Genomic DNA, 69795 nt, shown 5'->3' on the forward strand with positions numbered 1-69795 from the left:
TTGCTTATAATAACAACAGGCAACATTATCAGGGACCCAGCCAACTGCTTACATGGATTACCTGAATAACCCACGAAGGAGTTACTATGGTCAGTCCTGTTTTTTATTTTATTTTAAAAATTTAAAAATTTTTTATTTTTAAAATTTAGTTTATTAATTTATTTTCTTCTTTTCATCATTCCCGTTTTACAGATGAGGAGAGTGAGGCCCAGTGGTTATAAAACTTGACCAAAGTCATCATCTGGGAAATAATGGCACTAGTATTATAATCTAGGTAGTAACCATTTTCTTTTTTTTTTCTTTTTAATCTCCAGTTTTTATTTTTACAGTTTAATGATTTATCACAAAGCAAACACCAAAGTATCTACCAGTCATTCAAGAAACAGATCATTTCCAGCATTCCAGAAATTGCCTTTGTACCTCAAGCAAAGTGCCGCTCCTCTCTTCCGCATAAAAGCAACCACTATTCTTTGACTTTCTATGTCAGTTACTTTCTTGCTTTAGGAAGTAACCATTTTCTCTCCTGCTTGTATTGACAATGGCGAGATGTTCCTGGCTGTGTACCTGAGTTTGTTGGGGAGTGGGCAGGTGACTAAGGAGAAAATGAGTCACATTCTGCTTATGGAGTGACCTCTGACCCTAGGGAGTGACATGGGCTGCTCCCTGAATTCATGGGTTCCATGTCCTATGATGGCCCACGTAGCTGGTTCAGGGCTGGCCTGGGTGGGAGGGGAGCTGGTGCAGAAAGCTGTCTCGTTCTCGTTAGCTCAGGGACTGCTTTACGAAATTGGAGGCGTTTCTGGGACCGTGAGGCACCTCTGGGAGGGGGTTCTAGGGCCCCCTAACAGCACCCAGTGGGGAGGGTGAGGCCACTTGGAGAAGACCCAGGGACTACATTACCGCCGAAGTCCGTCAAGCTCAGCAGCCTGTGGAGGAGGTTGTCCTTGGCCTTTTCCTCACCTTGGGGTAGAACAGAGGGCTCCTTTCTCCCCCTTCCCTTGTCCTTGCCCCACTTCGGTAAGAAAGCCCCAATAGAATCATTGCTCTGTTGCAGTTTGACCCCCTTCCCCCATCCCTCCTTTAAATCAGTTTACTGCCTTTGGGCTGGACATTGTCCGTTTGCGGCCCTGGGCCCTCCCAGGCCTACCTTTGTGGCTGCAACCGAGGACTCCCAAACTTTCTGGCTTCCAGTTGGGTTTGACCAACTGGAGACAACAGGCTGGAGTTGGAAGGGACGGAGGAGAGAGGAGTTGGGGTATTTGAATCTCGTCGCCCTTTACTGCCCTGCACAGTGAGTGGCCGTTTCCCTACTGACCGCTAGAGGGAGCTACAGTTCTCACTGGGTTCCAGTAATCCCTCACCAGGGCCTCCCAGTTCCCCACAGAGCGCCTTATCCTCCCTCCCTTACTGATTTCCCACGGCCCCGTCTACTTCTGTAGATGTTTGACTCTCTGCAGGCACTCCGTTTGGGTGGACCCGAGGTTTCTTGGCTGAACTGATGATTACACATCGTAACATGTTTCGCGTTAATTGCGACCCAATCCGGGGATCCCAAACCTGCAGGCTCTACATCACCCGGAACTTGTTAAAAATGCAAATTTCTAGTGAGTCAGAAACTGGGGGTGGTGCCCAGCAACCTGGCCCCCGCCATCCCGCCCGGTCCAATCACGCAGCTGTGGGCTTGCATCTGGGGACCCAGCACAGTCGCGGCGTTTCTGCTCATGTATCTCGCCTGTCACACTCTACATAAAGCAGAGCCTCTCTCTTTTTGCCTCTGCCTCCCAGGAGAGGCGGCTCTGACCGTGTGTCCGGCGTCTGTGCTTCTCACTTACTTCACTTAAAAACAGCCAACCAGGGCTTCCCTGGTGGTGCAGTGGTTAAGAATCCACCTGCCAACGCAGGGCACTCTGGTTCGAGCCCTGGTAAGGGGAGATCCCACATACCGCCGAGCAACTAAGCCCATGCACCACAACTGCTGAGCCTGCAAGCCACAGCTACTGAAGCCCGCGCACCTAGAGTCCATGCTCCTCAACAAGAGAATCCACCGCAATGAGAAGCCCGCGCACCACAACTAGAGAAAGCCCGTGCGCAGCAACGAAGACCCAATGCAGCCAAAAATAAATAAATAAAAAATAAACACATTTATAAAAAACAACAACAAAAACAGCCAACCAGTTTCTGCTGTGCAGCGGGGTGATCCACTTATATATATATATATTTTTTTTTTCATATTCGTTTCCATTATGCTTTGTCACAGGATATTGAGTGTATTTCCCTGTGCTATATAGTAGGACCTTGTTTATCCATCCTATATATAATAGTTTGCATCTGCTAATCCCAGCCTCCCACCCCTCCCCCCACCCCTCCCTCCCTTTGCATTTTGGATCATATTCCTGGGTAATTTCTGGATTTAAACATGTCTCTTTGTCTTTTTTTTAAAAAAATATTTATTTATTTTGGCTGTGCCAGGTGTGAGTTGCGGCATGCATGCACGATCTAATTCCCCCATTAGGGATCAAAACCCAGCCCCCTGCATTGGGAGCGCGGAGTCTTAACCACTGGACCACCAGGGAAGTCCCTCTTTGTCCCTGTTTTTATTCTCACTAAAGCCTCTTCAGGAATAATGCTCACTTTTTAAAAAAAAAAAAAAAAAAAACAGCCAACCAATTTGCTAACCATTTGCTCAGTAGAAGTTTAATGGAGAAATATCTGTTTAAAACAATAAGTCAAAAAGAACAGCTCTTTTACAAACAAGTTATGGCAGTGACGAGTCAAAACCCCACTCTTGACTTCCTGTTCCTTGAACCCACCCCTAGAAGAGGGAAGAGGCGGGTGAGAAGGAAAGTTGGGGCTGTTTAAATGTTAGCTGGAAGAATTACAAAAATACACTCTGATGTAGTAACAGGGTTGTCATGAAACATGCCATGGGGGGAGGGGGCAGGAAGGAGCGGGGAAGGGAAAGACAACCAGATGGGGCTGGGCCCTGGGGGTGGAGGCCTGGAGACAAGGCCTGCCTCAGGGCCTTGGGGAGTAAGGAATCCTGACTCCCAGCCGGCAGGTCTGGGGCTGGAGACATGCTGATTTGTGGATCACCCGGACACCTGGGGAGACAGAAATGATTACAGTGGCAAATCTGACAGTTTTTCTGACCCTTCAGTTCTGTTTTCCCTAGTGCCTGAGCAATAGACAGGAGGCAAAGAAAAGCTATCGTTCACATAATTAGCCCCAAAAGCAGCAAGAAGGGTTCCCTGTCTCCCTCTACACACCTGCTTTCCTGGTTCCCGGTCTAGTGGCAGGACCAACAGAATGAAGGGAGGTCTGTGGGCTAGGGCTTGAAAGTCAGAAGGGGAGAACTGCCCAGAAGCAGTTCTCTCATCCCTGGAGTTTGGAATCTGTGTGTGGTAATTCATTTCTTCAGGCTAAATAGAGCCCTCATTTATGGCTCTCTTTTATAATACAAGTGCTAACTTCACTAATTTCTCACCAGGAATGAATCTGCTTACTTTCCAGTGTCTAGAAGTTCAAGGCCCGGGACAGCAGAAGAGAGGAGGGAAGTATAGGGCCAGGGAAAAGGACGGTATATACCACGACCAGTTGTGGACTTTTCACAGGTCTGTCTAGAACTGGTCCTGCACCCCACTGTCCTTCCTTTCTAGGACATCATTATGTAATAGGGAAGAACTTTTGTATTCTACTACCAGTTAATCACTAAAGGGATGTTGCCTATAAGCTTAAGTTATACCTAAAGGCCCATCTCTGGGAACCCTGCTTCCCAGGTAATGAGCATTCAGCTAAAATACCTTTGTTTAGCTCACAGGAAACATCCTGACCAGGCCCACCTGTGAATGACTAAAGGGAGGGAGAAATGAACACATCCCCTCCGGAGGCTGATGGGAACCAGGAAGTGTTTGACCTTACTCCCTCCCCTTTTAGTATAAAAGGAGCCTGAATTCTAACTCAGGCAAGATGGTTTGGCTCACCCGTCTTCTCGGTTTGCTGGCTTCCCGAATAAAGTCGTTATGCTTTGTCCCAACAACTCATCTCTCAGTTATTGGCCTGTCGTGTGGCCCAGCTTAGACCCAGTTACAATTATACTTTCTGAATAAGGTTTTTTGTTTTTTTTTTTTTTTTTAATTTTTTGGCCACACCGTGTGGCATGTGGATCTCAGTTTCCCGGCCAGGGATTGAACTCACACCCCCCTGCGTTGGAAGCGCAGAGTCTTAACCACTGGTCAGCCAGAGAAGTCCCTGAATAAGGGCTCTTTATCCCGTGTGTTAGGTGGCGCCATTTCCTCCAGCCTTCTAAATATAGGTTTGTGTTGGATGTCTCAGGAGTCCAGAACAGCCTGGCAACAGGAGTCCCCCAGTCGCGGAGCAATCTCAAGCATGTGTGGGGCTGGTTGGAGTATGTATAGGCGAATAAAGACAGGCTTAAGGGACTCATAAATACACACTTGCACTGGAACTCAGCAACCGTGAATGTGTGGAAAAAAGAATGAGTGAGATGGTCACAGGAGGAGAGCAGTCAATAACACCCAAATGAGCTGGTTAATATCTGCAGTGTTTCCATCAAGAACTTTACATCTTGAGCAAAGCCACAGACAGAAGCTGGTTACCAGTTATGTTTCAGTGCCGCTCAGTTGGAAGCTTAATAGATAACTAGAAAAACCAATTACCTGAATGGGGGCTCAAATAGTTTTTGTTATGTTTTTTTAAATAAATTGATTCTTGCTAATGTGACTGATTCTGAACTGTCTTTAGGTAAAGAAAATGGTTGCAGTTCAGAGTTAGACATGTCTTCAGTGTTCCTTGAGGGTCCCTTTAAAGAGGAATATCTTTAAGATTTGAAAGAATTCAATCCATGCTAGCTCTGAAAGATTTACCGTTAGGTCCTGTGCAGGAGTGGCTTAGGAAAAATAGAATGCTTGTTAAGGATCCAAGACTATGACTTCAAAAACAGTGCAGGTTAATTCAGGGCCTTCGGAGATTAGTCATTCTGCTAAAATAAACACGGCGGCCTTCGGCTCGCAACTTAATACATATACCCGTGTCTGGCAATGGATGTTTTGCAAACAAGCCAGCCTACCTGCAAAGCACTACGTGGGCTGCCTCCCTGCGAACGTGTGGATGCCAAAGATTCACACGTGTATTAATATACTTTGAAGGAAGATTTTTAACAATCTGGCTACCTTTGACGTACGGGAAGCAAAATAACACAGCACATGCAGACTTTTTCCTCTTATGCCTCTGAGTCAGGGAAAAGCCCCCACCTGGGTAACAGTGTTTGGGGAAAGTTTTTGACCAACTGATTAGTTCTTTCTGTTAGGGGACGTTTCTAGACTCTTTAAGGAAAGATATGAGATCCTGCAGATAATCACATTCCCACACATGAATTAAGGCATATATGCTTGATGGTTGGGATTTTCTTAGATTTTCAGACAATTCCACTGTGCTGGTTCACTGTGCCACTCAAAGTTACGTATAAGTTGATGGGCTGAGGAAAGCTGAGTTTGTAATGACTGGGCAATAAATTAGCATCTCTGATGTTTATCATCGGGTCTGCATTATAGGTACATGTATAAACATGTCTGTGGGGGTAAGAACATACCAGAAGGGAGAGAGGAAGCAGGGCAACCAAGCAAACAAACACAAAACAAAAATGGCCCCTGGAAAGAGGCAAAAACTGAGGAAAGATGATGATCCCTTAGTCCCCCTTCCAAAAGCGACTCAGGTCATTTGGGCCGGATTCTCAAAGCCTTGCTCGGGTTCCATTGGCTGCAAAGAATCAGCCCGTCCCTGGCAAAGTGGTCAGATGGACGAGTGAAGTGTGGAAGAAAGGAAAGCAGAAAGTGTCCTGACAAGAACTGGTCCTAACCAGAACTCCTTGACTGGGGGAGACTGGGAAAGTTTAATGGTTTCCATGGAAGCCAGTCACCTTGAGATACAGAGGGGAAGGGAAGGGACAGCTAAGCCATCTTGGAAGGTGAAATAGCAACATCACAGCCACAGAAATCAGACTCTCTGCGAACGGCTAAGCGTAGGTCCAGTTCTCGGGTTCTTAGTCTCGGAGGAAAGGTGAGTGAATGGTTTCTATGGCAACCAGATAGGAGGATTGGTCCACTTAACTGTCCCCATAGAAACTAAGCTCCTGGAGAGCTATAGAGGAATTAGTTATCTCAACACACTACTATTATCCCCATGGTAACCAGTCTCTTAAAAGCAGCGGTCAGTGTCGAGAGCACTCCCAGGAAGATCTTTGCTCCCAGAGAGAAGGCGGGCAGGAGGTAGGGAGGTGGGTTTACCTCCCAGGCCTCCCAGGAGCTGAACCCCTGGAGGTGGTGTAGGGTGTGTGTATGTGTTTGGGGGCCCGCGTGCTTCCCCAGGCCAGAGAGGATGGCTAAGACAGGGGTAGAGGAGGTTTCTTTTTGCCCCCAGCTCATTCGGGCCCCACTCACTCATGGGTTGAAGTGGACGGTACAGCTGGGAGGGGCTCCCCTTCCGGCTACGCATTACCATTCCGGTTCAGGGTGCGCCGGCGCTGGCCGGACTGCATGCTCAGGACCAGGTACTGCCTCATAAACTCACTGAACCGCTTCTGGTTGGCCAACTTCCGGGCCGACTTCCGGGCTCCGGTGAAACCCCCGAACCTCTTCTGCAGCTGTTTCTTCTCCATGTCCCCCACCTCCTCCATGCCGGGCTCTGTCCCTTTCTGAGCTTGGAAGAGGCTCCTGACACGGGGCATTCTCTTCAGATGCTGCATCTCAGAGGCTCTTGGCTGGTCAAGAGCAGCTGCCACGTGGTCTGGGTCAGCAGGGCTGAGCTGCCAGGAGCCCCTCGCCATGACCTTGGTGCACGGAGTCCAGAGAGGGCCGGACAAAACCTTCCCTTCACACTCGAGGATGCATACCTGCAAAGATGGAGGTGGAGGAGGGAGAAAGACCAGGGACAGCTATTGGTCCAAGGCAATGAGGAGATCAAGTCCTTCTGTCGTCTACTTTGGTGCCAATTCAAGTGCTCCTGAAGCACCTATCTATCAAGGACCGTGCAGCAGTTTTACATGCAGTTATTTAAGTTTGTAGAATTTCAGAATTGGAAAGAAGCGGAGAACTAGCCCAGCTCTGTCATTTCACAAAGAAAACTGGGGCTCAGGGAGGTGAGGTTAACTCACCACAGGTGACACAGCAAGTTAACAGAACGAGTGCACCAAATCTGCACCGCGTTGTAGCCTTCGTCGGGTTTTTGGAGCCAAACACAGCTCATCAAGGTCACCCGTAAAGAAGAATTTTATTTTGTTCTCTTATCAAGCTTAGGAGAGGTCAGATCGGTTTAAGAAATTGGGGATGTCAAAGTAGGTAGTCACGTAGTTAAATCTGCATGGTTATTTTAAGGTCACCAGGTAAAGATCAACCTTGGTGTGATTCATTTTTCACCTCACATACACTAGTCATCACTATCTGTGCCTCACTTATAGAAAATGGGGGTCAAACAGACTTGTGGTTGCCAAGGGGGAGGGAGAGTGCGGGAGGGGGGGACTGGGAGTTCGAGGTTACTAGATGCAAACTATTACGTATAGAATGGATGGATAACAAGGTCCTACTGCATAGCACAGGGAACTGTATTCAATGTCCTGGGATAAACCATCATGGAAAAGAGTATGAAAAAGAATGTATATATGTGTATAACTGAGTCACTTTGCTGTGCAGCAGAAATTAACACAACATTGTAAATCAACTATACTTCAATAAAATAAATTTAAAAAAAAAGAAAATGGGGGTCAAGACTTTGGGATGTAGGCAGGTTGGGCATTCGGGGAACATGGGACACAATCCAGTAGACCCGCCAGCCCCTGAGGAACTCCTGCTGCTGTCTGTCTCTCCAGGCGTCTCCATTTCTCATCTAGACTACCAGCCTGACCATGATATCTCCCACCCTCCTGACTGGTCCCGGCCTTGGCCCTTTCCTCCCACGTTCCAGTCTCCGATTAGGTCTCCTGGAAGCCTCTGCCTCCAACTTTTTTTTTCCTATTTGCTGTTTTGACTTCACCCTGAATGCTCCCCTCTGTGTTTCTGGCCTTAGCCAGATGGAAACCGCCTTTCAACCTGACCTTGACATCATGGTCAGCAGGAAGCGGCAGAGCCCTTCGTCAGACCTTGGAGTCTTTGCTTGGCTTACAGGGCATCAAGAGTTACTGCTCTGCCTGGGCAGGTGTGGGACGTGAGAAGCTGTGTGTGTGCCTCATCGGCCCTACCTGGGGAGCAAAAACATCCACCCAGGTGTTCAGAGTGGCACAGATACCTCTGCAGGCAAGGTTTCCAACCTGATCTCTAACCAAGGAGTGAGATATGTGTGCAGCTTAAATCACAGACCTCACAGGCTGTTCCACCAAACCGTCAAAACGTTTCCTTCAATCCGACTTCTCCTGAAGCCTTTGCCACCTCCAACCCTGCCCCTCTTTTGTCACTGCCCAGGTTCTCCAAGATGTGGTCATGTGCCCATGTCTCTATCTCAGCATCTTCCACTTTCTCCTCAACTCCTTGAAATCTGCTTCCCACCCTCATCCCTACTTGAGGGACCTCCAGCGACTTCCCAGTCGCCAGAGCCAGTGGTCCTGCTTAGTCCTCCTTCTCCTTGACCTACAGCATTTGGTAATGGGGACCACACCCTCCTGAGAATTCTCTTTCTGATACTGCACTCACCTCTCAGACTGTTTGTGCCCCTTCCTCCTGTGCTGCTAAGATTCCGTCTTTACACTTCTCATCTCTCTTTACGATCTGCCCCTTGGTGACTTTGTTCATTTCTGTGATTTTGGTCATCACTTATTTCAGGGCACCCCAGGTCTCTATATCCGGTACCTGTTACCTCCTGAAGTCCACACACTTCTCTGATCCCTGTCTTCTATCTCCATCGAAATGTCTGACCAACACATTAAGTACAATTTGTTAAGAATAAAGCCCACCTTCTCTTCCGGAGCAGAGGCTACCAACTGCCCATTCTGTACCCATCTCCCCTCTTCCTTACTAAGAGAACACTTGTGAGACTTCCCTGGTGGCGCAGTGGCTAAGACTCTGCTCTCCAAATATAGGGGGCGTGGGTTCGATCCCTGGTCGGGGAACTAAGATCCCACATGCATGCCGCAACTAAGGAACCTGCCTGCCGCGACTAAGACCGGGTGCAACCAAATAAATAAATAAATATTTTTTTAAAAAAGAGAGAGAACACTTGTTTTCCTCCTCAAGGCCACATATACGTTTCCCAACCTCCTTTGTAGCCAGAGGTGGCCGATGACATATACATGGAAAGGACCAGGTGGGGCTTCTGGGAAAGTAGGGGGCTGACTTATCCGGGAAGAACATCTTTTTTTTCCTTCTTCCTCCCCTTCCTCCAGCCTCCTGCTTAGAATGTGGACATTTTGGCAGGTGTTCGGTGGGCCATCTTGAAATCTTGAGGAGACTCAGAGGATGGAACCATATGAGGGTGACAGCCGTAGACAGCTAAAGCAGAAAGAGAAGGAGTCTGGTGATGTGATGGAGCTGCCACACCAGCCGTGGACTGGCCACCTCCTGACTTCTTTGTGAGGAATCAAATCTCCATCTTTTCATCTCTTTTTTTGGCTGCACCACGCAGTCTGTGGGATCTCAGTTCCCGGATCAGGGATGGAACCCAGGCCAGGGCACTGAAAGCCCGAAAGCCTAACCACTGGACCACCAGAGAATTCCCAAATCTCCATCTTATTAAAGATGTTACTTTAGGTGTTTGTTACTAGCAGGTGAATTTAATTCTTGTCAGGTATACTTTCTCCACCCCAAGTCTGTCCTGCTCTGTGTCTCTGTCTCTCTCTGAACAGCACCTTATTCCCCAGTTGACTCAGGTTTAGAACCCTGGGCATCACTCTGACGTCTCCCTTCTCAGGACCCCATTCCTCCATCCAATCAGCATGTGAGTCTGCCCCCTCCTTTCCATCCCTTCTGCCTAAGTTCCTCTTGGGGTGCAGTGGCTTCCTAACAGATGTCTCCATCTCTGATCTTTGCTTTGCCTTAATGCATTTTATGTCCCTGGCAGAATAATCTTCCTGAAGAATGGATCTAAACATATTGTTACTTACCCACAACTGTCCAATATCTGTCTTTGTCTATAAAATGCTGTAACTCCAAACTCCTGAGCAGACCATTCAAGTGGCTCCACCATCCTGTCCTCGCCCGTCTTTCAGTTTTTTTTTTTTTTTTTTTTTTGGCCACGCGGCATGCGGGATCTTAGTTCTCTGACCAGGGATCGAACCCCTGCCCCCTGCAGTGGAAGCGCAGAGTCCTAACCACTGGACCACCAGGGAAGTCCTTGAGTCTTATTTCTGAATCTTCCTCTCAACACCCCTCATTGCTTCAGGCATATGAGGTTGCTCCTAGTGCCTCAAACACAGCGAGCTCCCTCGCCTTCCCCACGTCTTTTCTCACTCTGTTCCTTCTGATGGAATAACCTCCTTCCATCCACCCTTTGGGGACAGCCAGGCTCCAGAGCTACCCCTCAATGACACCTGCTTCTGGCTCCCCGGCTGGAATTGCTCTCTCCTGCTTCTGTGCTCCCACAAAACTTTGTTTTGAGCTTGTTTGAATTTGAAATTTGAATGCTTAGTATAATTGTAACACCTTACGGGACAGCCTACGACAAGTTAGGGACCATATCTTACTCATGGAGGAATCTTCTCCATCCAGTAAATAGGAGGGTTTCAAGTAGAGGTTTGTTGCCCTGAGCTGTATTAATAAAGAATTCACTTTATATTTAGCTAAGCGTGACAAAGGGAAAACTTTTTTTAAAAAAAGAAAGAAAAGAAAAAAGATGAGAAAGGGAGTCACTGGAAGAACAGGAGTTGCAGCTAGTTGCAACCAGACTCGAACTCCTCTGGCATTTAGCACACGCTTCTGATGTAGTGCTTGTCACCCTGTTGCAGCTCTTTGTCTTGTCTGTCCCATTAGACCAGGGTTCTTCGCCTTTTTTTGGGTCATGGACTCTTTTGAGGATCTAATGATTCTCCATAAGGGATTCCCTCCCTTTCACCGTATAAATGCACATTCATGTCACATTTGCATATAATTTTAGGGGGTTCATACATCTTCTAAAGCCTAGCCATGGACAGGCATCTGTGGACTCCAGGCTTAGGACCTCTTCACTTGGCTGCTAGCTGTGCTGTAGGGAGAACGTGTATGCATTCCAGGCATCTCATAGCTGGAATACAAAGTGGGGTCCATAGCGAGGATGTGAAATGAAGAGAAACAAGAGGAGGACGAGGGGGTCTGCAGCTGAGGTCGCCCAGTGGTCACACTGGGAGATGCCTCAACTCTTCTAGTGCATCATCAAGGCATCGCATAGACTCCTTGGGCAACACCTGGTCCAATGGGTCCTACACCTAGGTGTGAATCTGAATCATCTGCAGAACTTTTTAAAACACAGAATTTCATAACCCAGTTAAATCTCTGAGGAATAGAACCAGGGTTTAAAGCTTATTTTTACAAAGCTCAGGTAACTGTGAGATTTGCCCAGGTTTGGAAACGACCAGTGTGGTCCATGTTCGCATGTTATAATGAGGTTCAGTAATGGGTCCAAAACTACATGGTGAAATAACAGTATAACCTGAACAGAACTCCAATGTTTCAAGTCCCAACCCAGGACACCTCCTAGTCAGCGACTTCTCTGTGCTTGCAATACGAATTGGTGGAAACTAATGGGAAAATAAGGATTCTATGAGACCAAAAAGTAAGGTTCTGATGGGGAAATTGCTCATTTTCTGCTGGACCAGAGAGAAGAAAGAGGTGGTATCCAGTGGGAGTGTTACTCTCACTCTCCTTCACTGGTAAGGTTTCCAAGGAACATCTTTGCCCAGACCACCTGCTGGCCAGAGGTGGTGAGGTTGGCCCCTAGTGATACACAAGATTTTTTCGAGTATGTCTTTTCCATTTAGAGTTTCCTCAGAGATGCTGACAACTCAGTGAGAAGCATAGAGAAACCAGTTTTTCACACCCACAAACTCACTGGGTAAGGAAGAATGATGGGCAAATTCCATAGATGGGGAGGGTGGACTCTAGAACAATGGAGCTGCAGACTTGAGTGGTCTTTATGAAACCCTACTGGGGTTTGTTAGAATGCAAATTCTTAATCTGTACCCCTGGAGATTCTGATGCAGTAAGCTGAGGGTGGGGGTCCAGGAATTTGCATTTTCCAGCATCCCAGGCAATTCTGAGGCTGGTTTACACTTTGAGAAACCCTGCTTTGGGACTGGCTCTGAGGAGGAAGAAACCATCATGGAACATGGTGGTGGGGGACTCCTTCGGAGAGTCACTTGGGTCTGCACTTCGCCTGCTCCTGAGACACTTTGAAGAAAACTGAGTAGACTCAATTTGTAGTTTGTTCTTTTAGATCATCATCCTACTGGGTTATTGCTCTACAGCAGTGGGTCTCAATTGGGAGCAGTTTTGCCCCCCAGGGGACATTTGGCAATGTCTGGAGACACATTTGGTTGTCACACAGTGGGCGGGAGCAGGGATGCTACTGCTATCCAGTGAGTAGAGGCCAGCTGTTACTGAACACAAGGTTGTGTGTCCGACACACAGTGATGCCAGACAAACCAAAACACTGGAGTCTGGAGCAGAGAAAGGTTTATTGCGGGGCCAAGCAAGGAGAACAGGTGGCTCATGTTCAAAAATCCCAAACCCCCTGATGGTTTTCGGGGAGAAGTTTTTAACAGGCAAAATTTGGGGTGAAGGCTGCAGGGTGTGTGACTTTGTTCTGATGTGTTGGTGGTGAGGTAACAGGTGCTCCAGGAATCTTGTGCTCAGCCTGGAGTTACCATCCTCCTAAGGATGGGGGCCTTAGCTCCCGAGGAAGAACACAAAGGTATTGTTATATGTATCCCTTGAGGAGGAACCCTGCCCCAAGGCTGCACTATTGTTTGATTTCTCCTCCCTTGTCCCTGATTAACAACTGTTTGAACCTACCCTTTGGAACTCAGGGAAAGTTCTGGAGGCTGGATGAAGCCTATTTCCTACAAAAAAAGAAATGGGGGACACAGAAAGGATTTGTACCCAGGAGGGTCCCACAGAGTCCTGCTCTGTTTCACAGGGACACTAGCAAACATCCTACAATGCGTATGGACAGCCCCCGCCTCCCCAACAAATAATTATTCAGCCTAATATATCTACAGTGATGAGTCTGAGAAACCTCATACTACAGAGTCAAGGAGATAACAGGAAAGCATGGGGAGCACTGGGAAAGCCAGTAGACGTGAAACAGGAGGGAAGGGAGCAGGGCATGACCTCTAAAAGAATGACATAGCCCTAGAAGATATGACATAAACAGGTTAGAACCAACTAGGTCCAAGATGGTGGAAGATTCTCGACTTCCAGTGGAACGTTGAGCCTCATTATACACTCACTGTAATACATTAACATCTAAATGACACACCTACAGGTGCCATGACAGTTCCGGGGCTGACCATAAAAGGTCAAAAAGTGGGCGGTGGTCCAATTCCTGGAAATCTCCTCCCCTTTTGCAAAATAGTTGGAATACTCCTCCCACTCATTAGCCTGTGAAATTACCCAGCCCATAAAAACTAACCACCCCATATTTCGGGGGCCTCTCTCCTTCTGAGATGGCTCACAACCTGTCTGTGGAGTGTGTTGTTTCTCCCAGGACCTTCTCACCTTTTGAGATGGACTGCATTCTGTCTATGGAATGTGTATCTCTCTAAATAAATCCACTTCCTACCTTTCACTTTGTCTTTTACTGAATTCTTTCTGTGATGAGACATAAAGAATCTGAGCTTCATTAAGTCCTGAGACCAGGTGGGTGATCTCAATTAAAAGACCGTGGGTTCAAGTCCCAATCTGGGTTTTGGCTGGGTTCCAGTCCCAGCCCCATTGGTTCAAGTCCCGATCTGAGTTGTGCGGTTTCAGAAGTGTAGAAGCATAGAGGTGAAATGGACCTTTGGAGCACACGGGGTCCGATCCTCACAGAATAGGAGCCTCAACGTGCTTGTTGTATTGTTCTGCTCCTTCCATTTACAGAAACAGGTGGAAGCTGTTAAGCCCAGAGGCTATCAGATCTTCTGTGAGCCCCTGAGTTTCTAAGCCCAGATGGTAATTAGGTTGTGTGTCAATCAGAGAAAATGAAATTCTATGATCAAACCAGATGCAGAGCCCACACCGAGATTCAACATACTGTTAGATGAATTAGGTACTAACAAAATCATCTCAGTTCTTGATTTAGGAGAAGGCTTTGGGCAAAAATGAGGAATCCAAATTCACAACAGCATTTGTAGCACCAGATGGGCATATGAGCTTAATGCCTAAACTCTCCGGTCTGAGGGACCCACCAGCTTCTTTCCAGAGATGGGTTAATGGCCTTTTAAGTGAGCTGGACACATTTTCACAGCCCACACTGATGACATTGCTATATTAAGCCACAGCGCGGAGGAGCATCTGGAAAGTCCCAGATTGGTGCCAAATTGATCTGTAAAGCTGGGCTTGGGAGGAAACTGAGCAAAGGGCCATTTGGATGTCTGGGATCGAAGATTAGGGAAACAGGCCCACGAGACCATTGGAAGGAAAAGAAGCAGCTCATTGAGTTTGTTACGTTTCTGCCACTAAGGAATCCAACCACTTCTGACAGACAGACATTTGAGATCTATTTGCTTTAGGAGGTTCTGCCAAAATATCTGAGGGCCAACACAAGCAGGCCAGCAGAGGAATAGTACAAAAGAAAAACGTATTAGGAACTCTGACTGAAAGTCAACTACTAAGAATTTTCATGTAATGAAGACAAAGTACTAGCAGAAGGTAGTTTCTTCTGCTTTTAATAGAGTTTTAGGGAATTTAAATAAATTTCCCCAGACCTTTCTTGGGAGTTACCTTCTTCTTTGTCTCTAAAACAACTCAGCGAATCTAGTTTTTTTTCTTCTTAAGCCGATGGTGTAAGTACCATTCACAGTTTAGCTGAAAGCCCAGGACATTGCAATGGTTTGGGGGTGTGTGAATCATTTACTGACCAAAATGATAGTCTAAAAAAAAGACAACCATACTTGGACCATTGCCCTGGAGTGAGAAATAAAGACATTTTTGATGAAGCCAAGGGTCCAGAGGGCCCTGGGGATAGCTCAGGATTGCATCATTTGGTGGAGGGATTGGGGAGGTGACCCTTGCCTAAATATCTGAGTCCCCCATCATTCACAGAGTGGACATACTCAAGGGCTGAAAGATTTGGAAATGAGATGTGGTTACCTCAATTCTAGGCATCTCATAAAACTTTAAAAAAAGTAGGTTAAAAGTGGGGCTTCCCTGGTGGCGCAGTGGTTGAGAATCTGCCTGCCAATGCAGGGGACACGGGTTCGAGCCCTAGTCTGGGAAGATCCCAGATGCCGCGGAGCAACTGGGCCCGTGAGCCACAACTACTGAGCCTGCGCGTCTGGAGCCTGTGCTCCGCTACAAGAGAGGCCGCGACGGTGAGACGCCCGCGCACCGCGATGAAGAGTGGCCCCCACTCGCCACAACTAGAGAAAGCCCTCGCACAGAAAGGAAGACCCAACACAGCCAAAAATAAAAATAAATAAATTTATATTAAAAAAAGTGAATACAAGCTAGAAACCAAACAGTCAGGCAGCCAGGTCCTCTGGGGGTCAGCAGGCACTGGCAGGGACTATTCCTCACGGTGAGGCTAGAACTGGCCATTTTCTAACAGTGTTGTCTGGACCCCAGAGATTGAAGATGCTTATAGAGAAATGGAAACAGGCTCCAAATTCTTCACTGGCTTTGAAAGACACCAGTGTAAAAACCGTGCAGTGCCTGCACCTATTAGGAGACTAAAGGTCTTGCAATTTTACAGTTTCCATGGGACCTCTTAACTGAGTACTGCCCCGTGCCACACACTGCAACATGCTGGGGAGACCCAGAATCATCAGCAAAGAAAGTTCATACCTGGTGGTGAGAGACTAGCCGATGCAAGTAATCATCAGAGAGCAAAGGAGCTAGGGGCTGGCTCAATTGGGGCCAGGTGGAGGATCAGCAAAGCTTCTCCTAAGAGGAGAAACCTAATCTGGGTTTTGAAGAATGAGTAGGATTTATTGGCTGGGGGAGGAGGGAGAGCCATGAGCAAGATGGCAGGTCAGGTTCGTGGAGCCGTGGAAAGGGAAGGGAAGCCTGGATTTCCCAGAAACTATGGAAAGTGATGGAAGCCCAGCAGAGAAGAGGTGAGGTGTGTACCTTTGGGCGTTACCTGCTGTCTGGGGAGAGCGGACCGCCTGGAAAGGGGATGCGGCATCTCAGAAGGAGGTAAGAAGCAGGGAGTCTTGGCGACTGCTCATGTTCAGGGGGCAGGAAAAGGACCAGGACCGCAACAGGAGGCAGAAAAGGAAGAGTCATAGTGGGGAAGAGAGCCGGGTTCACCCAGAGAGGACGAGGAGAGGAAGCCTGCACATCTGCCGGGGGTTCTGTGGTTAGGAGCTGCTGGTGACCTCCGAGAGCAGCTAAGGAGTGAGGCAGAGGCGAGGGGCTCAAAGTCACAAGTGTAGATACTCTTTCAAAAACATGACAACGGAGGGAAGGAAAGAGCAAGTGGGAGAGGGGGAAAAGGACAAATTCCCAGCAGGAAAATCAACGGTACAAAGGAAGAAGGAAGTGCAGGAGGACAGACGCTGAGATGGCAATAAGGGGGCTGGAGAGAATCTGTCCCTGGTGGCCTCTGTTGTCTCAGAACAGGGCTCCCAAGGTCAAGGTGTCCCGGCAGTGGGAACATCATAGCGCTCCGCAGTCAGGTGCGAAGTTTGTTACAAACAAATCACCTAAATCCATGAATGCTTTACTTTGTAACAAATAAATTAGAGCTGACTTAGGGTTATCCTTACAGTTGAGGTCCTAACACTTTTTTTTTTTTATTGTGAAATACACATATCATCAAATTTAGCATTTGAACCCTTTTAAAGTGTACATACAGCTCAGTGGTATTAAATATTGATATAGTCACATTGTTGTCCTACCATCACCTCCCCCAACCATCTCTAGAACTTTTTCATTTTCCCAAACTGAAACTTTGTACCCATTAAACACTAACTCCCCTCTCCTCCTTCCCCAGGCCTTGGCAACCCCCATTCTACTTTCTGTTTCTGCGAATCACTACTCTAGGAACCTAAGGTAAGTGGAATCTTACAGCATTTGTCCTTTGGTGACTGGCTTATTTCACTGAGCATACATCTTCAGGGCTCATCCACGCTGTAACATGTGTCACAATTCCCTTCCTTTTTAAAGCTGAATAATATTCCACTGTGTGCACAGACCATATTTTCTTTATCCATTCATCTCTCGATGGTCAGTTGAGTCATTTCCACCTTTTGACTCTTGTGAGTAATGCTGTTATGATCACGGGTGTACAAATATATGTTCGAGTCCTAATGCATTTTTGTGTGGGAGTTGAAGGGTTGCAGTTAAATCTCGTGATCCAGGAATTGTTCACAACTTTCAGTCTTGTCTAGGTTGCAACCTCAGAGGCTTAAAAGTGTGGTGATTATGAGATTATTCCTTAATCAACTCCTTCACTGGTTTACGTGTAAACTAGTTGTCTGCCCTGTTTACTAAGACCAAGGGAAAGCGTTTTGTTTTGGGTGAAATTTTAAGCCTCTCTGCGCTGCACAGAAAAGGCAGGTGGGCCTTCTGTGTTCTAGCCAAACTCAGCTTTTCTCAGTTCCTTAATTGCCGCTCCCCTCCCATGAAAGGCATTTGCACATGTGCCCCCCTCCCCTACCCCACGCCTCCCTCCATTACCTGGGCACCTGGGGCTCTCGCTCCCTGCCTCTTCACTCCCGATCCTCTTTCGGTTTCCTTAGAGACTTAGCTCCTCCAAAAGACCCCTCTGCCCCTCTAGACTAGGTTGGGGTCCCCTGTTCTTGCTTCCCCGGGGCTCAGTAATTACGTTCATGGAGGGATTGGGGGTTCTTCTCTCCCACCAGTTGCAAAAGCCATCCATCGGCTCACCTCAGGGCCCTTGGCCTAGCCCAGTGCTCAGCACATAGTAGGTGCTCAGGAAACCCATGATGGCTGAATGAGGAGGATGGATGAACTTTGAATGGGTTCTCTGGGGATGCGCTTCATGATTCGGTGGTTATTACTGTTCAGAAAACAGACTTGAAAACCACCGAGCTGGCACAGGAGGAGCTTGGTGTTTGGGTGCGTCGGGGGCCGTGTCTGCTCACGTTAGGGTGTTATCCCAGCGTGAGTACTTGGTTCCTATATTTGTACGCTTGCCTTAAGGAACAGTAGGCGAAAGTTTGTTCTTAAAGGTTGAGGAGTTTCAAACATGGCATCTTTTGAAAAGAGTTTACTTGACTACAAAGAAAAAGTAATCGAGTTATATTGGATTTAATAGCAGAGGAATAACTAAACTGTAATGAAAGCAGTTGAGAAAGCAGCTTACTCAGTAAAAAGAAATTTAGTGCTCAAATCAAAATTTAAAATACGAGAGAGCATTTAGGTGTTCACTGTAGAACTGTCTATAATATCAAAGCTGAAGGGCAACATACATGTTCAACAGGAGGGGATTGGTTAAGCAAAGTAAACTATTCATGGGAAGAAGTAATTTAAAATAATGTTAATAACGGGGGAAAATTATCCTTGTGTAACATAGCAAGTGAAAAAACTAGGATTCTTACTCTGGTGGGATTAAAGGTAATTAAAAATTTTTTTTTTAATAGTTTTTGGAATTTGCCAAATTCTCTAGAATGAGTACGCATTATTTTAATGATGGGAACAAAATGGCAGCATGGGTGGGTCTTTACATGAACGTGGTAAAGATGACAGGGTTTGCTTTCAGAAGATGTTCAAGTCCACATCTCTTTCCTACAGACCATCTGACACTGGGAGAGTCACGTGACCTTGGGGGGAGGGAGGGGAAGACAGGGCTGCTCCTGGACATACCTCAAGGTTGAAGCTGTCAAGAGGTGGGCGGAGCTTCTCTCTGCAGGCCATACAGTCCTTCTGACAGCTGCTGGACACGCTGGAGAAGAGGCTGAGCAGCAGCAGGTCACAAAACAGGATTTTCATGGCGCAGGAGCTGGAAGCAGGATGCTAAAACACAAGTGAGGGCGGGTGGCGATTAGCACAGCCCTTCTGCGGGGGCCAGTAGGGGCTGGAGACCCTCACACAGGGGATGCAGGAAAGACACTCTTCTGAGGGGACAGTGCAGCCGGGCCTGAGATTCCACCTCCCAGGGGGGAGTGGACTGTTGAGAGCACAGGTGGCCCAGGTCTGTCTGCCAGGCATGATGTTCATGCAGGGCTAGTGTCTGGGCTCCTGGGGGGAGCACCCCTGCGATTCCTGACCTCCACGTGCATGAACTCTTACCAGGGAGCTAAAGGCCTCACTTTGCAACTTACCAGTGTGCGGCCTGAAGATAACCTCTCTCAGCCTCAGTTTTCGTAACTCTAAAAAGGGGAATAGTGGTACCCACCTTGTCCCGGGGCTATTGCAAAGATTAGACCCATAAGGGACGTTTTGCAAAGTGCAGTGATGAGTGAGATGTGTAAAATAGAGGTATGTGTGACCGATCCTCCCCAGACTCCCCTGCCTCTGCCAGGAATGCCCCGAGGCCCAGAATTCACTCTTCCGGGACGGTTCTGCTAGGTTCCTTGGCTGTTTCAAACCCTGCTAGACGTGAGCCAGCTTCCTGAGCACCGAGCTAATATGTTCACCTTGCTAATCCGTGCAAAGCACAGGACGAGGCTTTGCAGAACCAGGCTTTGGAGTTATCTACTGAAAAATGAACAAAGAGGGACTTCCCTGGTGGTTCAGTGGTTAAGACTTCACCTTCCGATGCAGGGGGTGTGGGTTCGATCCCTGGTCGGGGAGTTAAGATCCCACATACCTCACAGCCAAAAAACCAAAACATAAAACAGAAGTAATGTTGTAACAAATTCAATAAAGACCTTAAAAACGGTCCCCATCAAAAAAAATCTTAAACAAAAAATGAACAAAGAGACTATTCTAAGGTAATAGCTCTAATGGTTATTAGTTAGATCAGTTGTTTATATTCTTTATGTAGGATTGTCTCAAAGACGTACAGTTCTTCCTGTTTCCCTTTAAATTTTTCCTGTGATCAAGTCTCCTGAATCAGAAAGCTATTTGCTTGGACTGCATCACTTTGGGTCCCTGTAGAACCATCTTTATTTGGAGGATTAAATGGAAAGGGGAACAAGGGAATTATCTGGAAATGTGAATGTTCTTGATTGAGGTGTAGGTCACAGGGGTGTATACGTTTGCCAGAAACCCACCGAATTGTGCATTTAGATTCCGTGCATTTCACTGTACGTAAATTTTACCTTAATAAGAGTTGAGCATAGAAAGACAAAAATAATCGCCTTATTGCTATTTCATCAGACTGTACTGAGAAAACGTAAAAGCCTTGCTATTCAAATGCAGCCTGCAGATCTGCGGCATCCCCTGGGATCTTGTAAGAAATGCAGTATTTCAGGCCCTACCCCAGAACCACTGAATCTGGATCTTCTTAGTAAGATTCTCAGGGGATTCATACACATGCTAAAGTTTGAGAAGCAATGGTAGAAGATGGATGTGAAATGGAGCAAGTCAATGGGAGAAGGAGGGGGATCCAGTGCCAGTGGCCATGTTGGGAGACCACCCCAGCTCTTCTCGGGCGTCATCCCAGCGTTTCACACCAAGAGGATGTCGAATGAAAGATGCTCAATCCGTGTTTGTTAAGCCAATGAGGTGACATCTGAGATGGGTTTTGAAGAATGAGTAAGAGTCTGCCAAGAGGACAAAGAAGAGGGCACCTGAGAGACACAGAACTACCTCGCTTTGAACTAGTGACTCCACCCTTTCAAAGGCTTATTGGAATCGGGACCACAGCCTGGGGGGAAGCACTTGCTAAGAGAGAGAGGGGCTCCGTCTAGATGAAACAGGGTCATATTGGCCATCCTAAAGGGTCTGACCTTTACCCTTCAGATTGGGATGTCTGGGGTTAATGAATAATGAACTTGAACATCCATTCAAATGAATATATCTCAAATGCATTTTTCTCCCATACCCCGAGGGCTAGTGCCTTAGCTGAGATTTATTGCCTTGGTTACCGGGATCACCCTCTAATTAGTCTGCCTAATGATCCCCCTCCCCGACCAAGCCATCTCTACATCTGATGATGTTATCATACTTAAAATAATTCTGTAACCCCCAGTGGGAGTCAGCGCTGCTTCTGCCCAGCTCTCTGGCTTCAGCTCCTGTGACTCAGCCTGAATCTCCTCCATTCCTAGTGAATCACACATAATTCCCAACTCTATCGGGTCCTTAACGCCCACTGCGCTTTGGCCCTTGCTCTTCTTTCTGCCCAGAAGACCCGCCTCCAGCTCATACTTCGTACACACCTCAGGAATCATCCCCTCTGGGAAGCCCTCTCCAAGCCCCGGTCTGGGTTAGATGAGTCTTCTCTGCCCCAGTGGCTTCGCAAAGCAGCACATCACACCGGGAAGCAAGCGAGGCCCAGGGGCCTGTCAAATAGGCACAACAGACCTCCGAGACGGGGTTGTGTTGGGATTCACGTTTTCTCATCTCCTCGTCGCTACAGATGTGGGTTCAGATGCCACGTCTGCCAGTCACCCTCTCAGGTTCTCATCTGGAAAACTGGGATCATAATAGTACCTATCTTATTGGACGATTAATGGGTTGATGTTTTTAAGCAGTTAAAACAGCACCTGGCACAGAACAAGTACAACGTACAAGCTTGTCAAAGAAAGAGCCTAGGACATAGCCTTCACTCTGTGATACTATTGTTGTCTTTCGCGCGGCGGCCCTTAGCACTCTACGTGGTAAGCTTGGACTTACGTGTCTATGTCTCCCACTGGCTGTGAGTTCCTGAAGGGCAGAGATCTCGTTCTATGGTTCTCTGAATTTCCAGCACCCAGCACAGGGCCGGGCACTTAGGAGGTGCTCAAGAAAGTTTGATAAGCGACAGTGGAGTATCTCAGGAGCCCTCTCCCTTCCCCTGGGGAGTGTCTGGGAGCACCGGCCCCCCGGGGGCCTGGGTTGCTCATGGCACAGGAGCCACTTCAGGACCTGTGTCACTGACAAAGGGTCCAGTAGCTAACTGTTCAGCTTGGCGGGGGGGGGGGTTGGCGGGGAGGGGTGGGAATGAGTTTTGCTCCAGAGCAAGGCAAGATGCCATCCTAAGCTGGAAGCCCATGCCCGTTCTGGAAGAAGACTGGTTGCCAGTGGCCAGGAGGCAGGGTTGGAATGGTTAGCTACGTGCTAGGTTTGCACTGGGGCAACGTGTTGGTAGACAGTCCAGGGAGACTCATCACCACTTACAGGCTCTTTTGAAGAGAACACGTATCTTGAGTTCCAGACAGCCACCTTATAAGCAAAGGTCTTAAACTGAGGACTGCTTGGATAGATCTTTTGTTTAATTTGGCAGTTGCCTTTACGTTTCTTGTTCGACTCAATCTCATTCTAGGCGGGAGACGGTTTTGTAGGATTTGTCCAGCATGCTATGCTCTCTATGGCCACATGATGGCAGTGTCTGTACTTCACAGAAGACGGAAAGGCGGGGAGAAAAGGGACTGTTCGCTTCCTAACACAAAATTGCAACACATGTTTGCACAGGCTGAGCTGATAAGTTGTGGCAGATGTTAATGAAGTGCTCTCCTGCTGAGGTTCTTCATGAACTTCATTAACCGTGGCAACTTGCACATTCAGGAAATGTTTGATGGATTGACTTCTCCTGTTATCTCAAATTCTGCGTAAATGGGTTTTTAGGATGAGTTGAGGAAAGAAGATGAGCTCCTGGGACACTGAGCATGTGTTCCATTTGATACGTTTCCTGCATGTAAAATGTGTGCCTTTGTTGGTCTGGCACTTGGAAAAACCTTATCAAATCTACTTGGCATCAGCCTGGCCCTCCTTGCTGGTCCATGGTACCCTTACCTCTCTTCCCATCTCTGACTTCCCTACCCTTCCACGTCCTACCCCGCACTTCTATTTATTTAAAATTTTAAAATTTAAAGTTGTATTTTTTTCAGAAAGAAGAAAGTCATTTTTATTCAGCCAGTTTGCTTATTCCATTCCCCAAGGCTAATCAAGGCATGTGATTAATAATACTCCCTTAAAATTGCATCGTGGGAAGTGTTTTCACTTAGATTTAATGAAAAACACTTGGAAGCAATTGAGTGCTGGGGAGGCATGGTTGGTTATTATCCTTGTTTATGAATTAGCATGAGTTTAAAGAGTAGTTGATGCTGAAGGCTAAAGTTTTTATTTCTTTTTCATAACAATGTTCCAGCCACACTGAAACAGAAAGATTGATGAATTTCAGTGGGCATTTAGCCTGTAAAAGAAGCCGGAAGACAGATTTCCACCCCTCACTTTTAACTAGTGACTCCTCCTAGTAATTAAAAACCAGTCATTACTCAACCTTATTCATTCTCCTCTGCAATTCAAAGAATCCTTAAAATGGGAATCACCACACAGTCCGACTCAAAGATGGTTTCTGATATTTAAATGAGATGAATATAAATAAAGACTCAAAATATATGTAATAATCCTTATAAAGGGGACAACGCTTTGTCCTTTTTGGTACTCTTCACAACCCTCAAACAATTGTGTTCTAGGTTAAGACTAAACTTTCTTGAAAACTCTATAGAAGTTTTTCATTTTTGAGAAGACTTGACAACATATGTGTGCTTTGTTGCTCTGTATATCAGTTAATGTGAAGTAAAATGAAGGTGGGTAATTAGTTAATTCCCGAGTTATATTTATGTTTGATCTTTGCACTTTGTGTGACTTTGGGCAAGTTGTTTCACATCTGAGGGCCTCAGTCTTCTCACCTGCAAAATGGGGGTAACAACAGTCTTTGTTGTTATTGTTGTTCTAAATTGTACAATAGAGACCATCAGTAAATAAAACTACCCTAAGTGTGTTTGAATTTTACATGGCTTGTATTCACTTAGTGAACCAAACTCAGCTAACCCTTCTATGTGGGGATGCTATGGGTCTGGACATCTTGTATTGAGTAAAGAAATGTTTAATTACCTTTTATTTCGGTAATAACACCTCATAAATTAATCGTGCCTCACTCTTTATGAAGATAAAATACCACTGTGTTTAGCTTAATCTATTTGCTTGTAATCTTGCTTCCAAGGGCAATGTAATTAGTTGCTTATCTGTTCGGAGGATTACATACGAAGATTTAGCCAAAGCTAAAAGTTAATTGAGTTTTGTCTTACGACCTATGAGAAAGCCTGTAATTTTAGTGCTTCTAGTGGAGAAGGGAAGATGACAGATATGCCTTTCTGCTAGAGGTATATCTGTCCCCATCCTTCTCATCAACCACATATAGAAATATTGTTCTTAGGTTACAAAAGTTTTATATTCTTATACAATCCTATAATCTAGGGTTAATATTATCCCCCCTTTTGAGATGAACATATGTTCATAGAGGTTAAGCAACTTGCCTAAGATCATCCAGCTTATACGAGAGCCAGACAAACTCAGGTGTTTTCACTCTAAAACGTGTTCTGGGAAACCATAAGTTCCACACACTAGTCCTGCTTTGGAAAGGTTGGCAAATTCTGGTGGAATCTCGTTGGGATGGTCTCTGTATTTAATAGTAATCACATTCTTATTATATTTAGCATCTTCTGTGCCAGGCACTGTGCTGATTGCTTTATAAGCATCCACCCTGTGGGGTAAATGCTGTTGTCCCCATTTTACAGTTGAGAATATTGAGGCTTGAAGAGGAGAAATAACTTGAAGTGGCAGAGCTGAGAACCCAACCCATGTGATTTGCAAGCTCATGCTCTCACCAGACCTCTCGGTGATCTCGGCAGGGGAATTCCCTGGCCGTCCAGTGGTTAGGACTCTTCGATCCCCGGACAGGGAACTAAGATCCCACATGTTGCAGCCAAAAAAAAAAAAAAAGATTTCTGCAGTTTTCTGTGTTCGTGTACATGCATTCATTGTAAGGAGCTCCATTTGTCCTGAACTCTGGGCTCCCCCTCTCTGAAGACACCCTCTTTATTGTTGCCTCTCCCCAGTTGCTGGAGGAGTGTTTCGTTGCCCACCAGTACGGAGGTTTGTCTTCCACACGCCCCATTTCTTTAACGCAGACGTGACTCCTACACTGAGCTTTTGCTTGTTCACCAGCTATGACTGGGGCCCCTTTATTTCTTTTCCTCCTCTGACGAATACACTTACATCCAAAAAGGTCCCTCTGCTGCTTTAAATTTCCACCTGGAAGGAGGGGATGGGCGCAGAGGAGGTGGGAGGGGAAAGCACGCCCCCGCCCCCGCACAGAGCGGGTGTGCCTGGAGCTGGTGGGCAATGAGTGAACAAAAGCTCTCTGCTTGGAAGCCAGAGGCCTGGCTCTGCCCTCACCTGTGGGATCTTGAACAAGGCCCTTTCTTTCTCTGGGGCTCAGTTTCCCCTTCTCCAAAAAGAGGCAGTTACAATAGATTAGATGGTCAATATTTTTGATATTATAAGTGGCCAGATATTTGTTACAGTAGCCCAGCTGAGGCTCAGGAGAGGGCCACATTTTCTTTCTATTTTTTTTAAAAGTCTTTGTTTTTATTTTATTTAAAAATTTTATGTTTATTATTATTTTTTATTTTTGCTCCCACCCTCCCCCCCCCGCCCCCTGCCAGGGATTGAACCGGGGCCCCATCGCAGAGTCCTAGCCACTGGACTGCCAGAGAAGTCCCAAGGGACACATTTTCTATCAGGGCTGCCACAAAAGTGGAAAGGTGTCATCGCTCTTAACTTGGCTCTTCCTGATTCTGGCCCACGGTTCCACATATACTGTCAAAATAACTTAAATGGATTTTTCAAAGCTTTTATTTACTTTTACAATAAAGCCTCTTAAGGTTCCTTTCAAAAAGATTAGAAAATACAGATAAGCAAAAGAGCAATGGATCTAGATCAATAATCTTCAAACTTCTTTAACTTTATACTTCTAGCAATCAGACCGTTTTGAGCTCACCTTCCCCATTTATTTATAAAAGTTACATACAATATAAAACCCACTAAAGTGCAAATTAAGAAGGATAAGATAACCACGTAGAAAATTAAGCCTCAGTTTCCCAAAGCCCAGTGGACTGTCGGGTACCCACGCCCCTTTTGGAGACCACTTGGCCTAGACTCGTTAACATCTAGTGACTTTGGCCAGAGCTCTGAGGACAGGCTGCCCCGTCTGTTTTCCTGGCACTCAGTACTGCAGGCTCCTATCAGTAAGCCAAGCACGTTTCTCGGCTGAATGAATGAAAGGATGAATGGGGACTTGGTGGGGGAGGAGCACAGAACAAGTGTGAGCTGAGGGGAGGGTGGCTCTGAGCCCTGGTTGCAAGGCAGAGCCCCGGGTGTGTGCTGGTGATCCGCTGACATTTTCACTGAGACCCAGGACTCCTCGGAGGCCAGCTCCACAAGTCACATGCCGAGCCAGGCCCTTCAGAGCTGGCGATGCTGTGTTTTCTGCAACACTGAGGCAGCAACCAGTATTTGAAAAATCACAGGATCGCGGAAAATCAAGACCGAACGTGATCATTGGCTATCTAGGGAGATGCCCAGAAAATCGGCTTGCCCCCCAAACTGGTGTGCCCTAAATCTCACAGCCAGTGTGTGGTGAGAAGGAAAGCAGCATGTTGGTTAGTGGGAGGACCTATAGGTATTTACACAGAAGTGTTTAGAACATCCAGTTTGCCTAATGAACTCCCAGCCATTCAAGCCACTGCAGGCTGTCATCACTATGACTCCTGTTCTCTGGGAGGGGCCCATCCCCCCCTCCCTAGGATATCTGATGAGTAGTTCCACCCAGATTCACATCAGGTAGATTTCCTTCATGGGAGCTCTGGGGCTGGGGGCGTGAAGCTAACTGAACCGTGTGGATAAAAGCATAGAACACTCACCCTAAACCTCCCATCCCTACTGTGTGTGTGTGTGTTAGCATGAAATAGGCATGTAGACAAGTTTAGCTCACTACCTGGCACATAGTAGGTTTCAATAAAGGTTCATTTCTTTGCCCTCCTTTTGTGCCCTTGTCCCGGCTGCCACCTCCCTCTCCTAAGCCCTTGGCTCTTCCAGATTCTACCTCCTTCCCTGCCCGGTTCGAATCCCTGGAATCTCTGAGCAAGGACTCCTTCCCCCAAATTCCTCCAGCACTTGCCGTCTGGACCACGCAATTCAGGACTTAATTACACCCAGCCTCGCATCATCCGCGAGTTGTTTCACCGTGTGTGTTGCCCCGCGCCCACCCCATTAGTTTGTAAGCACCCCTGGCCCGAAGAGGGGGATGCAAAGGAGCCAGCAAGGCTGGACTCAGTCCCCTCTCTGCCACGTCCTCAACAAATTATTTAACCTCTCAGCTTCAGTTTCTTCAACTGCAACATGGAGATAATGACACCATCTCTCACGGCTGTTGCCGGGGCTGGTGGGTGTGAAAGCGCTAAGATGTAAATCGTTGTATGAGTGTAAAGGGCTGTTATTATCACCTCTGTTGGATCCACCCTGCCTGGTGGAGTGTAGATGATAAATACCTGATTGAATACAGAATAGCTTTGTGACAGCTCCTGTCTTGGGCTCTAGAGAGCCCCCGCTTGAGCCTAATCCTGCAATTATTCCCTCCGTTGACAATGCAAAATCGGCATCCTCTAAATCCCCCAGTGCTCTCAGCCTTCAGCTGATAAAGCCAGGACTGCCGCCCCTGGGAGAACAAAACTTGCACCCCCTGAACGACCCCAGGCTGCACCACAGCGCCCTCTGTGGGCAGCACAGGGAACGGTGGAAGCTGCTCCTTTTACCAAGATGGTGGTTGGGGGCAGTCTTTCCAGGGACCCTCCCCTGCAGAAGACTCGGCAAGGCCAAAGGAACACGAATGCTTTTTGTGAACGGTATCACAGCAGCGGTGGAAGCGTGCAGACTTTTCCCCTGCCACACTTCATAAATGAGAAAGAGGAGTGTGTCTGCAGTGGCCACCCACAGGAAGCGAGAGAGCAGCAGTTTCCCTGGGAGGTTTTGATAAGAAGCCAGGCGCTTACTTTCCCCCCCACCCCATGTTGAAAACTCCGGTCTAGGCTTGCTGGCGAATGCCATGCAAAGCTCATCTTTTGTTAGTCTGCCGACCAGTGTTATTGGTTATAATTGGGACAATTATGGGCTGCTCAAGGAAACGAAACACAGATGTTGAAGCCCAGGATCAGGGTATTCAAGTCCAAAGCTGCTTTGCTTTAAATAGTCCCTTTCCCGAATCATCCTGCCTCACTTGAAATTCCCCCAGAACTTGCCCATGTTCAGAATGAGATGGGGGAGGATGGGATGGGTAGCGGTGGGAGGGGAAGCCGGACGCAAAGGGAGAGCCGCACAAAGAGAGAAGGAGGAAAAAGGCTGAGCCAGAGAGAGTTTGGATGACTTCTGAACATCGTATTCCACAGGACCCCGGCAGAGACCTTTAGGTGGGAGAGCCGGGCAGGAGGAAGAAAGACGCAAAGAAAAGAGAAGAGACCTCCAAAGGATTCAGCGTCTGGAGACCAAGGTCAACCTTGCAGAAATCTACGCGGAATTCACACACAGCCACCGCGATCAGCCCCGTACCGGGGGATTTCCACCGACGGGGTCCGATTTCCCCCGCATCATTACTAGCGATTTGTATTCGGTGCCTAGAGGAGCAGGGACTCCCTCAGGATTAAAAACCCAAATCCGAATCGAGTTGAGTGATATGCTGAAAACAGCCTGCACGCCCTGTGACAAGAAGTCAGGCGCAGAGAGAAATCACTCACGAGGGTGCTTGGAGGGCTGGGGGCTTCTGGAGGGTTGCCTTGAAACGCAAGCCCTCACTCCCACCCCCAAGTGCCTGCCGCTCCCCTCACCTCACACTTGTGACCACCTTTTCGCCACAGACAGCAGTGACCAAGTAGGGGCCACAGCTGGGGAATCGAAACTTTTCCTCATTTCCAAGTTCAGCTCTTCTTCGGCATCTCTCTTCAGGATAAAAGCCTCAGCCCTCCCCTCTACCCGCCATCCGAGCCCAGAAAACAAGACGAATGAAGGGATAATCTCACAGGAGGCCAGCAGCATCCACACCGGACAGAGGAGCGGGGCCGGGGAGAAAGCCCTGCTGCCCGGCCACTTCCCCAGGCTCTCAGCAGCGTGTCTTGGGGCTGGGGCTTGCTTTCAGTCGCCTACCTGGGCGCTGTCAGTAGCCAGGCTCCTTCGGATGTGGGGCTCCGCGGCACCAGCCACACCAGCATATATATACGCTCCCCCCCCACCCCCCGCGCCCCACACAGCCCTCCCCTTCCCTGCCCGCCTCGATGACACAGACACGCGCTGACCCCCTTAATCAAGCAAGCAGCAGAACCTACCATCCCTCCTGGCTGTTCCCCGCCCCCCTGGCTCCGTGCTCAGACCTGTGACATCCCAACCTCCCCATCACTTCATTCCCAAGCCTGCTTTACCTGGACTCTGCTCAGCCAGGATCCCACAGCTGCCTTCCCTGTGCTTCCAGAGGCGCTGCGAAGACTGACGGGGGGGAGCTCTGGCTAGTCGGGAAGAAAAAAGGCTCCTGGTGACAGTGACAAGGCAGACCCCAGTCCTGGAGTCTCCTTGAGCAACCTTTGTGCCTGGGGAATGAAGAACAGGGAGTGGGCAGAAAGGGGGGAGCTCCCACCGGCACAGAGAAGCCCAGAGCTGAGCTCATAGGAGCCCCCTCCTGCTGTCACCGCCCCCCAGGCAGCAACAACCAGGCCACTCAAGGGAGTGGCTCCACCTGCCATGGGCCGGGGCCAGAGACGCCTCACAGGTGCCCACCGCGCAGCACAAGGGAAGATGCTGAGATTTTAGACTCAGCATGAAGTGTCTGAAATTCTGGTTAGAGCAGGTTCTCTGTGTGAACCTCAGGTCCTCCTTCTGTAAAGGGGTGAAATATCTCCCAGGACGGTTGTGGGTAGAAAAACGAGATTCTGTTTGTATTTGGAACCTTTGAGACATTTAATTAATGCGAGTTCGGCATCCTCTCCATCCTTTCACATAAATCATTCCGACTGAATCTGAAACTCCTCTCCCAACATCTACCGGCACAATAGAGTGCTTTTAAAGCTGCTGCTCTACTTTAGGGTGTCACCACCAAGCACCCACCCTTCAGCGTGGAGCCTCCTTCCCTTCCCTTCCTTTCCCTGTGGAAGGTAGCCTCACGGTCAGCCCAGGCAGGGAATGTTTAGATTCCGCAGAGCCCTTGTGGGTCCCTCCTTTCCCAGCTGTAGGTGAATTACATCATGACCTCCTCCTTGGCTCTCCCAAGAAGATCCACAAATATTCTAGAATCCCAGGGTTTGAGCCGAAGTGGTCCAAGGATCTTCAGCACTCTCTCATGTGGCGAGTCTGGCTCTCTGATGGACCTGAGACTTGGTGGAGAAGGATTAAAGAAAACATCTGCTCTGACTGCTAATGGATATGGGGTTTCTTTTTGGGGTGATGGAAATGTTCTGGAATTAGATACTGCTGATGGTTGCACAACATAGTAAATATACTAAAACCCCACTGAATTGTATGCTTTAAAATTGTGAATTTTATGTGAAGTATATCTCAATAAAAACAGAACAAAACAAAACAAAACAGGAAGAAAGCAAGGAAGAGAGCAAGCAACACCTGCCCCAGGTTAAGAGCAACACCTTCTAAGAACAAACTTCCCTTCCATCTGTATTCACTACAAAAGGGACCAGGAGACCGGCACACGCACGATTTTCCGCTTAGATGTCTATTGCCCAAATCTTACACTTTGTTACTACAGGGCAAAGCCACCACTATGAACTCTGAGAAATCAGCATGACATGCGGTCAGTTTTGCATCCTGATGTATGTTGGGGCCTGGAGCTTGATTTTACACACGCTGCGGCAGATGTTGCTGGTTGCCTACTCCACACCCATTCCCCTGTTCCTCCTTACTACGCAGTATACTTGATTTTATCCTAGGTGGGAATGTGCTCCACTAAAAGGCTACCTTTCCCAGCTTTCCTTGCAGCCAAGGGTAGTCAATAAGAATCAAGCTGCCAGCCATTGGGTGGGGCTTCCAACTCTTTTAAAGGGGAACAATTCAGCTAGAAGAGGCCTCTTATTTGCCTTTCTTCCTTCCTCCCTGCCTGGAACACAAATGTGATGGCTGGAGCTTCAGCAGCTATGTTGGATCATGAGACAGCTTTGAGCATGAAAGCCATGAACTAAAGACGGTGGAGCATCAGGATAGAAGGATTCAGGGTCCCGGTTGACTATGGAGCTGCCACACCAATCCTGGATTTGAAACCTCCAACTTTTTTTTTTAAGAGAAAAAGCTCAAATATTTATTTCAAATGTCAGGATTCAGTTCACTGTTGCTTCGTAACAAACCACACCAAAGTCAGAGGCTTTGTTAAACAACACAACAGTGAGAGGCCCGCGTACCGCAAAAAAAAAAAAAAAAAAAAAAAAAAAAAAGCAAACCATTTATTTGGCTCTGATCCTTCAGATTGGCAACTTAGGCTGGGATCAGCAGGGAAGTCCTGGTCTCAGGCACCTTCATGAATCTGCAGTCAGCCGCACGTTGGCTGGCTGTCGGTTGGAGGCACCTTGGTTCTCTCCCAAGTGTCTTATCCTTCCTGTGTTTCTCACATCCCCTCAGCAGGCCTGGTCTGGCATGGTCTCATAGCAAGGCTGAGGTGCGAGTGCAAGCAGGTACTATCAAGCAAGGTGCCAAGCAGAAGCACGTAGAATCCCTGGAAGCCAGAGCATGGCGCCGGCACTCCGTTTGCTTTGGTTGCATTTATTGGCTAAAGGTCATCCCAAGGCCAGTCCAGAGCCAGGTTGGGTGGAGACCACAGGGTCAGAGGACAAAGGGGTGGCTATACGGAGGCTGTTCACTGGAGCCATCGCTAACTTTAACCACCACATTTTGTTTAAACCCTTCTTGGGTTTTCTGTTACTCGCAGTAGAAAAGCATCTTCCATGATCTCCCTGCCCTCGAGCATCTCATCATTCCCTGGGTGTTGGGGGACCAGATGCTTTTCTGTCCTTGCAGTGGAGGGAAAGAAAAAGCAAGAGTGAAAAGCCACTTAACTTCTCTGAACTTTTCTTTGATCCTTTACCAAATGGAAGCGTTGAACCGAATGAGCCGGATGGTCCTCTTGGGTTGAATGAAGCTGCCTTTTGTGGGAAGTTGTTTCCTGCACCGCCTGGAGGGGAGGGCAGGAATGAGGCCGGAGGGAGTTTACGGCCACAGCTGTGTGTGGGTGTGGGTGTGAGAAGCTTGCCTCTCGGAACAGCAGGAGTGAACTAGCAGGGGTGCCAACTGTGGGTGCAAACTGGGTGCTCAGGGTCACTTAAAGGCTTTCTCCTCTGCACTTGGTGGCTGAATCGTGACACCTTGAGGCCTGTGGGCTTCCCTCGGGGATGGGACCTGGTCTTGGAAAAGCAAGCTGCCCTCTGCTCTTCTGACTGACAGCACCTACTTATTCAAATCATTGGAGAGGAAAGGTCACCTCTGCCCATACCAGCTCCCCATCCTCTTGCAGTCAAGGGGCCTGAGCCAGGGTGGCTGCAAGCATTAGACTCCATTCAGTTCTTTTTTGAAAAAGATTTTTATTTTATATTGGAAATAGTTGATTTATCGATGTTGTGTTAGTTTCAGGTGTACAGCAAAGTGATTCAGTTATACATATACACGTATCCCATTTTTGTCGTCGTTTTAATTTTTAAAATTTATTTATTTATTTATTTGGCTGCACTGGGTCTTAGTTGCCGCGTGCGGGGTCTTTAGTTGCGGCATGCAGGATCTTAGTTCCCCGAGCAGGGATCGAACCTGGGCCCCCTGCATTGGAAGTTCAGAGTCTTAACCGCTGGACGACCAGGGAAGTCCCTATATCTATTCTTCATTCAATTCTGACAGGTAAGTTTGGAGGCAGATCTAGAAACTCTTGAAACAGTCGCTGGCGAATTTCAGTGGAGGGAGTGCAGGCGGAAGGGACAGCCAGAGCTGGGCTTCCACCGTGAACTCCTCCTCAACCTTCCACCTACCCAGCACTTGTCGCTCTCAAAGGAAGGAGGCCCTCATCGCTGGGGATTTGGCTGCTCAGAATTTGGTGATTAATTACAGCACCTAGGCCAGTTGGTCTCCTTAGTAACCATGCTAGCAGGGTCCCAGCTGGAAAACCTGCTTCGTATTTTCAAAGAGGGCAAACCCTCTTCACACTGTAAAACACCCTAAATCAGAACACAGATAGATTTTGAAAATCGAGAGACTCCCCTGTTTCTCCCCAACCTTGCTTCCCCAAATGGATGGGCTTTTGGGGTATTGGGGGAAAGTTGAGTGGTAGTGATTGTTTTAAATGAAGAGTTAGGCAAATCCAATGTCAAGGCAAAGAGCCTGTTGTTATTGTCACAAGGGTAGGTTTTGCGACCCAGAGCATTCAGCTCAGTGCTACTCCAGGTGACGGGAGAGCAAAAGGGAGATGGACTCAGGTGTCCCGCCCTTGAGAAGTGAGCCTGCGCGACAGGGCAGCACACACTCCGGCGGCTTAGAAATGAGAGAATGAGAGCGCACGTAATAAGGGGCTAATTGCGGATCTGCCTGGAAGTGAGAGAAAAGTTCGGGTGAGACGGGAGAGACAGGATGTTTGTCCTATTTTTTGAACGTAATGTTAAGAAGCTGAGGATCAGTTGCAGGTTCTGAGTGGGTAGAAAAGGGGCAGCTGGGCTTCAACCTGGGTAAGTATCAGGATTGGGGGTATATTGGTCTGCTCAGGCGGCCACTGCAAAGCACCACAGACCAAGTGGCTTAAGGACAGACATTCATTTTCTCACAGTTCCGGGGGCTGGATATCTGAGGTCAAGGTATCAGCAGGGTTGCATCCTCCAGAGGCCTCTCTCCTTCTGTATTCTCCTCCCTGTGTCTTCACGTGGTCTTCTCTCTCTGTGTGTCTGTGTCCTCATCTCCTCTTCTTATAAGGACCCCAGTCGTATGGGATCAGGGTCCACCCTGATGATTTTATTTAACCTTAATCACCTCCTGTAATGACCCTTTCTCCAAATACAGTCACATTCCGAGGTCCTGGGGATTAGGACTTCCACATACACATTTTGGGGATGGGAGAAGCACAGTTCAACCTGTAATGGGGGAAATGATACTGTGCCCATCAGATAATGGGGATAAAGCCCCAGAAGGGGAACTAAAGGTCACTATGGGACACCGGGCGACTCATGTGCACAGTGGGTTCCTTCCCCTGCCCCCCACCCAGACCCCGAGACCCAGACCCTGGTAACCCCAGACACCAACCGCTGACCATACATGTCCTGCTTTGCCGTATCATGGTGCGCCTGGCACCCGTGCCGTTCTCTAAGGGCCATGTCTTAGAGTCCCATCCTTATAGGGAGGTGTATCCTGAAACTTGGAACGTGAAGATCATGGAAACTTAAGGAGTGCCATGCTCAGAGGAAGAAGGCCTCCAGCCACTTCAGGTCAGTATCTGAATGCCGGGGCGTGGCTCCAACATCCTTATGTTCCATCGTTTCGTGTAAATAAATGCTACGAAACCCCTCTCGAGCTGGTCCCTCTGTTAAATTAGGCACAAGTTTCGTCAGTGAGCTTATTTCCTTGACCCACTGGGGGGACCCTTAGGTCTCCCTCAGCCCAAAGCTTCCCTTGGACTTCCGGTACCACGTTGCCAATGCCTTCAGGAGTTCTCACTAATGTCACCTCGATGCCCACAGGGACGCTGTCCTGTCTACTCTAGCCCAACCCCCTCACCCTTCCAGTGTCGCAGACAACATCCTCACATCCACTCAGCCTTACAACCTGAGTCGTCTCCTCCCCCTTCTTCCCCTAGCCTTTGTAGCCAGGGTGTTATCAAGTGCCATCATTTCATCCTTATTGCCATTTGTCAGAGCTCCCAACCGGCCCCCACCCTTCAGTCTATCTTATACAGAGCAGCTTGCCCAGTATTTTTTATTTTTATTTTTAAAAATTTATTATTTTTATCACTTTTTATATTGAGGTATAATTGATTTACAATGCTATGTTAATTCCTGCTGTACAACAAAGTGACCCAGTTATACATACATATCCATTCTTTTTTAAAAATATTCTTTTCCATTATGGTTTCTCATAGGCTATGGAATATAGTTCTCTGTGCTACACAGTAGGACCTTGTTGTTTATCCAGTTTATATATAAAAGCTTACATCTGCTAACCCCACCTCCCATCTCCATCCCTCCCCCAAGCCCCTCCCTCCCACCAGTCTGTTCTTTATGTCCGTGATTATGTTTCTGTGCCCAATATATATTTTTAAAATGTATTTATTTTATTTACTTTTGGCCGCGTTGGGTCTTCGTTGCTGCGCGTGGGCTCTCTCTAGTTGCGGCGAGTGGGGGGCTACCCTTCGTTGTGGTGCGTGGGCCTCTCGTTGCGGTGGCTTTGCTTGTTGCGGGGCATGGGCTCTAGGCATGCGGGCTTCAGTAGCTGTGGCACGCGGGCTTCAGTAGTTGTGGCACACGGGCTCAGTAGTTGTGGCTCGCGGGCTCTAGAGCGCAGGCTCAGTAGTTGTGGCGCATGGGCTTAGTTGCTCCGCAGCATGTGGGATCTTCCAGGACCAGGGCTCGAACCTGTGTCCCCTGCATTGGCAGGTGGACTCTTAACCACTGAGCCACCAGGGAAGCCCCCAATATGTTTTTAAGTGACGTTTTCATTTTGCTTCACTACCTTGCTCCAAAATTCTAATTTAAAGGCAGAGAATGATAGAGTCGGAAGGCAGTGGGGGCCCAGTGAACTTGAACTCCAAAGACCCAGGTTTGAGTCCTAGCTTTGCCCCTACCCTGCCACGTGACTTTGGCCAAATCACTCCTGCTTCCGGGACCTTGTCCTCTTATTCTTTAAAACAGTAATCCCTAACAACAGCGGTGTGACATTTATTCAGCCAGTGTAAGTGAAGGGGCTTTGAAAACACTAAGGTACCGCACAAATGCTACAAAATATAATTACCCCTCAAGACCATCTCCAGCACAACCACTTCTTACAACTTATTAAAAGCTGGCCTTTTTCTTTCCCGAGCTTCCCTAACCCTTTTCCAGACAACTGCTTGTGGTATTCAGAGTTGCAGTTTGCATTGCGTGGTGCGCCCCCTGCTGTTCTCTGCCGGTGTCACATCTTGCCTGTGCAGGAGGACTGTAAACCACCCGAGGGAGTCGCTTACATTCTCTCCTGTTCCTCTCCAACTGAGCACAGTGTCGAGCACACTGAAGTCAACCAATCCCACGTACATTGACTGAGCATCAGATATTTGATTCACGCAAGGCACATATGAATAAGCAAGAGATTCAGTGAACTGTAATAAAAATCCCTGCACTCAAAGAGCTTACAGTCTGGCTTGGAGGACTGTAAACCACCCGAAGGACTCGCTTACATTCTCTCCTGTTCCTCTCCAACTGAGCACAGTGTCGAGCACACTGAAGTCAACCAATCCCACGTACATTGACTGAGCATCAGATATTTGATTCACACAAGGCACATATGAATAAGCAAGAGATTCAGTGAACTGTAATAAAAATCCCTGCACTCAAAGAGCTTACAGTCTGGCTTGGAAGATGACCTGCAGGGATGGAGAAAGATGCGTAAGACTGTTACAAAAGATACGTGGGTGTTTAAGGGTGATGGCTCCCCCTCCAGCTGGGGCGGTGGGAAAGACATGGCTAAAAGGGAAGATTTACCCGGCTCTTGGACGATGGGTGAGATCCGGATAGATGGAGATGCGAGAAAGTGGGTTACAGCGAACAGACCAGCTCACCTGCAGTGGAGGAGGCTTTGCAGAAGAGGGCGGTCAGAGAAGGGGCTGGACAGGCCGGCTGGGTGAGACAGTCGCGGGCCTGGAATGGTGGCCTCAATGATTTGTGTTCTGTCTTGGCGATCGGAAGACATGGAGAGTTTTTGCTCAGGGGGTGAGAGGCTCAAGGCAGTCTTTGGGGAGCGCTACGCTAGGGCAGACGGGAAATACTTACTGATTGGGAGAAAGCAGGAGGGTGTCTGGGCCCCTTCTTCCTCCCTCTCGCCAAAGTTCACAGAATGCCATTTCACGAAATTGTGTTGTTTTTCACACAAGATGACTATCTTCCCAAAGCTATTTCATGGTTTCGGGAGAGGAGAATACAAAACATATATATATATATATATATTTTTTTTTTTTTTTGAGAAAGGAAATTGTTTTCATTCTTTGCAAAATGAAGTAATAGATCTCTAAGTCCAAGTTTTCTGCATCAATTAAAAGACATTTCCTAAGAACCTCGTCGTGACTGTCTCCCTCCCTCATGTCCTCTACCCACCCTGGGCCTCTGCCGGCCACGCGCACTCGCACACAGCTGGTACCTCCAGCTCTGTCTGCCATCATTAAAATCAAAGAGCTTTTCCCAAGCACCCACATGAGCTGGTGCCATCAGAATTACTCGCAGAATGTATCTTGTTCAATCACACAAGCACAGCGCCTAAAAAAATCCAAAGCCGCATGGTCGGTTAAGATAATGGAATTGTTCCTCTGAGGGAAAGGTAGGAGATTAGCCTCTTGTGTCATATATAACAAAACCCAGTGCAGACCTCCAGGAGGGGAACTCTTCCAGACACTAACTGGGGCTGGCCAAAACTTGGCTCCGTTTTACCCTCCGATGGTGAAGAGTTCCCCAGGCCTGGCTCGGGGGGCTCAGGCTCCTGCCCTAATGACAGATAAGACTAAATGAGAATGGGACTCCCTCCTGAGCTGGCACATCTGTATTCCGGGCTGCCACGTGGCCTCCACGGGGCTGCATCCAGGACCTGAATGTTTTATGGAACCATTAATAGTGAATTTTCTGCTTGGATTCCCTGCAGCTTGGAGACAAAAGACACCAGGGGGCTCTGAGTCAGGGCTCAGGATTGGGGTGGAAACGTTCTCATTTGCAATTCCATAGCTTTGCACGTGTGCTTGGTCTAAACACACACAGACCATCCCCTCCCCCGCCAACACAACTGTCCGTATTCCTGTTCATGCATTCGACAGACCCGGACTACTACTGACCTCCTCTGTGCTGGCACTGTGCTCGGGGCTGGGCACACAGACAAGAAGGAGACAAGATCCCGTCTCTAGCACACAGTAACTGTCAGAGCTTGAAAAATGCGTTTAGAATGAACACAAAGCAGAACATGCTCCAAATATGAATAGATTCCGGAGGGTTTTTAAATGAATGAGTTGATAGATTCTGAAGAGAGAATTAAAAGGAAGGCCAGGTGATTACAACTGGGTAAAATGATACGGACACAGATTCGGGGGTGGGGGCGTGGGAAACAAGAAAGAAATCAGCGTGGTGATTTTTCCTTCTTTTCAAAGTTTTATTTCCTGTTCTTACAGTAATATTTGTAGAGTAAAATAGGGGGAAACAACATAAGTTTAGATGAGAGAACCTTCAAGATATATCTGGAGTCTTTGCAAGCAATACTATGTTCTCTCATGCTGAAATGTTTGCTAAATGAATGAATGTTTCATCACACGGACAATTATTCCAGTAATTTTCAGGGATGGAATGACCACTTATGGAACAGAAAATGGTATTTTCCCCCAAAATGAAAATAGTTTTTTTTTCCCTGACTATATAAGCAATGCGTGTTCGTTGTAACAAGTAATATTTAGACTATACAAAAAAAGCATAAAAATAAAAGTAAAAATTTATCTGGAGACCCACATAGATATAGCCAACTGATCTTTGACACAGGAGCAAAGACAGTCTTCTCAACAAATGGTGCTGAAACAACTTGACATCCACATGCAGGAAAAAAAGAAAAAAAAATCTAGTCACAGACCTTATACTCTTCACAAAAATTAACTCAAAATCCATCATAGACTGAAATGTAAAACACAAAACTATAAAACTCCAAGAAGATAACATGGGAGAAAACTTAGATGACCTTGAGTATAAAGGTGACATTTTAGATATGATGACACCAAAGGAATGATCCATAAAAGGAAGAATTGATAATCTGGACTTCATTCAAACTAAAAACTTTTCTGCAAAAGACAATGTCAAAGAATGAGAAGACAAGCCACAGACTGAAAGAAAATATTTACAAAGACACATCTGATAAAAGACTATTATCTATAATATGCAAAGAACTCTTAAAACTCAATAATAAGAAAACAACCAGAATAAAAAATGAGCCAAAGACTTTAAGAGGCACTTCACTGGTGGGAAAGCAAAATGGTACAGCCACTTTGGAAGTCAGTTTGGTGGTTTCTTATGAAACTAAATACACTCTTACCAAATTATCCAGCAATTGTGCTCCTTGGTATTTATCCAAAGGAGTTGCAAACTTATGTCCACACAAAAATCTGCACACAGGTGTTTATAGCAGCTTTGTTCATAATAATTGCCAAAACTTGGAAGCAACCAGGATGTCCTTCAGTAGGTGAATAGATAAATACACTGTGGTATATCCAGGCAATGGAATGTTATTCAGTGCTAAAAAGAAATGAGCTATCAAGCCACGAAAAGACATGGAGGAAGATTAGATGCATATTACCGAGTGACAGAAGCCAATCTGAAAAGACTATATACTGTATGATTCCAACTGTATAACATTCTAGAAAAAGCAAAACTGTGGAGGCAGTAAAAGGATTACTGGTTACCAAGGGTTGTGGGGAGGGAGGGATGAATAGGCAGAGCACAGAGGATTTTAGGGCCGTGAAAGTACTCTATGTGATACTCTAAGGGTGGGAACGTTTGTCCAGACTCAGAATGTACAGCACCAAGAGTGAACCCTAATGTCACCTATGGACTTTGGGTGATTATGTCGTGTCAGTGTAGGTTCATTAATTACAACAAATGTACCATCAGGTGAGGGATGTTGATGGTGGGGGGATGTGCATGTGAGGGGGGCAGGGGGTGTGTGGGAACTCTCTGCACCTTCCTCTCAATTTTGCCGTGAATCTAAAACTGCTCTAAAAAAATAAAATCTTAAAAAAATGTATCTCTACTTCTATCTCTTAGAGATAACTTCTATTAATATTTGATTGCATAGACTACTGAACTTTTCTTTATGCATGTATCTTTTTTTTTTTTTTTTTTTTTTGCGGTACGCGGGCCTCTCACTGCTGTGGCCTCTCCCGTTGCGGAGCACAGGCTCCGGACGCGCAGGCTCAGCGGCCACGGCTCACGGGCCCAGCCGCTCCACGGTATGTGGGATCTTCCCGGACCGGGGCACGAACCCGTGTCCCCTGCATCGGCAGGCGGACTCTCAACCACTGCGCCACCAGGGAAGCCCTATGCATGTATCTTGAAAACCCTACCACCATGTTCATAGCAGCATTATTCATAATAGCCAAAAGGTAGTCTATCAACAATGAATAGACAAACAAAATGTGTATATACGTACAATGGAACATTATTCAGCCTTAGAAAGGAAGTAAATGCTGGCACAGGCTACAACATGGATGAATCTTGAAGACAGGATACTAAGTGAAATAAGTCAGTCACGAAAGGACATATACTGTAGGATTCCACTTATATGAGATAACTACAGGATTCAAAATCATGGTAACACAAAGCACAATGGTGGTTGCCTAGGGGGTGCAGGAGGGGAGAATGGGGAGTTGCTGTTTACTGGGTACAGAGTTTCAGTTGGGGAAGATGGAAGAGTTCTGGAGATGGATGGGAGTGAAGGTTGCACAAGGTGAACGTATGTAAAGCCACTGAACTGTACACTTAAAAACGGTTAAAACGGTCAATTTTATGTTATGTATTTATATATGTATTTTTTTCAAATTGAAGTATAGTTGATTTACAATATTGTGTTAGTTTCTGGTGTGCGGCAGTGATTCAGTTATGTATAAGTATATATATTTCCATATTCTTTTCTATTATAGGTTATTACAAGATATTGAATATAGTTCCTTGTGCTATACAGTACCTTTTTAAAAAAATTAATTTATTTAATTTATTTTATTTTTGGCTGCATTGGGTCTTTGTTGCTGCGTGGGGGCTTTCACTAGTTGTGATGAGTGGGGGCTACTCTTCGTTGTGGTGCGCGGGCTTCTCATTGTGGTGGCTTCTCTTGTTGCGGAGCACAGGCTCTAGGTGCACAGGCTTCAGTAGTTGTGGCACATGGGCTTAGTTGCTCCGCGGTATGTGGGATCTTCCCGGACCAGGGCTCGAACCCGTGTCCCCTACATTGGCAGGTGGATTCTTCACCACTCTTCCACCAGGGAAACCCCTATACAGTAGTACCTTGTTGCTTATCTATTTTAGTAGTTTGTACCTGTTAATCCCACAGGCTATGTATATTTTACCACTATAAAAAATGTTCAGTTAAAATAAAACCCTACCACCTTCTCCTCACCACATAACCGTCACCCCTTACCACCACCACTTGGTTGCAGGTAACAGAAAAACTCACTCAAATTAGTTTCAGCAAAAGGAGGACATTAGATATAGGAATGTCTCCGAGAACCCAATGGCAGGCATGCGACTGGCTTTTTAGACTGGGACCAAGAACTAAAGCTTCAGAAACAAGGAGATGCTCTTATCAGTCTCTCTGTCTTTGCGGTTGCCTGGTCTCTCTTTTCTGTATCATTCTGGGCGTCTATTTCTTCCGTTTCTTCATCTGGGTTGTTTTCTCTGTCTTTCCGAGCACGTGGTAGAAGGTGGCTGCCCTTAGCTTCTGGATTTACATACTTGTTTTCTTTGAAAAAAAAAAAAAACCCACCCAAAACTCAATTTTTAGGTTTGATTGATCAACCTAGAATGACGTTTCTAAATCCGAATCGCAAATTCCCAGGAAAGAGAGTATTTGCTCCCAAGTGTATCTTGAAAAATTTCAAGCCCATAGGAAAGCTGAACGAATAGAACGATAAACCTTCAATCAATCAGATTCAGCAATTAACATTTTGCCATGTTCATATGCTTTCTCTTTCTCAGCCTATACACACACACGCCCACATGCTGGTTTTTGACTAAACCATTTGAAAGTATGTTGTAGATACTATGATGCTTTCCCCCTGAATTCTTCAGCACGGCCTCCTAAGGTAAAGATTTTCTTCTTCTGAACCACCATACCCTCATCACACCTAAGAATATTAACCACAATTCAACAATATCATGTAGTGTCCAGTATATATTCAAAATTTCACAAGTGTCCCAAATTTCCCTTTATAATTTTTAAAATCGAGAATCCAATCAAGGGTTTAAAAAAAATTTTTATTTTATTGGGGCATAGTTGATTAACAATGTTGTGTTAGTTTCAGGTGTACAGCAAAGTGATTCAGTTATACATATACATGCATCTTTTCTTTTTCAAATTCTTTTGCCATTTAGGTTATTACAGAATATTGAGCAGAGTTCCCTGTGCTATACAGTAGGTCCTTGTGGGTTATCTGTTTTAAATATAGCAGTGTGTACATGTCAATCCCAAACTTCCAGCCTATCCCTCCCCGCTACCCTTCCCCCCGGTAACCCTAAGTTCCGTTCTCTAAGTCTGTGAATCTGTTTCTGTTTTGTAAATAAGTTCATTTGTATCATTTTTTTTTTAGATTCCTCATAAAAGGATATTATATGATATTTGTCTTTCTCTGTCTGACTTACTTCATTTAGTACGATAATCTCCAGTCAAGTTTATTATGCTGCATATTTTTTGTCATTTAAAAATCTAGAACAGTCATTCTGCCTTCTTTCATGTTTCTCGACATTGACCATTTTGAAACCTTCTGACCAGTTGTCTCATAGGATGTCCTTCATTCTGGATTTGTCTGGTGTTTCTTCATGATTAGATTTAGGTTAAACATTTTTTGGTAAAACAATGAACTCGGTGATGTTGTATACTTCCTATTTCACACATCAGTAGGCAATTTCTGGTGAGACTAAACTTGATTATTTAGTTAATATAGAAACCACCAAGTTTTTCTATTGTAACGTTACATTTGGCTTTTCTAATCCATGAGCAATCTGTGGGGTGATAACTTGGAGGCAGTGTGAATATTCTGTTTCCCTGCAATTTTTACCCAATATTCTTTGATGATCTTTGCCTAAATTAATTACTATGTTGCAGGTTGCAAAATGATTTTCTATCAATCCTTCCTTATTTTTACATGGCAGTCTTATAGAGTTTTCCCTATTTTCCTTCTCTTTCCTCCTCTTTCTTTAGGAGCATTATAGAATTTATATCTTAAAAAAAAAGACCCTCAATACTTACCGTAATTACTCTTTTTTTGATACGCTCTCCCAAATTTGGCCAGTGGGAGTCCTTCAAGTTGGCTCCTGTGTCCTGAGCTAAACCCATGAATACTTTGTGTTTTCTGGCACAGTATGTTCCAGAATTATCTTGGACTTCCTCACCCCAGATCTGGGACCAACCAAAAGAGAGAATCTGAATGGCTTAACACGAATATGTTACCCCTCATCCTCCACCCCAGTGTCTATGTAGGGGGCTGGGGTTCGAGGTGAGGGGCCCATGGAACAACCTTCCTGCGTGTGTGTGTGTGTGTGTGTGTGTGTGTGTGTGTGTGTTGGAGGGGAGGGGATTCCCTCGGGTGCTGGAAAAATCTGGAAAGTTTAATACTCCAGAACATCAAGACTGGGACCAAGGGCCTAGCCCAAGCCTTCCGCATGTTACCTTTTTGAGACATGTCCATCCCATTTTTCTACTTCAAACCGACCTCTGATGTTTGTTTGAACCCAGGTTTACCCATATGAAAATGTTGGTGGGAGCAAACAGTTTTATTTATTGGGCCCCTTACCTCCCTAGGGGTCCATATGCAGACAAACTCTCAAAATTCAGCTAATATTTACTGATCTCCCATTATGTGCCAGGATAGCTAATGTCACAGGCAGTATCTCATTTATTTATTTATTTTAAAATTTATTTATTTATTTATTTATTTTTGGCTGAATTGGGTCTTTGTTTTTGGGTCTTCGTTGCTGCGCACGGGCTTTCTCTAGTTGCGGCGAGCGGGGGCTAGTTTCTTTCTCTAGTTGCGGGGCGCGGGCTTCCCATTTCGGTGGCATCTCTTGTTGCGGAGCACGGGCTCTAGAGCGCAGGCTCAGTAGTTGCGGTGCACAGGCTTAGTTGCTCCGCGGCATGTGGGATCTTCCCAGACCAGGGCTCGAACCCGTGTCCCCTGCATTGGCAGGCGGATTCTTAACCACTACACCACCAGGGAAGTCCCAGCATCTCATTTAGATTTCAAAACAACCATGCAAAATAGATACTATTATTCTGTTTTTACAAAGAGGGAAGGAATGTCAGGTTAGGAAACCTGCTCCAGGTCACATGCTAGTAAGTGGCAGAGTCCAGACTTGAACCAGTTCTTCAGACCCCAAAGATGGCACTTCCTCTCTTGTGCCGTATAACCCTGTACGTGTAAACAAGTGGTACCCTGCTCCGGTCAATCAAGTACGGCCCGAGTACCTACTATGTGTACGCCATTGCCTCAGGCATGTTCCAGGATGTAGCATTTATTAAGTACTGACTGTGTGTTGAGTGTTAAACTCGTTAATGTGCAAATGAATGGAAGACATGCTTCCCATTGTTCAGGACGTTATACTCACCCTTGGAAGTGAGGGGAAACACCGGGAAAGACTTATACAGAGGAGTAGGTGCATGTTGGCTTGAAGAATGTGAAAAAAAGTGCCATATAAATGTCAAATGAGTCAATTCTGTAACAACTGTGAAATGTCATTTCAACTTGTTTGAAGGACTTTGTGAAAAAAGTATTGACCCAGGAGCTAAAAGACTTCAATGATAATTCATACTTTTAAATTGACCATCTACTGTGTGCCAGGTATGTTATATATGGTATATGCTCTAATCCTCCTAATGCTTTGTTACAGACTGAGTTTTGTCCTACCAAAATTTATATGTGGAAGCCACAACCCCCCATGTGACTATATTTGGAAATAAGGTCTTTAAAGAGATAATTAAGGTTAAATGAGGTCATAAGGGTGGGGCCCTATCCAGTATGAGTGGTGTCCCTATAAGAAGAGGAGGAGACACCAGGGATACGTGCACAGAGGAAAAACCGTGTGAGGACACAGTGAGAAGTTGGCCATTGGCAAGGCAAAGAGCGAGGCTGCAGGAGAAACTTTGCCACCACTTTGATCTTGGACTTCCAGCCTTCAGAACTGTGAGAAAATGAATTTCTGTTTTTAAGCCCCCCCAGTCTGTGGTATTTTGTTATGGAAGCTCTAGCAAACTAATACACACTTATTCAAGGAAGGAACTAGGACCGCCACTTCTCAGATAAAGAGAACAAGGTTCAGAGAGGCAAAGAAACTTTCCCAAGTTCCTGCAGGTAGGAAGTAGTGATACCGGAATTCAAATCCAGGTCTGTCTCACACTGAAGCTATGACGTTTTTCACTGCACTCCCCCTTGGTCAGTTCCTGGCATTGCCACAGCCGAAGTAAGCACCACCATGAAGGCAAGGATGATGTGTAATGTGCTTACTGTTGTGTCCCTATGGCCTGCTGCAGGGCCAGTCACAGCACTCAAACATTTGTTGGCCGAATATCTTCGCCCTAAAGAGCATTATCATTTGGTTTAGGTAAGAAACCAAGCAAATGTAAAAATCACATGAAACTATTGTTATGGTGGAAGTTTGGGGACAGCAATTCTGGAAAGGGAATATCAGGGTGAGCTGGAACAGAAGGGAGATTTCCAGGAGGTAGGTGGAAAAATAGTCACCATCAGGGTCCAATGGTTTATTTACTTTTCTTTCATATTTTAAGTCCCTCTATGCATACTTTATTGAAGTGAACATAAAGGAATAGTGAAAAACAACTTCGTTAGAAATTTTAATAAGAATTCAAACATAGTAAACCTCTTTGTATCAAGTAAATTTTGAGTCACAAACATCATAAAAAATGAAACAATGCTATCACATGTCCTATTAGCAAAATGGGATAGGCCAGGTGCTTGTAACAATTATCCATCCTTTGACAGACTAATGATGAAAATACCGTATTCCCTTTTGTCCTTAAAAATACATTGTCCACACGTTGGTTCATAAATTTGAGAAGAATCATGAGGATACCATCATCTGATGGCTTGCAGTCTGAGATTTCACTTACAGGTTACATTTTCCCATCATGATTCTGGTCTAGAGTGCTGCTGTCTGTCGCTTTTCATTTCATTTTCTGGTTTGTCTAATAATTTGAAATGTCTTTCTCTGTTCATTTTCTTTTCTTTGCCTTTAAAGGTAGGAAATTGAAAATTCCAAATTGTCATTTGTGTTTAATGAAGGCTGAGAGCAGACTACAAAGGTTGGGTCCACTGCCCTCTTCTATACCGTCTTAAAAGATGATGTATTTCTTTTGGAAACAAGAAAACAAAAGAATGATGATTTCTTCACTTTGCACCATCTTCCTAGGCAATGCCATCATCCTTCCATTTAAAAATTATTTTCGTCTTTTTTTAGCATAGTTGGGAACAGTCGATGAGTAATGATGGGGAAAGATGAGCAACAATATCCCAGGTAATGGAAGAATAACATGTTTTAAGATGTAGGGAAAATAAGATCATTAAGATCCCACGTTGTATCTTAGACACATTACCCTTAGATAAAAGGGTCCATATGGTAATGGCAAGATAGACGTTTTTATTTAATTAAAAATATGGGAATTCTCTTTTTGTTCTTTGGAAGACCTCTAAGAAAGAAGATAGTCCTAAAATATCAATCCTTATAAATAGTTAGGACTCAAAAAAGGAATGCAGAAGGGGATTTGGAAAAGTGGGTGAAGATGGACAGACACTCCAGCTGTGGAGGCAGGGCTGGCAAACAGATATGACGGGGAGAGGCAATGTAGCCCTGTGTGTATGGGAATCAGAAAGTAGATCCTATTTATCACATCTGACCTTTTATCGAGAAGTAGGGAGCATCCGGTTGGAGGTCCAATTGTGGACACCATCCATTCGAGCAATGTAGACTCGATTCTGCAAAGCAAGGCATAGTAACTCTTTTTTTTTTTTTTAACATCTTTATTGGAGTATCATTGCTTTACAATGGTGTGTTAGTTTCTGCTGTATAACAAAGTGAATCAGCTATACCTATATGTATATCTCCATCTCTCCTCCCTCTTGCGCCTCCCTCCCACCCTCCCTATCCCACCCCTCTAGGTGGTCACAAAGCACCGAGCTGATCTCCCTGTGCTACGCGGCTGCTTCCCACCAGCTATCTGTTTTACGTTTGGTAGGGTATATATGTCCAAGGGCATAGTAACTCTTAAAGGTTTTGAAAGGAAACAAAAGGGAGGAAAAATGTCTTCACAGTCCAACCATTCATAGACAACCTGTTTATATATAAATATTCGTTTATACTTTTCTAAGTTCTTTTCTTTTTCTTTTTTTTGGTTATACCTTTCTAGACTTAAAAAATACATTTGGTTTCATAAATTGCACGATGGTATTAATAATTATTCTCTAGCCTACTTTAATCAAGTGGTAGTATGTTATGAAAACTTTCTAAATATCAATTCACTTTATTTTTCTAAACAAATGAATAACATTTCATAGTATGGAAGCACCATAATTTGACCAGTAAATTGAGGGACAATCTACATTGTTTTAAATGCATTTTGTGCAGCATGGTGACTATAATTAACAATAGTGTATTATGTACTTGAAAGTTTTTAAGAGAGTAGATCTTAAATGTTAGCGCCTCACACATAATAATTGTAATTATGTGAAGGGATAAGAGATGTTAACTAAGTTTATTGTGGTAATCACTTTGCAATATATACATATATCTAGTCATCACATTGTACATATGTTATATGTCAATATATGTACATATGCACATATGTTATATGTCAATAATATCTCAAAGGTGGGAAAAAAATGTAAAAAGTCAAAAAAAAAAAAAAAGGTTTTGAGCATGGGTGGCCTGATGCATGCAAACATTTTCTGGCTGTTTTGTATTACACTATGATTGTGATGCTTTATTCCCAAGGAAAAATTTTAGTTTTTAATGTGTAATAAAAATCACACATAAGAATCTTAACGTTCAGTTCAGAGCATTATACATTTATTTTCAAGTACTCCAGTAAGTATTAGGTTCTTTTACACAAATTAAAAACCCACATGCTGTCTTCAAACTCAATTAAAACCATACACATATTAACAAATAACCTACTTAGTTAAACTCCATTTCATTGGGAGTTTGCACTGACTTCACAGGCCTTGAGTGTTTTAGTGCCACGTTTGTTTGCCAATAGGGGATGTGATGAAAAATACCAGACTTCTCAGTCTGGTAAGGTTAAATTTGAGAGTAAATGGGATTGTAAGTTCTGAAATGGTTAAGTGCAGTACAGAAATTGAGCACACATTTGTTTTTCAAATTCTGGAAGTGTTTCATAGGCAAGAAGCTTATGGATCCCAAGAGGTGGTATTGCCTGAAAATGTAATTTCAAAGATTAAGATAAATGTGGAGATGACAGTCATAACTGGCTATTTAAAAAAAACTGAATATTTTGAGTGGCCCTCCCCTAAGGCTATTGTCAGTGCCATACATTTCTAGCTGTGTAGGCAAAGTCACATTTAGTGTGCTCCTTCTTACATCCTTGGGAAGTAGTCTGTACCAAGAAGAGCATCTTGTTTTCAGAACACATGCCCATTGACTTCTTCTTCTTTTTAAACAAAATGATCACTTACTGTTGACTGGGCTTAGGAGGTTCTCACTCAGGGTCTCTCCTGAGGTTGCAATCAAATAGTGACTGGAGCTGGAGTCATCTCAAAAGCTGTCTGTTTGTTAGGACCTCGATTGAGGCTGAGGATCGAAAACCCTACACTTGGGATCTCCATTGTCACCTGGGCTTCCTCACATCATGGCGGCTGAGATTGATGAGCAGGCATCCCAAGAGAGGGAGAGCCAGGCTAAAGCACCTTTTATAACCTAGCCTTGGAAGTCACACAGTGTCACCTCTGCTGCATTCCCTTCATTAGACGTGAGTCCCTAAGTCCAGCCCAATACAAGGGTAGGGGAATTAGACTCTACCTCTTGACGGGAGGCCCATTGACTTTTAGGAAAAAATGCTGGTTTTCATTCCCACATATTGATAATAATTATACCTAACATCTCTCCCTTGCCATTCAATCAGTCAATTAATCATTCATTCACTCACTTAGCAACTATTTATTATGTTGGGCATTTTGTTCCTATTTGACATCTGAATAGGGCTTTATAGTTTCAAAGCAACTTTACATCCATTATTCTACTTGATATTCTCAACAACCACGTGTAAAAGGCTGAGTGTACTTTATTCCATTTTTTCAGATAAAGCAAGAGGAGACTCAGGAACTCATCCAAGTCTCTGAGCTGGTGCCTGGTCCAGAGGTTACTCATTCCCAAGTCTGTCCTGGGACCATGTTCTTTCCACTCACCACCTAGAGAACCACCATCCCTCTCTCTCAGCAGGGCCAAGATTGGGGAGGGGGTTAGATAGACAGAGACTTGCTGTGAAGTCACATGGCCTTTACACTGGGTGACCTCATTATCACCAAACCGGGACACTTGAGAGTGAAACATGATGCTACTTGCTAATTATACCATGATGGCAGGCTTAAATCAGAACCGTTCCAGGTAAACCAGACCTATGAGCTCTCTCCCCACAAATAGTCAAACTTCACTGGAACACAAGTGTTTTCCCACCAAAATCCTGCCTTAATTTTTAAATTTCTCTTTTTTAAAAACTGTATTTTATTTAAGTAGAGTTGATTTACAATGTTGTGTTGGTTTCAGTTGTACAGCACAGTGATTCAGTTCATATATATACATATATATATGTATATATGTTTTCAGATTCTTTTCCCTTAGAGGTTATTACAAAATATTGAGTATATTTTCCTGTGCTATACAGTGGGTCCTCGTTGTTTACCTAGTTTATATATAGTAGTGTGTATCTGTTATTCCCAAACTCCTAATTTATCCCTCCAGCCCCCTTTCCCCTTATGGTAACCATAAGTTTGTTTTCTACGTCTGTGGGTCTACGTCTGTTTTGTAAGTAAGTTCATTTGTATCATTTTTTTAGATTCCACATATAAGTGATATCATGATGTTTGTCTTTCTCTGTCTGACTTACTTCACTTAGTATGATATTCTCTAGGTCTATCCGTGTTGCAGCAAAATGGCATTATTTTGTTCTTTTTTAATGGCTGAGTAATAGTCCATCGTATATATGTACCACATCTTCTTTATCCATTCATCTGTCGATGGACACTTAGGTTGCTTCCATGTCCTGGCTATTGTATCAATAAATAATGCTGCTATGAACACCTGGGTGCATGTATCTTTTCGAATTAGAGTTTTCTCTGGATATATGCCCAGGGGTGGGATTGCAGAATCATACGGTAACTCTGTTTTTTAAAATTTCCTGTCCCTTAAAGCAAACCCAGCAAATGCTAAGGGAGCCATAAGTACATGAGCAATCTACACGCCCCAGGATAAGGGGCATCTTCACATGCACTTACACGCAGCTGCTCTACCAGCTCCCGGAACCTGGCTCGTCCCACATGAGCTGAGGCCCCCCTGTATGGGTTTGAGCTGGTGGGCAGGGGCCTGTGAGGAGATGGCCCAGCTGTCCTAAGCTTCTCTTCTGCTGCGCTGTGTCACTGATTTCGGAGAGGCAGGAAGACCACACGCCAGAGAGCCGCAGTTCAGGGTCAAGGGAAAGACTTGGGGTACAAAGTGAGGAAGGAAAGGCTGCCTGAATTGGTGGCCTACAGCTCAAGCCTAGCATTAGGATGGGCAAGCCAGGGAAGAACAAATCGAGGACAGGGGGCCACCAGTTAAGTGTGGGGTGGCCTGGCCTGTGGTGTGGTGTAGGGCAGGTCGGGTTCTCCAGAAGCAGGTACTGAGGAGGAGTCTGGGGTGTGAGAGGTGTGTCTCAGGGATCAGCATCTGTGAAAGAAAGGGGAAGGAAACAAGATCGGGGAGAGGAAGAAGTCACAGTGTGATGTGGGTCTGATAAAACCCTGGTTAGCCCAGCGGGAAGCTCTGGAGTGAATATTGCCTGTCTGCACCGCCCCTGTTGGGCAGACATGGCTGGGTCTATACACTCCGCCTCATTCAGCCAGTGGCTGCAGGCTGCCCAGGAAGGGTGTGACCCTGGGTGGCATAGGCTCGTACAGTGCAGGCAGACCCTGAAGGAGCTGAAAGCCGGTGGCTGTGTGCTGACCGCATATGCATCCCACAGCTGGGCCACAGTCCTTCCTGAAAGGAAGTCCAGGGGGGTGCATCTCCACGTCCATCCCAGGCTGTTACAGGAGGGACAGAAAAATAGGAGGAAAATTTCTATTTTAAATTAGGTGTGGTCTCAGATTTTTGGGTTTTTTTTTTGAAGATGAGAAACTTTACAGGAAACTGAAAATGAGCAAAGCAAGATTTGTTTGTGGTGAAGGATATAAAGAACATAAAAAAGTGTCTTCAAGATTTTTCATGGAACATTATAACTGATCATATTAAGGTATCAATATTCTCTAACAAAAATTAACAGATCTGAGGAAGGGTAATGCAAAAGTATTCTAATGCATTGCTGCCCAGTAGAACTTTCTGTGATGATAGAAATGTTTCATCATCTCTGTGGTGTCTAATACAGAATCCACCAGCCACATGAATACTCCCAATGTGGCTAATATAATTGAGGAACTGAATTGTTAATAAGGCTTAAATTTAGCCACTTTAAAAAGTGCCTACCAGGACTTCCCTGGCGGCGCAGTGGTTGAGAATCCGCCTGCCATTGCAGGGGACACGGGTTCGAGCCCTGGTCCGGGAAGAGCCCACATGCCGCGGAGCAACTAAGCGCGCGTGCCACAACTACTGAGCCTGCATGCTGCAACTACTGAAGCCCGCGCGCCTAGAGCCCGTGCTCCGCAACAAGAGAAGCCACCTCAATGAGAAGCCTGCACACCACAACGAAGAGTAGGCCCCACTCGCCGCAACTAGAGAAAGCCCACGCACAGCAACGAAGACCCAACGCAGCCAAAAATAACTACAGAAATAAATAAATTTATATATTAAAAAAAGTGGCTACCAATTGAACAGCGTAGTTCTAAGGCCTCATAGGTCAAAACAGTGGTTTCTTCGGGGAACTTCTCTAATTACCGCTGAGGGGTAGGGGGTTAGGAGTAGAAAGAGAAGAAAGCTCTTAACAGATCTACTTAGTCACTTACACAAGACCTTACATTCTCCACAGCTTCCAGTAGGTGGCACAACTTGCTGTAAGGGGTAGGAAGGAAGGATTCTCGGGGAGGTGGTCTCAGATTTAAGGGACCCAGACCTGGAGCAGACTCTGTCACTAATGAGTTATGTGACCACGGGCATGTCTTTTCCCCTTTCTTGAACTGAACAGTCTTGCCTGTCAAAGCGAGAGGGCAGAATTAGACTTGGAACCAGCCTCCATCCTGGCTCACAAAGTTACCTGGGCTGGGCAGACTTTTCTGCCTTTTACAGTGGATTGAATTAAGCATTTTTGCTCTTGGTTGGGGTATTTGTCACAGGCTATTCAAGGTAAACTAGAATACCCCCTGGAGAATAATGTTTTAAATGGAACTACAGAAAATTTATTGCGACTGTTAAGTGGCTAAAGAACAGAGAATCCCTAGGGAGTGATCAGATGCTACTTGTCATACTTGGAAAAGCTTTAGCCTTTCCGTTAATGTGTGCGGAGTTTCGGTGAATAACTGTGGAAGGTTTTTGTGTCTTTCCTGTCCTTTGGATTTTACTTCCTTTCCGAAAATTCTTCCCTGGCCTCTTTTGTGTCTCGTAAGCATCAACTTAAACTGCACGTTTGACGTGGAAGGTTTTTTGAAACTAATGGGTTATCTGTAGCTTTCCGTTATTCTTATCTCCTGTTTCCAAGGTAATTAAAAGAAGGCTGCACCACTGAGTGATTTCAAGCACTTTATTCAGTTATCTACAGTATCTTTCTCTGCCTGGCTGAGTATCCTCTTTTCTTTAGTTGAAGAAATCTTGGCACCTTCACTGTTTCTGGCAGATTGCTGGCAGGAGGGGGATGGTAGGTCATCCAGGGACCTGAGAGTCTTCCTGGCGGTCAAGTTTCAGTGAGGTTGAGGTGTCCGTGTCTTAAAATATGCTGCCCCCTGACTCCTTGGAGAACAGGTGGAAGGTAAAGGGGAAGCCAGGGACTTTGGACGGTGGACGTCTCTGCAGCATGTACAGTTCTGTCAGGAAGAGATTCAGGGAGCCTTGATTCCCACCAGGTCGGGAAGAGTAGATGGGGTCCCTTTGGACAGAAGGGCCACCTCTGGGGCTGCTCATCTTCAGCAGTGAGGGGGACACAGGGAACCCAAACTGGGGGGCACGTCCAGTTGATAATGGTCATCTGTGTGCTACTCTCGGGTTTCCTAGGGGTGAGTTCCAGGCTGGATTTTGAAGAAGGAGAGGGGTGTAGACAGATGGAGGGGAGTCGGGCAAATGATATAGGAAATAGTAGCAGCAGCAGAATCCAACTGGTCACTCATACATGCTGGAAAACAGGCCTTGGCCGGCACCGGGGCCCAAGTGGGGAAAGAATGTGCAATGAAATAGATCCACTGAGGATCATGATAATAATCAGAAGTACTTCTTCTCTATTTTTTGCCAGGAATCTGAGGGGTTGAACTGGGAACCATTTCAGGTTCTCGAGCCAGTGGGGAAATGTGTTTGGAGTGTGATTCTAGTAGCCTCTTGGGAATGGATCACAGTAAAGACTGGGTGGTAGGGGAGTGACACCTTGAGGGAGATGGGGGGTGGCTCAGGGATGAGAGAAAGGAAGGGGAAGTGGTGTGGAAACTCAAGTGCTGAGCAAATGTGTCCCCTCTTGCTTAATGTCACCAATGCCTTCCAGAAACCTGGACCTCCAACCCTGGGGACATCCCGAAGAGCCCCACACGCACCATTTCCACTTCACTGCCCTGCCCCTACCCGAGCCCTTTGATAGTGTGAACTTGGACCATTATAAGAGCTTCGTTCCTGAGCTTCCTGCCTCAATCTCTGCTTCTGATCACAACCTCTTCACAGCCTCTGGAGCAGTCTTACTAAAACACAGCTACAATCCTCTCCTCTGGCTGAAAACTCTCCAAATCCCCCAAACCCTCCAAGGGCAGCTGATTTCCTTAGCAAGCCTTAGCCTTCAGCTTGCTTTTTACCCCTTATCTCCTGTATCCCCTTTCTTCCTCATCTTATAGAAACTCACAATTTTAATTCGGCTGCTTCTGTGTCCTTATTTATAACTGGTCTTCCTGGTCAGAATCTCTTCCTTTTCCTCCTTCCTCCCTTAAGCTCATCTACAGAACTCTTCCCATCCCTAAGACAAAATTCTGATGCCGCTTTTTTCAAAAAGCTTATCAAGACTTCTCCGAATCCACCTTGTTCTCTTCTCTGCTGGCACAGCACTATTATTACATGTAACCCAGTTTGCCTTGTTTATTGGTTGTTTTTCTGCCTTCCCTGTGCACTGCTGATAGTTAGGGGCAGGGAAGGTGTCTGATGGATCTGTATATGCCACATGGCATCTGGGCACTGAGAGACAAATTGTTACAACCGTTACAAATTGTTATAGCTTTTTACCTTGTTAACAAGGTTCTCTCTCCCTTGAACCTTGGGCATCATTGATTCTCTTCCTACAAGCTATTCCTCTTAGGGACCAAGATCCCTTCCACAAACTCCTGTGTTTTATTCTCTGTAGGGCCCATGCTATTCTGCTTCCACATGTTCCTCTGGATGGTGTAATAACAGTCAATATCATTAGCCCTTTCCTGCGGCAGAAACTGTGATTTCACAAGAGCACTATTTTCACTGTCCTGGAACCCAGCATGGTAAACCACCAGGGTCAGAAGGGCTGAGTCATTGGGTAAGGCCCATGTCCGCATTTTGCAGATGTTAAAAATGGAGCTCAATAGCTACTTCTCAAGGGGTAGTAAGGATAAAAATAAAATCGCTGGCAAATGAGCACTTTGTAAAGAAAAGTTTAAACCTCAAGATGAAACATTCAGATGATCCTTCACTCATTACTTGACTTTTGGATGTTGTTGAAAATATCAGTTCACCTCCATCCATCATCTGTAATGTTATTATTATTTTTTAAATTAATTAGTTAATTAATTTTTGGCTTGTTGGGTCTTTGTTGCTGCGTGCAGGCTTTCCCTACTTGCAGCGAGCCGGGGCTACCTTTCGATGCAGTGCTTGGGCTTATTGTGCTGGCTTTGTTTTGTTGCGGAGCACAGGCTTTAGCCGCAAAGGCTTCAGTAGTTGTGGCTTGCGGGCTCTAGAGTGCAGGCTCAGTAGTTGTGGTGCACGGGCTTAGTTGCTCCGCGGCATGTGGGATCTTCCTGGACCAGGCTCGAACCCGTGTCACCTGCATTGGCAGGCGGATTCTTAACCACTGTGTCACCAGGGAAGTCCATCATCGGTAATGTTAGCACTAAGGGTTCTCAAAAATATTTGTCTGACCCCCTGGAGCAAGTGAGGGGTGGACAGAAGTTAAGTGACTGGCCCAAGGTCACACAGCTAGTGGGTGCCATATTATATAATATATATTACACAGCATTCACCCAAATATAGAAAGAAGAGGAAGTTCTGCTTGAAGCTAGGGATGCTGAGGGAAAGCAGATTTTCTTCCTGAACCGATAGACTTGCCATCTTCTCAATACATTATTAAGTTGATTGCTAAGGCCATAGCTATAGACTAAATGGGTCACCTGACTCAGTCACCCATACTTCTTTCCAAAAAGACACAAGTAACTATCTCAGACTCTTCCTTTGGGGTATCATGCTGCAGCTATCTCACCAACACTGCCACTAGAGACAAGAGCAGTGTGAAAAGGCATGGCCAGGAGGGCATAAACTCTCCTGTTGGGCCAGCTGGAAGAGTTGTTGGAAGGTTACTAGAGATAATGGCTGCAAAGCACACCCCGCAGCTCCTGACACAGAGTATGCATTTAATATCACCCACTGCTGTTACGTTTATTCATTCCAAATCCCAGAACTGTAGTATGAACTATGCAGAATATGCAGCTGAAAGAAATGTTCAGATCTCCTAGCTGAACCTCTTCAATGAGGAATTCCTGACAGATGGTCTAGACTAGAGTCTTGGTACCCATTGAATCAGACTTACTGCAATTTAATAGCGTTTAAAAAAAATAGAGGATCCTGCTGAAATAATCTAGATATGCCTTAAGTGTCTCTAGGGCCAGGGAACTAACTACTCCCCCATTGGTCAGCTTTGTTAGTTCTTCCTTACTTTGAGTTGAGGGTCTTCCTCTGGTGATGAGCACCCCTTGGTTGGGGTTTGGCCTTCTGGTGCAGCATGGAGAAAGTCTCTCCTGCTTTCTCAAGGGCAGTCTTTCAGTTATTTGAAGACAACCATTGTTTCTCCCCTGAGTCATCTTTCTGCCTAAAGGAGCCATTCCTTGTGACCCATGACTTTCTGAGCCTTCACGATCTTGCTTCCCTGCTTTAGGACAATTTTCACATCTATAATTAATGCAGAGCCTCCTTCCTGAAAGGATTAGAGGTGGCTTATGACAACGGTAGCAAAAACACAGTAAGGTTAGGCTTTATTCCTAACTGAAATGGGAAATCAGGATCAGGAAAAATGAGGAAACAAATATGATAACTTTAAGGGTTAATGAAGTTGATGTGACCCAGCGTGGAATTTGGCTCTGAGCTTCTGAATAGCAAACATAAAAATAAGGACAGTAAGTTATGGGAACTTATTGTTAAAAAAGAGGAATGCATAGAAGACTCTCTTGAGAGATGTGTTTTTTCTTCTAAGCTTCTCATGTGAGCTTTTTATCCCCTAAATACATATTTTATTTTGGAATAATTTTAGATTTACAGAAAAGTTTCAGAGATAATACAGTGTTCCTGAAGAGTCTCCACTCAATTTCCCCTAACATTTACCAAAACTAAGGAATTAACATTGGTACATAAATATTAATTAAACTCTAACTTTATTCAGATTTCACCAGTTTTCCCACTAACATCCTTTTTCTCATCCAAGATTCAGTTCTAGTATCTGGGTGTCCAAGATTCAGTCCTGGTATCCAGGTATCCATATATCCAGGACAGAATCTTGGATTTGGTCATCTGGTCTCCCTAGTTTCCTCTGGATTGTGAGTTTCTCAGGCTTTCCTTCACACAGGGTTTTTATTGTTGTTGTCCTTGTTATCAGGAATGTTGAATAATTTACTTAATAACAAGATTTTTAAGAAAAGCAAAATCACATTTCATATACCGTGTGTCTCTGTAGTAATGCTCAATGAAAGCTGATGTTAAAACATTTAAGAGCACTTCAGTGAAGATGGTTCTGTAGCTCAGGCTATTGGGGGCCAAGTATGAAGCCTTTTGGTGGCTTCACCTGAACAATTGGTAGGACTGAAGTTAAAAGTAGGTGGCTCGAGAACCCCCTTAAATGCCACACCTCTTAGCAAGACTTTCTAAAGGAGCAGAGTAGGTGGTTCAAGGTTGTATTTTCTGACAATGGCCTGCAGTTGTGGTATCTCTGTTGCTGATTCAGGACAAACCCTTATCTTTTGGGAAACTAGGTGATCATGTAGTAGCTTGTTGTCATGCAGATACAAAAATCCATCCTCTTGGTTAAGTTTTAAAATGTACTCTATGCTGCTTTTCTCTTTCTTTTTCTTTGCCTCCCTCCCTCCCTCCCTCCCTCCCTTCTTTCCTTCCTTCCCTCCTTCCTTCCTTCCTTCCTTCCTTCTTCATTCCCTCCCTCCCTCCCTTCCTTTCTTCTTTTTTCTTTCTCTCCTTTCCTTCACACTTAAGAATGAGTGTGCTGGGACTTCCCTGGTGGCACAGTGGTTGAGAATCCGCCTGCCAATGCAGGGGACGTGGGTCGAGCCCTGGTCTGGGAAGATCCCACATGTCGCGGAGCAGCTAGGCTCGGGCACCACAACTCCTGAGGCTATGCGCTGCAACTACTGAAGCCCGCGTGCCTAGAGCCCACGCTTGGCAACAAGAGAAGCCACTGCAATGAGAAGCCCACGCACCGCAACGAAGACCCAATTATCTTTTGGGAAACTAGGTGATCATGTAGTAGCTTGTTGTCATGCAGATACAAAAATCCATCCTCTTGGTTAAGTTTTAAAATGTACTCTATGCTGCTTTTCTCTTTCTTTTTCTTTGCCTCCCTCCCTCCCTCCCTCCCTCCCTTCTTTCCTTCCTTCCCTCCTTCCTTCCTTCCTTCCTTCCTTCTTCATTCCCTCCCTCCCTCCCTTCCTTTCTTCTTTTTTCTTTCTCTCCTTTCCTTCACACTTAAGAATGAGTGTGCTGGGACTTCCCTGGTGGCACAGTGGTTGAGAATCCGCCTGCCAATGCAGGGGACGTGGGTCGAGCCCTGGTCTGGGAAGATCCCACATGTCGCGGAGCAGCTAGGCTCGGGCACCACAACTCCTGAGGCTATGCGCTGCAACTACTGAAGCCCGCGTGCCTAGAGCCCACGCTTGGCAACAAGAGAAGCCACTGCAATGAGAAGCCCACGCACCGCAACGAAGACCCAACGCAGCCAAAATAAATTACTGAAAATAAATAAATAAATAAATAAAATACCCTGTTTTTTTTAAAAAAAGAAGTCCCAGCTTGCCAGTTTGTTTGGCTCTGACCTACAGAAGGAGCAGTTTCTTCCGAAGCAGTCAGCTCCCCACTGCCTGCAAGAGCCCAGCATCCTGACTTGCATTAAGTGATGCAAACAGGCAAAGAAAGCCCCCGAATCATATAATGGGCTCAGTAGCCAGAAGGCAAATCTAACCAAAACTAGAATAGGGAGTTCTGACACAGACTTAGGAAGAAATTAGAGATTAAAAAAATTATACAAATCTTACTATATTGCAAAGGAACAGTCAAATAGAAAAAAAAACATTTCTGGAAATACAAAGTCATTTCTGAATTTAAAAAAGTGAACAGAATACCTGAAACAATGGAACAAACAGGATTGATTTAGTTATCCGGAAGATCAAAAGGGAAACCAGACCTATTGTGATTATTGTGATCCCTGCCCAGCTATCAAGTGCTTCACAGGGATTTTCAAAAGAAAAAACAATGGGACAATATTATTCATCTGAGTTTTACAAATTTACAATCTCAGTTATAATTTTAACTAAAATCTCACTACATTATTGTTTGTCTTCTTAAACATCTTGTATTTATTACAAAATGTGTATTTCCTCCAATTTTGTGATATCATCTCATGAAAAGTTTCAGTGAATAGAATTCAGTTCATCTGGCTCTTTGTACTTCCATGTCATTCGTGAGTTATTGTATACATTTGTTGAAGTTTGCATTTGTCATAGTTAATTTTTGTATTGTAATGTCGAGAAAACCAGTGAAGTGGAGAACAGGAGAACATTTTATATCAAAACCGGTTGCAAACAGTGAAAGCAACATTTAAGGGAATATTTCTAGTTTAAAATGTGTTGTAGTATTTCCCTAGTTTACAAAGAAAGATAGATGGCTTGGAAGTGGTTCAAGGAAGCATTACAAATAGAGGTGAAAACCATAATGTAAAGAGTACAACTCAAATGTAGTATGTGAGTCTATGTGCTGGAACAAGTGAGACCACACAATTTGTCAAAAGAGGAGTGCAAAGAAGAAGTGTGATAATAAATTAGAAATTGGATTTTGTTGGACAGGTCATCTATTTCTCCCAGTCCCTCATATGTTGTCTGAAACTTTGTCAAGTAGTGAGAGAGAGCCACCAAATTTCTTGCAAATGATGCACCGAAACCTCCTTAGTAAACCTTGAACTGATTAATTTTCTCGTTAAAGGCAGAAGGGACACCAAGCTAGAGGCATCGTTCAGAATTGCTGTCCTCAGAGCAAAAAGAGGTATTATTTACGTTATTGAAGGGAAGCTAATAAAACCAGCTAAGTATGATGACAACTGTACTCAGAGAGAAAGCATAACAAGTTATTAAAAAATTCATTTAAAAAATGATGCTGTTGGGGCTTCCCTGGTGGCGCAGTGGTTAAGAATCCGCCTGTCAATGCAGTGGACTCGGGTTCGAGCCCTGGTCCGGGAAGATCCCACGTGCCGCGGAGCAACAAAGCCCGTGCTCCACAACTACTGAGCCTGCACACCTAGAGCCCGTGCTCCGCAACAAGAGAAGCCCCCGCAATGAGCAGCCCGCGCACCGCAACGAAGAGTAGCCCCCGCTCCCGCAACTAGAGAAAGCCCGTGCGGGGCAACGAAGACCCAACGCAGCCACAAATAAATAAATAAATAAATTTTGAAAAATGATGCTGTTGGATACCACAGGCAATATGAAAGAGCAATTAGCATCATGTATGGTTGGACGAAACTACTGATGTACAGAGAGTGAAATAGCTCTTGGAATACGTGTGATGCAAACGTGAGGGAGAAGTGTTCAGAGGCTTTTTGTCTTGCTTCTCAGTCAAAAGGCATGTGCTGCAGAAGAGAGTTTTCACCTAGCTGCTGATTAGCTCATGAGTGATGGTGTAGACTAGAAAATAAATGTTGGGACCTTCCCTGAATATACATAGCTGTGTGTAAAGCAAGGAGGGACATTCCAGATGTAGAAAACAAACTTATGGTTACCTGGGGGAAAATGGGAGGGAGGGATAAATTGGGAGGTGGGGATGACATATACACACTACTGTATATAAAATAGGTAACTAATAAGGACCTACTGTAGAGCACAGGGAATTCTACTCAGTACTCTGTAATGGCCTATATGGGAACAGAATCTAAAACAGAGTGGATATATGTATATGTATCACTGATTCACTTTGCTGTACAGCAGAAACTAGCACAACATTGTAAATCAACTGTACTACAATAAAAAATTTAAAAAAAGAAAAAGAAATGAAGAAAGCATAGAGATTATACCTGAAAAAAAAAAAAGTCCTCTGTAATGTCATGCCCACACTGTTCTATTTACTGAGAATAATTGTTGGCTAACAGTATGCATCCTACCTTCAACGTGTCTTTTATTGTCTGTGTGCTGATGCTTTGACATCTGGGGCCTTGCTGACACTGGAGAGACTACCCCTCTCAGGAGAGCTAATTCCTAGAGAAAGTAAATGAAAATCACCAGAATTGATTTTTATATGCAAACCAAACAATCCAGAGCTCATACCTCCAATCACCTTCTTTATCAGGCTCTCACACTCTGGGCCACTATCCATATGCTCTAAAACCTCCAAGACAACATAGCAGAAATTAGGGACAGTCCCTATGCTATGCCCCAGGGCCTGCTGAAATATTAATTTAGCCGATCCTAAACCAGTTTACCCTGCCTCACATATACCTTCCCATGGGAACCGCAATAAAGGCTGTTGCTCAGGTTTCTCTCCTTCTCCCTCTTCCTTCCCCACCCCATCACCCGCCACAGGGCGTGTGGGATCTTAGTTCCCTGACCAGGGATTGAACCTGTGCCCCCTGCAGTGGAAGCTCAGGGTCTTAACCCCTGGACCGCCAGAGAAGTCCCTCTCCCTCTGCCTTGTGACCAACCCTGGTGTTTCCTCATGTGCCCCCCCTCATGGCATGGTGTGCCCTTCCTTTTTGGGATCTGTATAACAAACCTATTTTTTTCAAAGCAAGCTTCTCCTGATCTGTTGGCCTCATCATACCTGAATAATAATAAAGCCTGCATTTTCAAACACATCTTGATCTTGATTCAAGGTTAATAGAAATAGTGAAAACTGTGAATCCATTCAAATTATACCCACTGGCAGCATATCTTTTAAATGTGGGATGTCAAGAAATGGGCACCTAGTACAAGACTTCTTCCATACTGAAGTACCCAACTGTCAGAGAGAAAGGAGCTCAAGAATTTTTGAAGTCAGGAAGGAAATAAAAACATTTCTCTACGACACTGATAAATGTCATAAACTCCATTTCTAGGACTTCAGGTGTTTTGCTCAACTGTGTATTTCAGCAATGTGTTTACTGTCTTGAGAGCCTGAGCCTACTGCCTCAGGGCTGAATGATCATAAATTTTAATACTGAGGGTAAGATACCAGAATTTCTTCATGGTGCAAATAGCTCAGCTGAAGAAAGTTTGTCTTTTCTCCAGCACTTGCTGATTTCCTTCTCAGGGAGAAGAAATCAATGATGTATTATTGGCCATATTTTAAAATTATGTCCAGGGGCTGCAAGGGCACATGAAAAGCTACTTTCCAAAGAGCAGATTAGGAATCCATTCAGCACCGATTCCCAAGCTGCGAGTCATTCCTCCAGCTTTTGAGTGTGATATGCTTATTGACTGAGCATCTGATGCAAAGCTGAAAGAAGACTTCAGTGAGTCATCTCTCCATGATTTCCGTGTCCCTGTTCAACCCAAATACCTAGCATTATCTGACAGAGCCTTACTCTTCCTGCCATGCTCAATAACTTATAATTGGAATTTAGAATTTTATAATTAGGTAGAAAAAAATAGAGAGGAGAAACCAACTAGATGTGGAATCTGGTGACAAAACTACGTCACCAAGCCAAAGAGCAAAAGATTTCAAAGTCTCAACCCTTTCAATTGATATGAAATAAACTATTGATTTTAAAGGTTTTTATGTTTATTATTAAAATCACGATGACTCTCTATATAAATGACCTTAAAATTTGGCTCGTTAAGTAGTCTGTGGATTTCAAAGTCAGAGAAATCCTGGTTCAACATAACAACTCTTCTTAAAGAATTGCCTTTCCTTTCCTTACTAGGTCAAGTACATTTCTTTACTCCCCTAGGATCATTTCTCTCTCAAGGGAGTCTGTATTGGCCAAGGTTCTCCAGAGAAACAGAACAAAAGAATATTCATTCATTCATTCACTCCTCCATTCATTATTAAGAAATTAGCTCACATGATTATGGAGGGTGAGAAGTCCAAAGATATGCAGTCTAAAGGCCTAAGAACCAGGAGAGTTGATGGTGTAAGTTCCATACGAGTCCAAAGGCAGAAGAAGACCGATGTTCCAGCGTGAACACTGTCAGGTAGAGAGAGAGAGCAAATTCTAGCTTGCTCAGCCTTTTGTTCTATTCAGGCCCTCAGTGGATTGGATGTGGCCCACCCTCACTGCGGTGTGCAATCTGCTTTATTCAGTCTCCTGATTCAGATGCTAATCTCATCACCAAACACCCTCATAGACACACTCAGAGTAAGATTAACCAAATTTCTGGGCACCCTGTGGCCCAGTCATGTTGGTACATAAAATGAACCATCACAGGGTCCTCAGCTCTCCTAAACAGAGGATTACATGTGGCCATTCCATCAGTCTTCCATACAAGATATGGATGAAGTCCAGCAGAGAATAGAGCTTAAGTTCTCTTTCCAAGAGGCACCACAGCCCACATGATTCCTGTACTGATAGGCTTGGCATGACTGTGCCATCAACTTCCCAGGTATGACTAGAGCCTAGATGTTTCTGGGTCTCTCATCCTCAGGAAAGGACTCATATACCAAGGTCCTTGGTTGCAAGCAACAGAAGTTGATTCTCATTGCTATTAGTAGCAAAGTCATTTCTTAAAATCATATTAGGAAGGGAACCCTTGTGCACTGATGATGGGAAGGGAACCCTTGTGCACTGTTGATGGGAAGGTAAATTGGTGCAGCTACTATGGAAAGCAGTATGGAGGTGCCTCAGAAAGTTAAAAATGGAACTACTATATGATCCAACAATTCTGCTTCTGGGTATTTATCTGAAGAAAACAAGGTTACTATCTTGAAAAGATATCTGAACTCCCATGTTCATTGTAGCATTATTGACAATAGCCAAGACATTGAAACAACCTAAATGTCCATCAGTGCAAGAATGGATAAAGAAGATGTGGTCTCTTCACACAATGAACTATTACTCAGCCATAAAAAAGAAGAAAGTTTTGACATTTATGACAAATTGGATGGACCTTGAGGGCATTATGCTAAGTGAAGTAAGTCAGACAGAGCAAGACAAATACTGTGTGATCTCACTTGTATGTGGAATCTGAAAAAAAAAAATGGAATGCAAACAAATAGAACAGATTGGTGGTTGTATGTGGAATCTGAAAAAAAAAAATGGAATGCAAACAAACATAGAACAGATTGGTGGTTGCCAGAGGTGAGTGGTAGGGGCTGGGGGAACTGGATGAAGGTGGTCCAAAGGTACAAACTTCCAGATATAAGATACATAAGTCCTGGGGATGTAATGTACTACATGGTGACTACAGTTAATATTATGGTATTACATATTTAAACGTCACTAAGACAGTTAAATTAAAAAGTTCTCATCTCAAGAAAAAACAATTGGGACTATGTGAGGTGATGGATGTTAACTAAATTTACTGTGGTGATCATTTTGCAATATATACATATATCAAATTTTATGTTGTATGTCTAAAACAAATACAGTGTTAACTGTCAATTATAGCTCAATTAAAAAAGAAAACAATAAACTCAGTAATAAGATAATAATCATTCTTATAAAAAGAAATTGGGTATCTCAGAGAAGCACATGGGGGAAGTGGCTTGGAAAACTAGACTTGGAGGCTATACAGCCAGAAGTCAGGATCAAAATTACTGCTGTTGACTGGTTCTATCTATCTGACAGACTGACTCCACCACCAAACACTGCCTGTGTGGGTAGCACCATAGACACTGGACAGGGCAGTAGGAGTTCAGGAGTTCAATCTCAGTAGGAGTTCAAGCTCAGGAGTTCAATCTTGGTACGATGCCACTGCCTCCAGAAAAAATTCTCCGTGATTTTTATTTCTTTACAAAATGCCTACTGGCTTAGAGTCTGGGGCAGTTGCTTCAGATTGATGGAGTCTAGATTCTGTACTCATGACTGACCTGCAGGGGGCCTGGGGAGTTGAATTTCTGGAATTTTCCTGATGCTTCTAAAATGGCGGTTGGGTTCTGCCTTCCACTAGAAACCACAAGAGGGGAAATTTTCTGAATACAGTCAATATAGTGAGGACAGTATTGAGTAGTAGTTAAGAGTGTGGACACTGGGATCAAACTCTCTGGATACAAATTCAAGGTCTGTCACTTACTAACTGTATGGCTTTTGTTAAATTATGAAATGTCCCTGTTACTCAGTTTCCTCATCTGTAAAAGGAGGAGAATAATAGTACCTATCTCATAGGGTTGCTGTGAGGATTTTATTAGGTAACATAGACGAAGCATTTGAAACAGTGCCTGACACATGATAAGCACTCAATAAATCTTAGCTATAAAAATGGGGAGTTCAAATTCTGTGTGGCCAAAGAGATAGGTAAATGTCCATCAGAGTCCGCCAGTACGGTTGTCCAATGTCACATACACACGCACTTCTTCCCACATTTACGTTTTCAAATAGAAATTTAACAACTCCAGACTCACATAGTGCAGCATTAGTACAATAGAAAATGCATCCATCCCTCCCCCAAAGAGGAATGACACAAATACACATCAATTACCTCTTTGGTCCCATTATAGTGTCTTGGGATAGAAGCCGTTCTTGTAGACCACCTACTGAAATCCTTTATAGAGTGATGAGGAAAAGGGAGATGGACACCAGGGGTAAAATTAGTTAAAATACATAAATATTTCTTTGACACATTAGGAAAAAAGTTAGGGTGAGAAGTTACAGTTCTTGTTTCTAGACTACTCATGAAGCCATGGTTGATAATTGGGACTGTCCTTCTGCAGCACCATCCAACCCTTGTTCTCTTTGTCAGTTGACTGGGGTTTGCCACTCCATACGGTGACCCAAATCATCATTCTTGAGAGTCTGAAGTCATGGTGGCCCTGCCTGTGTCAGGTGGTTCTGGCTCTCCATTGACTTAAACCACTGTACATGCATATTAGTTAGGATGCTTTTGTCTGCAAGTGATAGACATCCCAATTAAATAGTTTAGAAGAAGGTTCATTCACTCATTCACTCATCTGAAAAATGTTTATTGAGGGCTAACTGTATACTAGGTACCCATCCATGTGCTGAGGATTCAGAGAACAAAATTTCCTGCCCTCCTCTGGCTGGAGGAGGTGGGAAGGAAGAAAATAAACCAATAAATTATATGTAGAGTATTAGATGATGATAAGTGCCAGGGAGAAAAACAAAGCAGGTTAGAGTAACCAGGTAAGGTAGGGTTTGCTATTTTTAATAGGGTGGTCAAAGGAGTCCTTGAGAAGATGATGTTTGGGCAGAGACCTGAAGGACATACTTATGGGAGTACCTGGGGGAAGGAGTTCCCTTGTCAAATTTAGGTGAGTCAGATTATTTTGACAAACTCTGTTTCTGAAATTAACTAAAAATGTTGGAAAAACAGAAAAATCACCAAGCTAGTACAGAGAGTGCTGGTTTACCCCTCACCCAGTTCCCTTTATTGTTAACATCTTGCATAACAATGGTACATTTGTCAAAAGTAGAAAACTGGCATTGGCACATTACTAATACATAAACTCTAGACATTATTCAGATCTCATTAGTTTTTAAACTAATGCCCATTTTCTGTTCCAGTATCTAATCCTGGATACCACCTTGCATTTAGTTGTTATGGCTCCCTAGTTTCTTCTGATCTTGCCTTCTGATCAGGCTGCTATAACAGGATACCATAGACGGGACAGCTTATAGACACAGAATTTGTTTCTCTCAGTCTGAAGGCTGGGTTGTCCAAGATCAAGGCACTGGCGGGTTTGGCGTCTGGTTTGGGCCCACTTCCTGGTCATAGATGGCTATCTTTTCTCTGTGTCCTCACATGGCAGAAGGGGCAAGGCAGCTCTGTGGGGTCTCCTTTACAAGGGCACTAATCTCATTAATGGGGGCTCCATCCTCATGACCTAATCCTCTTCCAAACGCCCCACCTTATAATACCATCACCTTGGGGGTTAGGATTTCAACATATGAATTTTGGGGGGAGGCATAGACATTCATCTATAGCAGATCTGTAACAGTCTTTGTTTTTCATCATTTTGACAGTTTTGAGGAGTACTGTTCAGGTATTTTGCAGAATGCCTCTTGCACTCCCCTTTGCACTCAGATTAGTTTTCAGGTCTGTCTCCCTTCCCCCCCTTACAAGATCTTATTTCCTTAGGACAGACTGTAGGGACCTGCCTTGGTTTGTTTCTTCTTGTTACTGCTTGTTTTGTCCCCTGCCCTTGACCAAATGATCAATGCTCATGCTTCAGGACCTTGTTTGTCCGACATGTTGGTTTTCCTTTCTCTGTTACTTATATAAAAATAATTTATCAAATTATTGATAAATAAATAATCCTGGGTTATTGGTATTGGGGAAGAGAGCCAAAGAGGAGAAGCATGCTTTTTGTCACATCATATCACAGGGTATACGATATCAACATGACTTAACACTGGTGAGGTTAACCTTGATCAAGGTTGTGCTTGCCAGGCTTCTTCAGTCTCAAGTTACCTTTACCCCATTTCCACACTCTGATATTTGGAATTAAGTCATAAATCTGGTCCACACTTGCAGTCAAGAATGTGGGGGTGAAGGTTGAGAGTGGTGGATTAAACTCCACCTCTGGCATGGGGCATCATCTACATAAATTATTTGGAATCCTTCTGTAAGGATGATTTGCTTCTTCTTTCCCATTTATTTATTTATGAAATGTTTTACTTTGGATTATAATCCAGTATTATGTTATTTATCTCACTGATCAAAATTTTTCCAGCCTTGGCCATTGACATGCCCTCTTCTGCTATTTTTTGAACAATTTCTTACTTTCTGGCATGACAAGGTATTCCAGACTCATCCTGTGTTTTCCATTTCTCAGCCCTAGGCAGAGAAATGGTACTTAGATAACAAGATTTGGGGGCTGGGTGTTCTTATTGCTACTTGGGTGTTACTGCCATTGGGCTTTTTTGTGGGCAGATCTAGGAAATATATGTGTATATACTAATCCATGTGTACACATATATCTATAATCATTCTGTATCTTTTCAACTGTACTATATATCTGTATCTGTAATAAGGTTAACATGAGTTCATACTGATGTTTTCAACTCTTATCCAGTACCACACAGCTCACCATAGTCTTCCTTTTTTACCTGTAATTTCCCTCGGGGACATCAGGAAACTGGGCTCGCAGTTGCTTGGTCCAGTCCTGCATGTACCGCTTTCTTCTGATGGTGCTGAGCTCCTCCGATTTTATGGCTGCTAGGTGGTTCAGAGAATCTAGTTCATAAACACTTCATTGCCATGGCCTCCTGGGGCCCCCCATCAGGTGTTCTCTTCCTCATAAGGAAAATGGTTATGTACTGAAGAGGGAATATGATTTTGCTCCACAACTTCGGGACTTCTGCTAAGATTCTCTGTCTTGGGCTTGCTGTGGCCCCAGAGCATCCACTGGGGTCTGTAATTAGGTTAACATGAGTTCAGCCCAGGCACATGGAACCGCACAGGTCTCACTGGGTCACAAGCCAGGCCAAGTGGCATTGCTGCTTCCACGAAGTGTGGGTGGTTCTTCCTCTGAGACCTGGGGCTCTAGTATTGGGGCAAATAGCAGGGGAAATTCAGGATACTAAATTGTGATAGTTTATTTGCATCTAGATTTCAGCAAAGTCCTACAAAAGAGGGAATAATTTAGAGCAGAGATAGAGAAAAGAAAATAGAAATTTTTAAAGAGAGATCTTCTTTTCCTATAGCCTGATGTCTACATTAACTGAAGTTTCTACGATTGGAGCCTGGAGGGACTGGGAAAGCCAACTTCTGTAGGCCAAATGGAAGCCACTGTCAGCGGCAACCTTACCCACTATTGGCAAGACTGAAGGTTATTTATCCCCAAGTCCATTTCCCCTTCCTCTTTAGTAGCACGTTGTAGAATTTGTTGCCTTCTGGAATAAAGGACTACATTTCTCAGTCCCCTTGGTAGGGTTGAACATGGGATTTATGTTTTGTCAATGAGACATCAGAATTTCTGGAAAGGCTATTTCAAAGGGAGATAATTCAGTTTTGCAGGTTCCTTTTTGTCCTTTCTTCTTTTTCCTTCTTCTGCCTGCACTTAGCTGTGGTGACTGGCACTCCAGTACCCATCTTGGACCATGAGGTGACCTTGGGTTAAAAGTCAAGTGTGACATATGGTCACCTTATCTTTGATAAAGGAGGCAAGAATATACAGTGGAGAAAAGACAGCCTCTTCAATAAGTGGTGCTGGGAACACTGGACAGGTACATGTAAAAGTATGAAATCAGAACACTCCCTAACACCATACATAAAAATAAACTCAAAATGGGTTAAAGACCTAAATGTAAGGCCAGACACTATCAAACTCTTAGAGGAAAACATAGGCAGAACACTCTATGACATAAATCACAGCAAGATCCTTTTTGACCCACCTCCTAGAGAAATGGAAATAAAAACAAAAATAAACAAATGGGACCTAATGAAACTTAAAAGCCTTTGCACAGCAAAGGATACCATAAACAAGACCAAAAGACAACCCTCAGAATGGGAGAAAATAGCTGCAAATGAAGCAACTGACAAAGGATTAATATCCAAAATTTATAAGCAACTCTTGCAGCTCAATAACAAAAAAACAAACAACCCAATCCAAAAATGGGCAGAAGAACTAAATAGACATTTCTCCAAAGAAGATATACAGATCGCCAACAAACACATGAAAGAATGCTCAACATCATTAATCATTAGAGAAATGCAAATCAAAACGACAATGAGATATCATCTCACACCGGTCAGATTGGCCATCATCAAAAACTCTAGAAACAATAAATGCTGGAGAGGGTGTGGAGAAAAGGGAACCCTCTTGCACTGCTGGTGGGAATAATGTAAATTGATACAGCCACTATGGAGAACAGTATGGAG

At 45.0% G+C, this 69795-nt stretch overlaps 1 protein-coding gene across 2 annotated transcripts; it reads right to left on the reverse strand.

Moving 5' to 3' along the window:
* Nucleotides 1–2767: 2767 nt before the first annotated feature.
* On the reverse strand, nucleotides 2768–19070 carry PNOC (prepronociceptin). Of its 2 annotated transcripts, XM_024130892.2 has the most exons (3): nucleotides 18945–19070; nucleotides 6514–6907; nucleotides 2768–3101 (listed from the first exon to the last, which is right to left on the reverse strand). In XM_024130892.2, the coding sequence occupies exons 1-3, from the start codon at nucleotides 19068–19070 to the stop codon at nucleotides 3016–3018; spliced, it is 606 nt and encodes a 201-aa protein (XP_023986660.1). In that variant the 3' UTR covers nucleotides 2768–3015. The 2 variants fall into 2 exon arrangements, 1 of the variants encoding a protein (XP_023986660.1); XR_003681378.2 differs by lacking the exons at nucleotides 6514–6907; nucleotides 18945–19070 and adding an exon at nucleotides 3981–4209 and having other exon boundaries at nucleotides 3014–3101.
* Nucleotides 19071–69795: the final 50725 nt, after the last annotated feature.

Source organism: Physeter macrocephalus, chromosome 9, assembly GCF_002837175.3.
Source record: "Physeter macrocephalus isolate SW-GA chromosome 9, ASM283717v5, whole genome shotgun sequence".
Lineage (NCBI taxonomy): Eukaryota > Metazoa > Chordata > Mammalia > Artiodactyla > Physeteridae > Physeter > Physeter macrocephalus.

Excerpts from the sequence above, each read along its gene's own strand:
- PNOC (XM_024130892.2), bottom strand. The coding sequence starts at position 19,070 with ATGAAAATCCTGTTTTGTGACCTGCTGCTGCTCAGCCTCTTCTCCAGC. Across the intron at positions 6,908-18,944 it reads TTGACAGCTTCAACCTTGAG|GTATGCATCCTCGAGTGTGA; the intron begins GTATGTCCAGGA and ends CCATCTTTGCAG. Across the intron at positions 3,102-6,513 it reads GCGCACCCTGAACCGGAATG|GTGTCCGGGTGATCCACAAA; the intron begins GTAATGCGTAGC and ends CTGTCTCCCCAG.